Source organism: Malania oleifera, chromosome 6, assembly GCF_029873635.1.
Source record: "Malania oleifera isolate guangnan ecotype guangnan chromosome 6, ASM2987363v1, whole genome shotgun sequence".
Lineage (NCBI taxonomy): Eukaryota > Viridiplantae > Streptophyta > Magnoliopsida > Santalales > Ximeniaceae > Malania > Malania oleifera.
The window spans coordinates 16,842,689-16,914,777 of record NC_080422.1 but is presented as its reverse complement, the minus strand read 5'-3'; the positions used below and the strand labels follow the sequence as shown (position 1 = coordinate 16,914,777).

Sequence of the window (72,089 nt, the reverse complement as noted above, 5' to 3'; positions counted from 1 at the left end):
TCAGAGAGCAAGAGAGAATTGAGCACTTGTGAATATGAACTAAAATGTAAATTGCTTAGGGTTGATGTTTAGGACATGTTTTTCACTAAAAACTTGTAAGCCCTCAAAAACTTGTTTAATCAAGTCTATGGACTTGTATTTATAGCCAAAAATGGGCTACTAACTGTTTTATGGCCGTTGGGGTGATACATTATATGTTTAAATTGAATACTAGCCGTTTATAGCCATTGGGGACTGAATCCTGATGCCAATCATCGACTATTTGACCCCATTTGTTGACTATTAACACCCATTCGTCGACTAATTGCCCCTATTCGTCGACTATTAATATTTTGCCTAAATTCGTCAATGAATTACCCTGAATCGTCGATGAATACCCCAAATCAGAAAAAAGTCATCAACATGAAAGTTGTGGAGGTTTTTTTTCTTAACTTTCTATAGATACCAAGATCGTCTTTTTTGGAATTTTCTAGCAAACTTTATGCCCCAAATACCGAAAAGTATTCAGGAAATTTGATAGGTATATAACTAAGGTTTTAAATCCAACTAGGACCAAGATTGTAAAAGATTCTAACACTAATATGATTTAAAACTTGTCCTATGAAAATATATTTGATTTAATTGAATCTTTAGGTACATAAAAATAATTTTGACTCAACTGGGACCAAGTATTTAGTTCACAATACTAAAACCACTTAACACTTGTCCCATTTTAAGCAAAGTTGAGTATAAAATATTTTCATATAAGTCATGATTTTGCTTTGAAAAATCTTAATTATGAAACAATGAAAAACTTATTTTTCATTTAAGTGATATCCTATATACTCTTGTATCTTAGTATGCATATGCATTTTGCTCAACTCTTGCTCAGAAAGCGTGCGTGAAACAAAAGTGCAAGAGTTACAAAAAGTATTACCTCAAACACTCCCCATTACATATAATTCTACATTAGCTTCCTTGGATGCTTGAGTTCTTCCGAGTGAGTGTCATTTTAATCTTTCCTATTTGACGTCAACTCGGTCCAATCTTTGCCTTTGATCTGTTACCTTCATGTATTTGTCACTTGTACCTGAACTAAACATGATCTGCAAAGATGGAATACACTTGGAACAAAAAATAAGTTAATATCATCAAAATACATTAAACATGATTATGTAACCACCAAGTCTAACACCATCTATGCCAAATACTACTAGAAACGAAATTTTGTTTTAGTATGGCTAAATATTAAAAAAGAAAAAATTCAAATATAAGTGATGTGTAAAATCATATTTTTGTTCATTGATTTGATATATTTTTGTCTTTTTTCTTACTTTTCTTATGATAACCAAACATGAAAAAGTATATTCTTTCATATCTTTCTTTCTTTTTCTTAACATTTTCCCAATTTCAAATGGGGTCTAAGGGTTTATCCTCATTACCATGCTATTTATTATTATTATTATTATTATTATTATTATTATTATTATTATTATTTATTGTAAAAATATACAACCAAAAATGTTCAAAATTCAAGAAAAACCCAAAAAATGGGGACTAAGTTTTTGAATTCATCTTGCACTCATATATGATTTTATCACTGTTTGCATGCATGTGAAAACCTAATGATTGGAGAGTCAAGGATAGGATTTTTAGGCCCCACCCAATTTATTTTAAGGGAGAATTTTGTTAAGTTCAATCTTTGAGTTTTTCCAGTGATTGTATTAGAGAATCCGTGACACTTTTTTTTTTTTTTTTTGGCATAATTAATGTATTTTCTCTTATGTAGTCAATCAAGATTGATAAGTCTAAAATAAAATTTAGAGGGTCGGAAATAAGGATGTAGAAAATACAAGGACAAGCTAGGTTGAATCGATGCATTTCTTAGGAATCATCCAATAGTTAACACTTTGGGCTTATATATTGGAAGTCTCGAATTTGAATCTTGATGGGGTAGAAGTAGGTATAATATAGGAGAGGAATACCATAGGTTGAATTGATGCATTACTTAGGAATCATCTAGTAGTTAACACATTGGACTTATATATTGGAAGTCTCGAATTTGAACCTTGATGGGGTAGAAGTAGGTATAGGATAGGAGAGGAATACCATCATGGGAGAGGCCAACCCTAGTGTGGGTCTACAATGGACTAAATAAAAGGGGTTTGGCTGGCCATAGGACCCATGAAACTTTTAAAAAAAGTATGAGGTCATACACAATTATAAAAATGAAAATTCTCTACCCTAATTTCCACTTTCATCTATATAACTTTGGGCTCCTTTACTCTTTTCACACTTCAATTCCACTAAATTGATTAACTTTGGTTTTCTTCTACGTCATTAGGCAACATTCAAGAGTCCCACTCATGCTTTTCTCTTTTGTGTTAAGCTCTGTTGATCAAGAGTTTTGCTAGTGCAAATGCAATTGGAAACTATGATTTAGTGCATGTAGCAGTACCACTTAATTCATCAATTATTTTCTTTACTTTGGTTTGAACCTTGGAGTATGTTTAATTATGATTGGGAAGTTTATTAAAAGCTAAATTTCATGATTTTGGTACGCGGTGCTTGCTCCAAATGTATCTTATTTCAAGAGATAAATGTCTATTCAATTGGAAAGTTGATCAAAATTTTGTGTTACATGGAGTTTAGTTGGGCGTAGCAAGAGTGTCAATGTGAAGAGAAATTATTAGGTAGACTGAGTCTATCACGTCATTCATAGATTAGCCTAATTAAATAGTGACGACTCTAATAAACTGCACCCAAAATAAACCACTGTATTTCTAATTTAGGAGATAAATACATCTTTTTGCCTTTTTTGTATTTAAAGGTATAGATTTTAAAAAGAAAAATCACATTCAAAAGTGAAAAAAAAAAAGTTTGAGACATAATATGATCTTATTTATTTGTAGAAAGAAAAATAAATAAATTTAGTTACCTAGTGGAATATATCCAAATTTGAGAGTATATAATTACCCAAAAAAAAATTGGCATATAAGTAGGTTATAAAAGTTTTTTTTAACTCTATATGATGTGCTATGTCACAATAATATTACAATATAAATAATAAAAATACATTACACATATTTTTCCTAATGGGATATTATTAGGAAAGGATTTTTAAATATTTATAATATTACTGTGACATGATATATCGTAAAGACTTAAAAATGAACTTTTTTATCTATTATTTTAGGCCAACTTTATATATATTTTTTCAAGTAATTATATATACTCTCAATTTTATCTAATGCGTCAGGTAAAATAAAATTTTTTTCTTCCTTTTTCAAGCAAATAAGACTATGTTATACCTGAACTCAATTTTTTTTAATTTTTTTTTCACTTTTCAATGTTATTTTTATTTTTGAAAATGTATAAATTTAAACACAAAAGAAGATAAAAAGATGTATTTATTTCCTAAATAAGAAATTAAGTAGACATGATTTTATTTTTAAAAGAAATAATTAATTAAGATTTGTTTATGTAGTTGTCACCAATTAATTAGATTAGTTTAATAATTTCTCTTATGTGAAATAGGGGTTACCGATCTATTCTATTTAAAAATGGAGCATCCATTAACGTATATTCAACATAGCTTTGACTAGTTCACCTATTTAATTACCTTTGAAAGTTATAAAGAGGGACTTTGAGACTAGGTTAGGTCAAACAACATGGTTTTTTTTTTTTTTTTTTGTCAGTAAATGATAAATTATATTGATCAAATGGATATGTACAAAAACTCTAGGCATATTCAAGAGGAAGGAAGCCAAATAAGACTTCCATCAAAAGTTTATCACCATTACATTAAATCTGGGCATTCGCAGGGACAATAAGCCATCAAACCAAAACCAAAAATTAACTAAATACCATAAGTCAATCAAAAAGGAAATAAGATACCTTAGAACTCAAGTCATCACCAGAAAGAATGTCATGAGATGATGAATATCCACTCCAAAATGAATCAAGGCGTAGCACCCTCCAACAGCAAGCCGTAAGATGATGAAAGCAGAAGGATTCCCAAATAATCAACAACTTAGCTCGGGAATACCATCCACAATAAAGAAGACCGAAGCGAAGCTGAAGAACAGCACATAACCACCTCCATAAGGTTAACCATGCCGATACTTGAAGACCAAATTGCCACCTGGACACTCGAACCAACACCAGCACAAACCTTAATAGAGGTTCAAACCACCTTCCCTAGAGAACCAACTTGAAACCTTGCTGAAGAGTACCATCCCATCACAAAAGCTGCATCAGAACGTATCTCATTCCACCTCCAGAAGGCGCACCAAAAGAAATCAATCAAAAGCCTGGATAAGCCACCAGAGAGAACTCCAAGATGATATCTCAAGAATCCAAGAATCTCCGAACCACAGAATAGTCCGAAAACCATTGAGAGAAAAGAAGGAGACAAAAACTAAGAGACTCCTACCTTAGAAAAGGCCGGATACCCATTGAAAAGAAAGAAGGAAATAAAGAGAATAAATTTTTTTTTTAGAAAGGTACAACACCCTTATTGTCTTAATTCTTAAACTACACTATGGAACTAGGGTGGCAAAACGGGTCAAAATCCGACGGGTGACCCGTGACTCACCCGTTTACACTGGATTTGGGTTTAATACAACTTAACTTATTTATAAATAGATCAACTCGGACCCAACTCATTTATAAACGGGTCAACTTGGACCCAACCCGTTTATTAAACGGATTAGGCAAGTTTGGGTTGGGTCACCTACCGGGTGATCCGTTTATGACCCGTTTAAACATAAAATGGAGTTTTTTTTTTTTTTTTATTAAAAAAATATTATTTTATATGAAATTTTTTTAAAAAAAATTAAAATAAATAAATAATATTTTTTAAACGGGTTACCCGTTTATTAAACAGGTGGGTTTAGGTTTACATAGTAGCCTCCCGTTAATAAATAGTTCAACCCAAATCCGAAAATGAACCTATTTAATCCCGATCCGTTTATGACCCTCCTAAACCCGGCTCGTTAACCCGTTTTGCCACTCTTACATCAAGCATAAATGATTATATATGGAATTTAATGGTTGCTTGTTTTCGAAAATCTACTCTTTATTTTTTTTTTTAATTGATGAGTCCTCCTAGGACCTTCCTAATAATCAAAGCAATAAAGATAATCGATCTCACCGTAGGATATTCTAGGAGTGCACTAGTGTGCTCTTTAAAATATCCTTCTTTAGATTGATTCATATCACTTTTTTTTTTTTTCCCCCACAAAGGGATCATAATAAAGGCAAGCTAAGGCATCAAGTTCACATCCAATGCAACTAGAAAATAACCTTTTTCATCCCAAAATCAATTATGTAAAATAAAGGCACTCTTCCTATAAGATTACTTCACATTCTTGAGAATCTAAGCATTTTATAAAATATGGCATCCTATTCTTACTTCTACCCATTGATATATTTAATGAGAATAAGTTAGAACTTTGGACATAAATGTCCTTATAAAATAACAAGCTCTATTATTAGATTTAAATTAATAAATTTCTAATAAAGTAAAGTAAAAATTTTAAACTAGCACACATATGAACTATTTTAATTGAAAAAATATATGTAAAATGTTAATTTAAAGATATACAATATAATGCTTTAGGAAATAATTAAAATTTTAATTAGAAATATTAAAATTACAATTAAAAATATGAATTAACATAAAATTTAGTTAATTTTTAATTGAAAATATTAGAAATGTTAATTACAAATATTAATTAGGAATTTAATTCAAATTTTAATTAGACTATTTAAAATGTCTCTTAAGAGTGTTACTATTTATATTAATTAAAATTTTAATTTAATAAAAAATATTATTATTGTTTTATACAAAATTAATATCATAGTTAATATTTAAACACTCTTGCCCTTTATTATTTTAGTTAGTGGATTATTAAATCTTTAATATTTTAAATTTATTATTGTTAAAAATTTTAGGATATTCATACTAGGTTTTTGTGCTAAAAAAATACAATTGTTCTATATATTGGTCACACACATATTAAGAGTATAATGGTTATCTTCTTAAAATACCTACCAAAATTTCTATATTGAAATAGACATTAACATGGGAATCCTAAATCTTATAATGCAAATAAAACAAAAACTATTCCCATGAGGCAGACATCCGGTTTCTAGGAATGAGATTCCCAAGAGTGTCTTTCCATGGGATTATATTTGATATAACTAACTAAACGGCCCCAAAGAGGGGTGCCTAGACACTAGTATATTATTTATTTGCTCGTCTTATTTATATTTAATTTTATAAAGTTAGTGTCAATTATTTAGTAATGGATCTTAAAAGTGGGGCAATGACATCCTTTTGAAATTTTGGATGTGAGAGTAATCTCCATAATGATAGGACTACTCAATTAAAAGGTTAGGTAAATTAGACAAATAAGGAAGAGTCATGAGTTTTAATTGATTGAGTTTAAAATATAATCCTAAAATATAATGTTCCGTTTGTTAGGATGGGTGTATAGAGGGTGGTGATAGCTTTTATTTACATAATTATACTCTAGAACCCTACTCTAGTTATATAGACCGAAACTACTAGCTATTGGACCAAGGATTAGCTTAGATAACAAATCTAACCACACCTAGGATTATAGTAAGGTAATAGTGATTCTATTGGACTTTATAGATCCATAGTCTATTGGGGATGTGGCTCATATTTTGAGCGCAAGCACATGCATTGGGAAAGCTACATGAAGCAGGGAGCAAGAGCATGAAAGGAGGCTGCAGGCAGAGGGATAATCGTCGATGATTTGGGCTTTAACCATCGACGGTTTTTGTCGACACAAGTTGTGTAATTCAAATTAGGAGGCCAGTAGTTTGGGCTAATAAGAGGGATTTCCTTCAGGGATTGTTGCAGGGATTTTTTAGATAGGATCTAAGGTTCCTATACGTTTAGGGTTCACATATAATCAATGATTTGTAACCCTATTGTAAGCTCTAATATTGTTCATAGTGAAAACTAAGTTGCTTCTCTCGTGGACATAGGAAAATTGTTGAATAACGTAAATCTTGTATTTTTTGGTTGTGTTTTCATTCTTTAAATTGCTGAGTGTTTGCTTCTTGAGTATATTTCATCATTGAGTGATTGCATTAGCGTTTTTTGATTCGTTCGTGTGTGATTGTGTGCTTTCGTTGCACATCCATGGCGAAGATCAACAAGTGGTATCAAAGTTATCAGTTCAAAAATGGTTGGGGTCTCTTCGATGAAGTTTGATGTGAACAAGTTCAATGGAACTGATAATTTTGAACAACATAAACAATGCAAGTTGGAAAGAGCTTGAAGCAAAGGCGGTGTCCATTATCCAGTATTGTCTGGCCGATGACGTGATGTACAACGTCATGGATAGGGAATTTTCGGTTATGATTTGGTTGAAGCTTGGAAGCCAGTACATGTCCAAGTCACTTACGAAGAAGCTATATCTTAAGCAAAATATTTATTGGCTTAAGATGGCGGAGGGTTCAGACTTGACTCAACATATCAACACTTTCAATTAGATTAGTAGTGATCTGAAGCGTGTTGATGTGAAGTTCGAGGAAGAGGATAAAGCATTGATGCTACTAAATTCCCTACTGACGTCTCCTATATATGAAAACCTAGTTACGACGCTGACTTAGGGAAAAGAAACCCTAGAGTTGGAGGACATCATGAATGTGTTACTAGGGTTCCACCAAAGAAAGAAGACCAGGGATGAGGGTTAACATGCTGAAGGGCTTCTGGCGAAGCTAAATTAGGATCATGGGAGGAGCAATTTTCGGGGTGGATCGAGCAGCCATAGGGCTTGGTCCAAGTCTAGGAAGAAGAAAGATGAGTGGTGTTTTAAGTGTGAGAAAAGAGGGGACATAAAATCTGAGTGTCCGGAGAGGAGGAAAGGAGTTGCTTAAAGCAAAGAAGGTTCATCAACAATGACGAATGTAATTAAAGAAGGAGACTTTAGGAGTAGTGATGGTGATATGCTCTCGGTTTTATCAGGTCGGATGAGTTTGCGAAATCTTAGATTTTGGACTCGGTGTGTTCGTATCATATGACACCCAAAAAGGATTGGTTCACTACTGTTGGAATTGGTGTGATCCCAAGAGAGCGGGGGATGAATTGGATATTTAAAAATATTTTGGCTAAATTAAACATTTACGCCGATTCACCACATATCATTTCCCATTTTAATTATGGTCATGTATGTAAAACGGAATAAGCAATATGTGCAGACATACACGTGTATCTCATTTAAAGTAAATGTATGCATGCAATTCGATATAACCATAAGTGAACAAACATACACATACTGAATTTAAAGTACATAAATTAAATGAGATAAGGAGAGAACGATACACGATATTTTTTATTAAGGTTCAGCCAAACCAGCTTACGTCCCCGCCTTGGGCATACCCCCCCAAGGATTACACTATCCTTACTCACTTAAACGAGCAGCAGAAGTCGTTTACATCCTATCCTTACAGGGTAAGAAAAACTTCAGCTCAATTACAAGGCTGAGCCCAACTTGTCTCACTTACGGGTCTGAGACTCCCCAGTTCAATTTTCGGGTTGAACCGAACTAGTCTCACTTACGGGGCTAAGACTCTCCCAGTTCAATTTTCGAGATGAACCCAACCAATTCATTGAAATCATTTTTGTTAGATAAAAGTGCTTCTGAAAATACAAGTAAAGATGTACAACATGAAAGCTCTATAACATGCACTCTAATATGATATAAGTTATGCTTAATAGAGTAAGAGTACTTTTCTAAAAATAATTTTACACAAAACAAAAATACAAACATTTGATATTCAATGTGTAAATCAAAACAAGAATGTATTTCTCCAATATAATATTTACCATGGAAATATATGGAGAAATATCAAAGCAAACTCCCAAAATGATTTTCAAAGTGAAAAGGAAATGAGAGAGTTAATGCCTTGAATGAAAAAAAAAAATGCCTATAAAAATTACTCTATTGTAAAAATGATTTACAAATAAATGAAAGAGAGTTTTGGAGAGTAAAAAACTTGCCCTAGAAAAGAGTTTTGCAATAAAAATGTGTTTTGGGGGAACTTTAATTAGGATAAATTAGAGAGAAAAGTTGGCTAATCAATGTTGCTAATCAAAGCAAATGAAGGGGTATTTATAGTTTTTTTGGAAATTTTAACCATTAGGGACATGATTGGTATTTTCAAAAGTGTTTAATTATAATTAAGACGTGATTGGCGTTGAAAAACTAACCCAACCCAAGAGGTTCGGTCGCCCGGTCCTTAGGGTCAGTCGTCCGAACACTCACAAAGAGTAAAAGTGAATTCTTAGGTTCGGGTGACTGAATGCAAGTTCAGGTGGCTGAATCTAAGGGCGATTTTCCATTCGTTCGTGACTTCGGGCACTTGGTCCACGGTTCGGGTTTCCGAACATCACTATTCGGTTGCCCGGACCTATTTTGAACTACAAGTTCGGTCGCTCATGGAAGTTGCAAAAAGTCAAGACCAAGGTTTAGTCGACCGTGGAAGATACGTTCATTCTTGGTTCGGTCACCCGAGGCTCAGTCAACTATTTGACTTTTTGGCCAACAGTATGTTTGATCGACCGAGGACTATAACACATATATCAGTTGGTCGCTCGATGCTTTTAATTAAGCCTAAAAATCTAACGACGAAGTCACCTAAAACTATTCAAAAACCTTTGTTTGAGTTTAGTTTTTATGAAAAGGGTTTTTAGTTAAACTCTAGGTGCCTTAAAGTCAGTCTATGGTTCTGTCTGAGCATTCAATTCATATCATGCAAATGCATGCATTATTACAGACCAAAATATAAAACCCTAAATGCAATTTACAATTGAAATGAACAAATGTCTTCTTTATTCTTTGCTTTGCTGCGTGGAATACGCCTAAAATGCATAATCTTTAAGTCCATTAGGCTTCCATTTTCTCGTATCTTATGTTGATGCTGAAATGTAAACCTCTTGACACACTAAGTGCACATATAAGATACAAATGCTTTGTCAGCATCAAAATAGGGATCAAACTCAAAAATCCAATAACTACGTACAAATTAGTTAGTTCTGGTTTCGTTCTAATAGGGAACGATTCCATGTGCAAAGTGATCAAGATGGGGAATATCAGAATCAGTATGTACGATGGTGTGGTGAGGACATTGTGTGATGTGAGGCATATACCAAAGTTAAGGAAAAATCTGGTTTTGTTAGGCACCTTGGATTGTAATGGGTTCAGTTACAAGTTCGAAGGTGGGGTAATGAAGGTGAGCGAGGGAGTTCTGACCATGATGAAGGGGAAGAGAGTGCCAGGTAATATATACACACTACTGGGTACCACGATTGTAGGTGGAACTGCAACCATAGAGTTTAAGTCTGACAAGACTATTTTGTGGCATATGTGTCTAGGGTATATGGGTGAGCATGAGATGAAGGAACTTCACAAGATTAATCTTCTGAAGAGGGTAAAATCATATAAGCTGGAATTCTGCAAATACTGTGTGCTTGGGAAGCATAATCGAGTACAGTTCATGATAGTCATGCATAAAACAAAGGGAGTACTAGACTCCATTCATTCGTATGTTTGGGGACCGGTGAGAGTGGCATCACGAGAGGGACATGTGTATTTCATAAGTTTTATCAATGACTACTCATGAAAGGCCTGGGTTTACTTCATGCATCACAAGTCAGAGACGTTTGCCAAGTTTAAATTGTGGAAAGTTGAGGTGGAAAACCATACCAAAAGAAAGATCAAGTACCTCAAGACAGAAAAGGAAACTGAGTACACAAACTCAAAATTTAAAGAGTTCTGCGAGCAGCATGGTATAAGGAGACATTTTACCGTGCTCCAGACACTGTCATAAATTGGTGTGGTGGAGAGGATGAATCGAACCTTGGCTAAAAGGGCTCAATGCCTAAGGTTGTATGCTGGGCTCACCATGAATTTCTGGGCTGAGGCGATTAGTATAGTGTGTTCCTTGGTAAACATATCACTAAGGGCATCATAGAATGGGAAAGTTGCTGAGGAGGAGTGGAAACGAGTATTTGGGTGTCTAGCCTATGTGCACATTTCCGGTGAGGAGAGATCTAAGCTTGAGGCGAAGTCTAGACGGTGCATCTTTCAAGGATATCAGAAAGACGTGAAAGGGTTCAAGCTATGGGATCCAATGGCAAACAAGGTGGTGAACAATAGGGATGTGATTTTTGATAAGAAAGTCATATTGTGGCATACTTAAAAAGAAACAGAAAAATAGGAGCCAGAAAATCGTAGTAGCAACGAGCATGCGATTAAGGTGGAGTTAAAGACTCAGGGGAAACATGTAGGGAGTCCTAGCCCGAGAGATTAGCCAGCGGTGTAGGCAGAGTTAGAAACTCAAGGTGGAGATGATATAGGGAGTTTTAACTCGGATGACTAGCAGTCGCATCGTAGCATAGCTGTAGACAAACCCAGATACATTGTCAGGCTAGCCCCTAGGTATGGTTTTGACGATCTGGTGTCTTATACACTTATCACCAATAGTAAGGAACCTAAAACCTTTTAGGAGGTCGTGAAAAACCAAGAGAAGGGTAGTTGGATAGGCGCTATAGTAGAGGAGATGGAGTTGTTGCATAAGAACGAAATATGGGACTTAGTGGAGCTTCCAGCTGGGAAACGGGCGATTGGATACAAGTGGGTATATAGGAAGAAGGTTGCAGTTTTATAAAAGGAAGGCTCACTTGGTAGAGAAGAGGTACTCGCAGAGGAAGGGGGTAGATTATGATGAAATCTTCTCCTCTGTCGTTAGACACACTTCCATCGGGGTAGTGTTGGGATTGGTGGTGCAATGTGATTTGCATCTCAAGAAAATGGACGTAAATACAACATTCCTCCATGGTGACCTGAAGGAGCTGATTTACATGACACAGCTAGAAGGGTTTAGCCAACATGGACAGAAGCACTTAGTCTGCAAACTAAAGAAATCACTATACTGTCTAAAGCAGTCTTCAAGGAAGTGGTGCTAGAGGTTTGACGCCTATATGACCTATATCGACTATAGGAGGTGTGAGTACGATTGTTGCGTCTATGTGAGGAAACTTGTGAACAGGTCTCTTATATTTCTACTACTGTATGTCGACGATATGCTAGCTGCTACTAAAGACATGACCAAGGTGAATCGATTGAAGACTCTATTAGGAAAAGAGTTTGACATGAAAGACTTGGGTGCAGCCAAGAGGATACTTGGCATGGAGATTCATAAGAAGACTATGGTTATATCAGGGTAGCTATGTGGAGAAGGTGTTGGAGAGGTTTAGCATGGCTAATGCTAAGCCTGTGAGCACGCCTTTCGCGAGTCATTTTAGGTTGTCTACAGCCCAATGCCCAAGGACGGACAATGAGGTTCGAGATATGTCGAGGGTCCCCTATGCTAGTGCAATGGGGTGTCTGATGTATGCCATGGTGTGTACGAGGCCAGACCTAGCACATGTTGTCCGCGTGGTGAGCAAGTTCTAATCGAATCTGAGTTGACAGCACTAGGATGTTATGAAGTGGATTCTTAGATACTTAAGGGGTACGACTGGATATGGCACAGTGTTTAGTGCACAATAAAGTAATCCGTCGGTAGTAGGGTACATGGGTGTTGACTATGCAGGAGACCTGGATGACAAGAGGTCTACCACAGGGTACGTATTTATCCTTATGGGAGGACCTATTTTTTGGAGGTCTATGGTGTAGTCGCTCGTGGCTTTGTCTACTACTGAGTCATAGTACATGGCAATGGTTGAGGTTGCCAAGGAAGCGGTGTGGCTTATAGGATTGGTCAAAGAGTTGGGTGTCCCACAAAGTGGAGTTCGGCTGCAGTGTGATGGTCGGAGTTTCTTTTATTTGGTGAAGAATCAGGTGTACCATACAAGGATGAAGCACATTGATGTGTGGTATCACAGGGTCAGGGAAGTTGTTGCTTCAGGGGAACTTCTTCTTGAGAAGGTTCATACATCTAACAACCACGTAAATATTGTGTCTTTTGGTTGTGTTTTCATTATTCTCATTACTGAGTGTTTGCTTCTTGAGTATATTTCATCATCGAGTGATTGCATTGGTGTTTGTTGATTCATTTGTGTGTGATTGTATGCTTCCGCTGTGCATCTGTGACGAAGATCAACATAATCTCAACCATTCTTTCTTGGTCAACACTTGAGTTGAGGTGATTCAAATGATTAATGTATCTTATTTCAATATCTAACATCACATTATATTGCTCTATCAATACAACATTTTATCACTTTTCATTCAAAAAGCAGCAAATCTTCTTTGATAGGTCACTACAACAAAGTCCATTAACAAGATAAGTGGAACTATGCCCCTGAGCATAAGCTCGAGTGGTAAGGAGGATCACTAGACGACCTTGGACAAAGGTGACGTTTGGGGTTCAAACCCTGCCGCCTTCAGCGCACATCCACGATTTACCTCCTACGTGTTGGCCGAGGGCACGACTGGCGTAGGCGTGGAATTAGTCTAACGCATAAGCTCAGGAAATCCGGCGTATCCAAAAAATAAAAAAAATAAGTGGAGCTATGTTGAGCAATATTGTTAACAAGGTTAACATTAATTTTTATGGGTTATAAAATACCGTTAACATGTGGCACCCTTAGCAATACCAATAATGGTAATTTGATGAAAGTTATGTAGAAAAGCATTAATGATATATAACTTGAGTGAAACACTCCCAAAGTAATTAATTTTTGCTAGTTATGTAACTTATTTTAAAAAATAATTTTAAACCCATTATGTTAGGCAATACATATAATCCATCTTTGTGAAAAGTTAAAGCTGTTTAAATTGAAAAACATTTTGAAGGGTTAGGAAATGGAAAATGAATGGATCATTTATGAAAATGAATAATTGTTACACCACTATATTTGGTATTTATGTTTGTTTCAACTTATTGCGCATTATTAGAGAAAGATAGTGAAGTAATTAATTTCACTTTAGAAGTTAAATTATTATTAACATACATACACTTACTTCAATGATATGAAAAATATAAGGACAAGATATGTGACGTTTGGGTCTCCTAGTGACATCCTATTGGTTAAGGCTTGGAGCTCTTATGTTAGAGATCTTCGGTTCGAATCTTGGGTGAGGTGAGAATGGGTACGGTATAGTAGGTTACCTACATCTTGTTGTACAAACTAGACCTCATTTTGGTCTTCGGACTAAGAAGAAAGAGTTTAGGTAGGCCATGGGCCCATTGAAACTCTGAAAAACTAGGACATTATGCAATCAGTAAACACAATTACATGTGATTTTGGAAGTTTTTATATTCATAGACAAGAACAAAAGTACTCTACTCAGTTTTCTCTGTAAACTTTGGAATTTTGGGGAATTTTGGGGCTTTTACTCTTTTTCACACTTTACTTCTACCAAATTAACTAATGTTGGTTTTCTCTGATAGAATTAGGCTAACACCCCAACCTCACTTATGTTTTTCACTTTTGTCTTAAGTTTCATTTGGATCAATAATTCGATTTGGGAAAAGGCAAGGATGGAAAAGAAAATAAAAAAAAATTAAATTTCTATTAGATTTTCTCTCTCTGATAAAGACAATTAGGCATGAGAATTTGTACAAATATGATTCAATGCTAACAAAAATTAAAGTTATATTAGGGATATACTATTTGTCTTGCTCATATTTCTTAAGGTCGTTTGATAAAATTAAGCACTAATTGCTAAACATTGAATCAATTTTTGTATCTATGAACCGAATTAAGTGCCGCTAAAGAACACTAAATAATTCAAGCTATTTGATATGTATATCTTTAGACATATGAATATGCATGTTTTTACGAATTTAATCCTTTTAAGCATTGTGAGTCAGTTTGGATATTTTTTAGCATAAGAATATTTAAAAAAACATCAAACACAAAAATTATATAATTTAATAGCTAAATCAAAATTGCACAAAACTGAAAAAGATTACAGAAAATTTCAAAGTTCTAGCCGCAATACATATGTGTGTGTGTAGTTATAAAAAAACAAAATGTTATTTTGCCCAAAAGAAAATTACACATGGAAATTCACAGTTTTGGAAAACTAATTTAGAAAAAAATTACAAGAAACAAATTTTAGGAATGATCCAAAATAATGGGCTAATTTTACAAAAAAAAAAAACTTGAAAAAGAACCACATGAAAAATGGGGAAAAAAGGGATCACTGTGTGTTGATGGTCAATTTTGACCAAACAGTACTCAAACTCTCATTGAGAACAAGGGTGGAAAATCCTAGTGCTCCCTTTTTTTTATTTTTTATTTTTGATTGTTTTAGACATTTGTACTCCCTTTTTAGCGAATTTTAATCATTTTAGGTGATTGGAATGATCCAAAAAGGCTAGGAGCAATTCAAATTGTCCACATTGGGTTTTGAGGATCTATTTGACTTGCTCACAAATGGTGACCGTTTTGAAATTAAGTGTAGACTACCAAGTCATTGGTGCATTTAACTTATCCTTTTTATCTTTGAAAACGGAATCGCCACTTTATTTTATTTTTTGAAAAGGCAAAATAAAGAAATTTTAAACCTTTTTAAAGAGATTGGGTTTGGAAATCTGTTTGTGAATAAGGAAGGTAGCACTTTAAATTCTTTAAAATTTGAATTTAAAGTGTAGCACCATAAAACATCCATTCTTTTAAGTAGTTAAGTATGTGCACATCTTAGTTCTTTGGAATGATTTTTGAAAATAAGCATTTGAATTTAAGAAAAGGAAGATAATCAAAATTTGAAAACTAGATGGTCGATTGCCTGGATAGGGCCACTAATCATCCTCTATATTTTTGCTTCCCTTTTTAGTTATCCATTTTATAAAATATCCAATCATTACCTCTTTGAAAAGGCTTTTATAGGATTTGTGTAGAGAACTATTTCTCATGAAAGTCCTACTACTTTAATGTCTAATCAAAATACACATACAACATATGTAAATTAACAAACAATGAAGAAGAAATAGAGAAGAGAGGAAGGAGGGATCTTTGTTTTTCGTTTGATATGACTAGATCTATAAAGTGGACTGCCAACATATCCTCAAAAGTAGAATGAAAACATCCTTAATTTCAATTTTTTTTTAATTTAAGTTTAAATTTTTTTTTGAGTTATTTATGAAAACCTTTGGAATTTGCATAACCTTTGTTTTCTTTAGGAAAACCATAAAACTCAACTTGAAATTCTTGGAATTTACCTTTTAAAAAAGATACTTTTTAATCAATTCAACTGCTTTATTAATGGTTCATTAAAAAATTAAATTTTTAAAAAATATGATTTAGTTTATTTAAAAAGTCTTTTTGCACAACATACAAGCCACAAAAATCATTTTGAAAAAGTGTAGGTTTCGGTAAAAGAACTACATACCCAACTTAACGATCCTTGAAAAGATTGGAGAATACCTAAACACCGCTTTATGGATGTATGGCCCCAAATTGCTTGAGAACTTTGCAAAAACTATTGGTGTTTCTGAGAAAACTCATGTAAATCCATTTACTTTTTATGAAAAAAATGATTTTTTTTTTTTTATACAGAAACTATGCAAGCTCTAAAGATAGAATCAATTAAAATTGATCAGAGGTGCTTCACCATGTGTAAAAGCACCAATATACTTGAATCCCAAAGGAAATCAAGAGAGTGCAAAATGAACACTTTTGGGCATTGACAGTCAACCGCTTATAGGGGCTGATCGACCGTTTGCAATCAACAATTACATTTTCAAATGAAGGAGAGGTCAGCCAATCGACTGAACATGAACTTCAACATAAACATGTATTTTTGACATTTTAGCATTCCTTTTCCTATGCAATAATGATAGAAACATGTTTTACCACATATTGTTGACTTTGGTGTAATCCCAAGAGGGGAGGGTGAATAACAAATAAACACAAGTATCTTAATTCCAATAATTTTCCAACAATCACAATTCAATGTCTATGAGTTTATGCAGTATACTCAGCAAATTGATATAAACAAGCAAACACAAGACTATAATGCAGATAAGTAAGAGCGACACCAGATGAGATATCGGGGTTCGAAAAATGTGCCTACGTCCTAGTCTCTAGCTCACAAGCCTGAGGATTCCACTAATGCTCGCTTGCGGGTGAAGCGACACTGGTTACAATACCCTTTCCTTACTGGGTAAGGGAAAGCCCGGGTCAGATTCACAGGGCTGATTCTGTAACGACCTGCCTAATTATCTGATTTTTTTTTAAAAAAAAACATACTCTGATACCATAGTATTAACCTAAGCAGCAAGAAGCAGGAATCATATAAACATACCCATAAACCAATATACACAATACCATAACCAATACTAGAGTGCTGAAATGTTTTCCAAAATATACAAAGATAATTGTATCCCCAAAAATGCCCTCAACTAGCTAAGGCTACACAAAATCATTCCCAAAAATGATACTCACTCTCTGATGGGGCACTACAGACGCCCTCTATTTGCGAGCCTGATCTGCTCACCTACCTGGATCACCTGAAAAATATTTCAACATTGGGATGAGCCAACGCTCAGTAAGAGAAAATATGCTATTACTAATGTGTGGCAAATGAGCTACTATATATATATATATATATATATATATATATATATATATATATATCATGAAATCTGTTTCATATAAACATGAATAACCAAATACAAAAGTACAGTACAAATAATAAAGCACACCACCCCTTTTCCCTATTGCTTAACATATCAGTATTATGGTTATAATTCAAAATACTTCTAGTGTATATAGTAGGATCCCTGTTTCAGTAAATCAATACATAAGTAATAGTAACTGAAACTGTTCCTTATGGCTATCTGTGTCATGACATGTCCCTCATGATGAGGTTGTGCAGCCCGTAGGCTAGATTTACCCTGGCTGGCTAACCAGGAATAAATCACTGAACTTCGTCAGTCGACCTGCCCACCTTAACCCATATCTGGATGGGGAGCCTAACCTCTTCAAGGGCCTAGGTGGTCGACCGTACCACGTATTATCAGAATAGGTGGTTGCACTCATAAAGTAACATAATATATGTAACAACGGTACCGTGCTCTGTAGCTGCAAGTCCAACAGGGTCTGATATTGTATAATATATTTCTATATACATGTCTATCTGATTTACCATGATTCTGAAGTACTGAAATAACCATGATACTGCATAACGTACTGAGATCTGAATAATCATAACATGGAACTGCACATTCGTAATACTGGAATTCGTATAATCATGGTACTAAAATCCGTAAAATCATGGTACTGAAGTTCACATAATCATAATACATAAATCTGTAAAATCATGGTACTAAAATTCATAAAAATCATGAAGTTAGCAGTCATAGAACATATACTCATACCATATTTATTTTCACATGCCACACCATACTTAAATACTTAATTTTTGTAATTAAATACACTGTATAATATTTAGAAATTTCCTAGCATAGCATATTTCCTTTACCTTATCTCTGAAAACCCTTACTGTACTCTAGCCTGATACCCGTAGGGCCTCCTACAAAACACCCTGAAACCAACATTTATCAGAACTAAACATCAGTATTTCTCCGCCTACATTATTTTCTATAACTGACGTAAGGCCAAAAATAGGTTAAAAGACCTTACCCTAAATTTGGGATGATTTCCAACTCTGTTTCCACGACGATCCGCTCCAGTAGATGTGTGGAGAACTCTGCCAAGAGCGTCGTGGTAGCTTCGGATCGTCGATCGGGCGACTGGTGGGGCCGAAAACGAAGAGAGAAGGGAGAGAGAGTCGTAGGAGAGAGAGAGAGAGGAGAGAGAGTCGTAGGAGAGAGAGAGAGAGGAGAGAGAGTCGTAGGAGAGAGAGAGAGAGGAGAGAGAGAGAGAGCGGCGAGAGAAATGACGAAATCCCAATTTTCCCCATTTTTATACTTCCGGATTCGTCGATGAGACACATCACCTCGTCGACGAGTCCTTCACAAAATTTGTCAACGAAGTCATGTATTCGTCGACGAAATTTAGACCGCCCTAGACCCTCTCTTGGTATTTTCTCGTTAACGAAGCCCTGTGTTCATCGATGAAATTCTGAAGACCTTCGTCAACAAAACCTTGTGTTCGTCGACGAAGTCTAGCAATTTCTGAAATTTTTATTATTTAATATTATCTTCAAAATGTAATGTCGTTGATGAAGTCTACGGCCTCCTTCTGTTTCTGTATCCATTTTCTCTCCCCCTTATGATTAAAATTCTATTATTCTTCGGGTCACTACAGACCCTAACCTTTTCTACCAATCCTTACAGGTTAGATCAACACCCCCTCAAGCCACACCTAGAATATAATAGATAAATAGTATATATTTTTGTGTACAATATCAATGCTTCTCCAATAAGCAAATATGTACCAATACAATCAATGCACTTCAATATAATAGGAATTATAAGCTCAATGAAGTTTAATATACCTACTTTCAAGATAATGTCAATATATCTAGTAATATGTGAGAGTGTGTTACGAATGAATCTTTGAGTCAAGATATGTATATATGTACCAATCATAAGTTGTAAACTCAAAGATCTCAAGAGTACAAGCTCTCAAAAATAATTTTTCAAATAAGTATGAGAGATATTTGGATTTAGCTTGTTAAAAACATTTTTCACTATAGCACTACACAAACCCCTGAACTTGCAACAAGAATGCAAGACTCACAAGCCCTAAAGAGTTTTCCCAAAGAAGACTTATGAATTAAATCACAAGGGAAAACTCAAGCTTACTCTCAATAAAATCAATATCAAACAAAGACTATGAGAATGTAAACTTATATGGGTAATCTTTAAAACACTCTTACCAAAAGATATTAACAAGAAGGATGAATAAGAATGAGATTTTTAGCTTGTATAAGGAAAATTGAGTATTTGGAAATTCAAAAGATTTTTGCTAATTATGCTTGCTAATCTCTCCTAATCAGGACAAATGAAAGGGTATATATAGATATTTAAAAAATTATAACCGTTTGAGATTCAATGGGTATTTTTGGAAATGTTTAAAAAAGGTTTAACTAAAAATAACCCAGTTTAACCACGTTTTACTACAGTAAAAAATTTGGCAACCCGAGAGGTTTGGTTGACCGTATTCAAGGTTTGGTTGACCACTTTCCTAAGTTTGGTCGACCGTGGCACTTTTGAACTGCAAATATGGCCAATGGTCTCAAAGCGATTTTGAACCCCCTTCGTGGGTTCGGTCAACCAAGACAAAGGTGGTCGGTTACTCAACTAGGTTCGGTCGACCGTGGCTAAAATGAACTATACATTTGGTCAGATGAACGGTTGGGGGTCAAACACGTTTTAGTTCGGTTGACCTAAGGCAATACATTCATTTTAGAACGGTCAACCGCACGAAGTCAAAATGTTGACTTCCGAACAGTTCGGTCGATCGTGGCATTTATACTGTCACAGGTTCGGTCAACCGTGGCTAAGTTTTTTTTCAGCCGACAAAGGTTCAATCGACCCAGCTGAGTATAACTCGATGGGTTCAATCGACCAGGGCCCTTTCAAAGATTATTTTAGGTCCTGATTTTTATTAGAATTCACCCCTGTAACTAATGGTATAACTTTTAAGTTATAGGAGATTTTTCATGAAGTGTTTATGGGGACCTAATGTTAGTCTAAGTCTTAGGCTTTTAAATTAAGCCCAAAAAAACTGGCGTCAGTCGACCGAAGTCTTTGAAAAATCCATTTTGGCCCTTAAACTTTTTCAACCCTGTGTGAATAAGCTGTGACATTTTATCTTAGGAGTATTGGTTCCTATGGGTCAAACTATGGTCTCTTGAGCTTATTCAACCTATTATGTATGTGATGCATTAATTATTGCTGACCAAAATTATAATAGACCCAAATGAATTAAATAGCAAATACGATTTAAAATTATTTGGTCTTCATTTCCTTTGCTTCTTCAAACGCCACCATATAATGTGAACATTGCGTTCTTCATGGCCTCTACTGTGTCCTTACCCTTGCGTGCAAAGTATGGTCCTATTTACAAAATCAAGGCACAGGTAAGATACCAAGATATTTGTCATTATCAAAATGGGATATGACCTATAAGGTCAACACATATAACATGCATTTTTGAAATAGGAAAGTGAAGAGATTTATTATGATATATGACTCATATACTGAGTGGAATGCATGCATAAGGGAGAAAACTTGATGAAAAATCAAAGTGTTGAGGAGCAGCAGGGAAGCCGTTGACAGATTGGTCATAACTGTCGATGATTTGGCATTTGAATTAAGACAATTTGCATTCTATCTAAAACTATCGACGGTTTGGCCTAAGCTATCGATAGTTTGGCTCGAGATACCCAACGGAAATTTAAAATTTTGAAAGTGGGGACATTAATATGGTTGGGGTTTGGAGGAAAAACCTTTGGGAACTCTATTTATATGTCATATTAGATGTATTTGTAGACAATGATTGAAGAGAATTGAGAGGTTCATGTATTGTTCATGTAATTAGGACAAGAAGATAGTGAATCTTTGTAGCTTGCTCCCGTGAATGTAGGCATTGCCAAACCACGTAATTCTTGATGTTGTTATTGCTTTCATATACTTGTTGTGGTTGTAGATTGTTCTGTATATTCATCATTGATTACTGCATTGTGTGTTTGATCCTACATACAAATATAGTCCCATGTGCAATTCATTTTTCACAACAAATTGGTATCAGAGCATTGTTGTAATGGCCTGTGGATCTTCATTTGCGAAATTTGACATTGTCAAGTTTGATGGAACCAAGATTTTCAGTTTGTGGCAGAGAAGGGTGAAGGATCTCTTAGTGCAGCAAGGCATGGTGAAGGCCTTACACGGAATTCAATCGAAAAGCATGAATGAAGCAAGTTGGAATGAATTTGAGGCAAAGGCGGTATCAACCATCTGATTGTGTTTAGCTGATGATGTGTTGTATCACGTCATGGATGAGGATTCTCTGGCAGCATGTTGACCTTATAGGTCATATCCCATTTTGATTATGATAAATGGCTTGGTATTTAATGTTTGGTGAGTTTGTGTGTATGATCAGTCTTGCATGACTTGGCAATATCATATAGTGGTATATGGAGACTCGAAGAATTTGAAGACCAAATTTTTTATTGTTGTATTTTTTATCAATTCATTCAGGTCTGTAATATTAATCCAAGGTCTATAATAATTAATGCATGACATGCATGGTAGGAACTATAAAGCTCAAATGACCTTAGATGAGACAGGTCGACCGATGCCAGGTTTTTATACGTACTTGAAAAGCCTAAACCATTAACTGACCATAGGTCCCTACACGCCACATGACAAATCCCCTATAACTCAGAAGTTATACTTATGTGAACAAGGGGAGACTTCAAATGAAAATCAGGACTTAAATGCACACTTTAAGTGGTTTCAATCGACCAAACCCGAAGCTATATAGAAGCTTCGGTCGGCCAAACTTACCAGAGTCAACTTGTTGACTATTCGGTCGACCATTTTGAAATGAACTTACACTCCACAGTCGACCAAACTGACACGTGGCTGACTCCCAACGACCTGATCGACCGAACCACTAGTACAAAATTTACTCAGTCGACCGAACCTTAGAAAATGGTCAACCGAACCTGCCTTAGTTGACCGAACCTCGGATGATTCAAAATCGCTTGAATACGGTCGACCATATTTTTATGTTGAAAAACTCCACGGTTGACCGAAACTCATAAAGTGGTTGATCGGACCCTCAATACGGTTGACCGAAACTCTCGGGTTGCTTGATTTTTACCGAGGCTAAAACGAGGGTTATTTTTTATTAATCGTACTTAAAATTTCTCAAAAATACCGAATGAGTCCCGAACGGTTATATTTTTTAGAGTGTTTATATATACTCCCTCATTTGGTTTGATTAGCAACCTATTAGCAAACATCATTAGGAAAATATTCTCTAGAATTTGAAAAACTTATTTCTCTCATAGAAGCTTCAAAAACCTACTCTCACTCATTCCTATCGTAAGATATCCTTTGTGAGTGTTTCTAGAGATTATACATATAAGCTTATACTCTCATTGTGTTGATTGCTTGCTGATTTTATTGAGAGTTAAGCAGAAAAGTTTTTCCCTATAGATTTAATTCATAAATCCTTTTTGTGGGGAACTTTTATTAGCTTGTGAGTCTTTGCATGTTTATTGCAAGACTCTTGAACTTGTCTTGTGTTTTGTAAAAAATATATTTGACAAGCTTGTTTGCTAAATATCTCTTGTGCTTAAACTTTTGGAAATGTTTTTTAAGATATTTGATTATACTCTTGAATATATTTGAAACCTTATTTGTGGTTGATATATTTATATATATTGTTTCAAAGAAACTTTGCTAAACTCACTCTCACACTTTGATTGCATATTGACATTATATTGAGAGTAGTTTTATATATCTTCACCAAGCTTTTAAATCCTATCATATTGAAGTACATTGGTTATACTGGTACAAATCTGCTTGTGTTAGAAGCATTAAAATTGTACATGAAATTGTGTTGATTATCTGTTGTATTTCAAGCGTGGCCTGAAAGAGTGATAATCTAGTCCAGAAAGATTGTATGTAAAGGTTGAGGCCAACCCTGGTAATTTGACCTGATTATAATCGGTGCTGCTCCACCCGTTAAGTGAGCAATAGTGGTAATCCTCAAGCTTGCAAGCTGGGGCAGGGACTTAGGCAGTATTGGCTGAACCCCGATAACATATCTTGTGTCAACTTTAAATTTTTGCACTTAAATTTACGCACTTGCATATTGTTATTTTAATTACTGTGAATGTTTCAGAAATACCAAGATTGCTTTAATTGCTTTATATTTATGCTCAGTTTGATTTCTGCTGAATTGGTTAATACTTAGAAAGACTCTAGGTTGGGAAATACTGATTGTGATTTGAATTTGACCTAAGAAAGTCTTAAATTTCCAATTCACCCCCCTCTTGGGAATAAACCAATTCCAACACAGTAGTTTGGCGTAAACTAGAAAGTTGTTATATGTCTAAGTCTTTATCGAATAAACTATTTCTTAAGCAAATGATGTATTGACTTAAGATGATGGAGGGTTATGATTTGAACCAACATATCAATGTATTCAACCAGATTGTGAGTGATTTGATGCGTGTTGATGTAAAGTTTGAGGAGGAATACAAGGCATTTATGCTACTGAATTCCTTCCTAGCGTCTCATACATATGAGAACTTGGTTACAACTCTGACATGGGGCAAAGAAAGCCTGAATTTGGAAGAGGTGACAAGTGCATTGCCTATCACAGAAGGTCTAGGAGAATCTCATGCAACACAAGTTGGAGTTATTTTCCAGGTGTAACTTGTGGCTGAGGTGGACTACCAAACTAGGAGAGAGTTCCTCAGGTCAGATTTTGTTACTGAGTACGCTGGCATTCAAGGAGCTTTGTGAGCAGGGCATGGTGTATGTAGGAATTGCAAGGGAATTCTTGGTGAAGTCAGCGAGTATGAGGTGTTTCTCAGTTAATCGATCGCCAAAGGAATCACTAGACGGAAGAGTTGTAGGAGAGGCTTGGACGGGTTATGCGATAGACTTTAGAAGTCCAGTCATGCATATTTCTAGTGATGTGGGATCTAGGCTTGGTGTGATATCTAGAAAGTGCATCTTTATGGTATATAAGAAAAGTGGGTTCAAGTTGGGTGATCCAATGAAAAATAGGGTGGCGATTGGGGGAGACATGATTTTAGGTATTAAAGCCATGAGACAACGTACTCAGGTATATGAAGAGAAACGAGTTCTAGAAAGCTGCAGTAGCAGCAATAAGCATGTTGTGCAGGTGGAGTTGGAGACTCGGGGTAAGAGTGTAGGGAGTTCTAACTCAAGAGACTTACAATATCACAGGATAAAGTGGAGCAGAAATGAGAAGCTACCAAAAATCCAAAAGATTTCTCTAGGTTAGGAAATTACTTTTTGTACCTAGGAAAAATCATAAAAATTCACAAAAATTCTAAAAATTAGAAAAATTAGGAGAAAAATCTAAAAATGTTTTTGGGACTTGATTTCCATTATTTTATTTTAATTTTCTTTTTGTTATTTCAAAGTTCAGGAAAAATATGAAAAAATGTGAAAAAAAATTTCAGAAAAATAGAGAAAAAATCAAGAAAAATATTTTGACTTGGAAATCATTCTTGACACTCTTTTCTATCCCAAATAAATTCCAAAACATCCCAAAATATTATTTTTCATACTTAGAAAAACCTTACAAAATTTTCAAATCTCAGGAGTGTATTTTTTTCAAATTATTTTCTTGATTTTCCAATCCCGGCGATTTAAAAGGGGGGCATAAGCTCTTCGGAGTACGATATGCCCTGGTCATGAGAGAATACTTATACTATATCTATTTTGTACATTTTATTTGATTTGATAGGTAGTAGTTTTCTAAATCTTATTAAATTTATTTTGAGATAGTTTTTGATTAATTAGGTACTGTTCGTAAGAACGGGCACGTAGGGGGTGCTAATACCTTCCCCTAGCTCGGGTAACCGAACTCCTGAGCCCGAATTTGGTAACGCAGACCGATTCTACCCTTAATTGGATAGTAATCAAGTATTCTAACAACACTAAAAGGTTAGTGGCGACTCTATACACATTGGTTTTCCACGAAAATATCATTTTTTTTTTTAAATCACACCATTTTCTTATCCCAAGTTCGCATCTGGGAATGTCGCGACACCGTCGATGGTTTAATACCACAAGCAAGCAATCAAAGCAATAACACCAGAACCGTTGATTGTTTCACTTTACTGGGCCAAACCGTCAACAGTTAGAGGGAAAATATCGATGGTTTCCTCCTGCATACTAACATTCTGATTTCCACCATATTCTCTTTGTACATACGTTCCACTCAGTATATGAGCCACATATCACAACAAGTCTTGATTACTTTGATTTCTTGAACAGCTTGCGATCTAGGGACTCTTATTTGCTACAAGTGATCAAACCTTCATTTATTGGGTTCTTGGTAGAGTTAACATCACCTTTTGTAGATCTAGATGCAATGAAGGTAGTGGTGGCATTCTTTGCTGCCTAATTCTTCACAAGAGCCATTGACCTAATGGTTTAGAGTAAAGAACTTGAAATAAAAGGGAAAGAGTTGAGAGATAAAGATGTACCAACAGGCGTGATAGAAATCTATAACCACAATTTTTATGCATTAAAAATTAAGACAAAAAATATGGGAAGAACTTTCAATATTTGTATTATAATAAAAGAATATGGTCTAATCTCGATGTATTCTTTATAATAAGTGTAACGACCTGATTTTTCATGCCGTATTATTTTTTTCTTTCTTTATATATATAAACTGTAAAATTTCACTGCTCTGATACCTTCTAATATAAACCAAACCATCATCACGGACCAGATAGGGACCATGGAACGTGGAACTCAATAAACTATCTATGCAGCGAAAAGCAGAATACATATAATCACATCAATATATGCAATACCAAAGTGTCAGAATTTTTCAAAATATGCATACATGGCCATTCCCAAAATGCCCTCACCTAGACCTAGTGACTACACAAAAAGTGACTTCCCAAAAATACTCACCCTACAGACAGGGCAGTGCTGTAGTCTCTTCTATCTACGAGCCTGATCTACTCGCTTAGTTGGATCACCTGAAAAATGTTAAATCACTAGGATGAGACAACGCTCAGTAAGACAAAATATGCTATTGCTAGTGTGTGGCAACTGAGTTACACAATAATAACTGATATATTACTAAATTTTGTAAAATTGATAGAATAATATACTGCACAACATACACCTAACATAATTTAAGATGCAATTGTAATATTTATGTTTTACTTATTCATACTTCTAGAAATATAGTATCTTTACTACTATTCTGTAAAATTGTAATAACATATAGATAACTGTCACAATACCCTAGAAGAATGTCATGATTTAACCCCTCATGATAGGGTTGTGCGGCCTGCAGGCGGGACCTATCACTGGCTCGCTGACTAGGATAAGTCAACTGAACTCCGAAAGTCAACGACCTCCTAAACCCTAACTGACAGGGAGCCTGTCCATAACATAGGCACGATCGACTGCTGAAAATTCACATACTATCTGAGCTATGTGGTTGCACTCTGAACTGAAAATAGCTACAGTACCATGCTCTACTGGCTGATACTGACTAAGTAGTTCATGAGGGTCTGATATTATATAATACTAATATTTATAATTATCTTACTGATTTGCCATGATTTTGAAATACCCATAACACAGTAAAACTGGTCCGAATAATCTGAATATCTGAATAACTGACTGAATATCTAAATATCTGTATATCTGAATATCTAACTGATTATTTGAATATCTGAGTGTTATGATTCTGAAATCATGGTATTCTAAAAATATTATAAATCATGTTTCTGAATATTCTGAAAAATGTCTATTTGTATGTAAACTGGAAATTCATAATTCTGCAAAACATGTATGTTTTATGATATTTCGAAAACTGTATAAATTATGTAATGAATAATCACAAAAACATGCCACATGTTGATTAAAACACATTTAATAAAATCTGTATAAATCTATTTTCTGACATATTCAAAATCACACCCTGTATTCATATTCACATATTATAACTAATATTGATAAAAATTCCTGATTTTGCTAGCATAGCATATTTCCCTTACCTACTAATTAAGCTCTCCCACTAATGTTCTAAATTACACCTCTGGCATTTATAATTTCATAATCTTGAAAATATTATATATATATCCTGTTTGTTAAAGAACTCATCCTTAAAACCTAGGTGTTAAGGCGAAAGAGCTAAGAGGATTTTATACTGGCTTTGGAACTGCTCACAGAGACGATATGGGATTGGACGGACATTAATACCCCCCCTCGAGCCCATGGTTGAAATGAGGCGATGAGAGCTCATGGGGAGAAATGAGGTCAGGAGAAGTCCAACCCATGGAGGAGCTAAGAAGCCCAAGGCCCAGCTCTGATACCATGTTAGAGAACTCATCCTCAAAACCTAGGTGTTAAGGAGAGAGAGCTAAGAGGATCTTATATTGGTTTTGGAATTGCTCACAGAGACGACGTGGGATTGGACAGACATTAATACTGTCAATCAACTAAATACCCATAATATTCTTCATTCTTCTATCTTCTGAATTATAAACTACTTATTATTTATTTGGGCTTTTGAGAAGATATCCATTAAGGTCCTCAACCCATTCTTGCAGGGTCCCAAAACACTCTAACCCTAAGAATATAACACCCTGATTTTATTCCAAAAAATACCAGTATATTCTTATATAATACAAAATCTAGGCTCAAATAAGCTTGGTATTACTGGAAATATCCAAATAATCTATTTACCCTGATTTTGGGATGGTTCCCAAACTTTTCAAATCAACATTTTCCTCCGGCTATGTTGTAGAGAATCTCCCCAGAATCACTGTGGTAGCTCCTGATCATTGAATTGGGGAGAGACGAAGCTGGAAACCTAGAAAGAAGTGAGAGAAACTATGTACAGAGAGAGAAAAATTGATAAAAATGAAATTTCCTCGCTCAAAATCCGTTTTGGGGCTATATATAGAGTGCTGTCCACATGGTCTCGTTGACGAGACATGTCACCTCGTTGACGAGTTAATGAAGGGAGCTCGTCGATGAGTTTCAGGCTTTGGAAACAGTCCACTCGATAATTTCTCGTTGATGAGACACGCATCCCCGTCGACGAGCCCAAAAGCCTTACTCGTTGATGAGCACTTTTATACTCGTCGATGAGACCCTGCTGAAACCCCTTTTTAAAATTCCTTTTCTCTCATTTGTTTTATTATTTAATTACTGTAATTCTTCGAGTCTCTACACTAAGAATATCTTTTGGTTCAACCTCCTTGACAAGATCTACCTAGACCTAGAAAAATGGATAAAAATTTGTTTATTTAAATCATGTCTAATCCTCTTATATTAACTCATAATCGATTCACACATTAAATGAGTGAGATATGATTTTAAAATTTTGTATCCGTTCCTAAACGATTCGGTTAGTAGATTTTAGGTTTTATTTGACGGATATCCAACGATCCATTAATAATCAATGCCCCAATCCATAGATAGTTCCATATGCCTATTCTTATTAGCATCAATCTAGTTAGTATATGTAGTGACCCGAAGAATGATAGCATTTTAATAATAAGAGGGAGAGAAAATAGATACAGAAACAGAAGGAGGCCGTCGACGACATTGCATTTTGGAGAATAAAATAAATTCAAGAAATTACAAGGACTCGTCGAAGAATATAGGGCTTCGTCGACGAGTGGTTAAGAAATTTTGTCGATAAATACAGGGCTTCGTCGATGAGAAAATACCGAGAGAGGTTTCCGACTGCTCTGAATTTCGTCGACGAATACAGGGCTTTGTTGACGAATTGACTCGTCGACGAGGTGACGTTTCTCGTCGACGAATCTGGCAGTATAAATATTTGAAAATCAGGATTTTATCTCATTTCTAGCGCCTCTCTCTCTCCTACAACTCTCTCTCTCCCTTCTCTCTTCGATTTCGGCCCCCCCACCAGTTGCCGGATCGACGATCCGAAGCTACCACGACGCTCTTGGCGGAGTTCTCTTCAAGTTTGTTGGAGCGAATCGTCTAGGAAACGAAGTTGGATTTCATCCCAAATTCAGGGTAAGGTCTTTTATTGAGTTTTTGACCTCCTGACAGTTATAGAAAATGATGTAAACTAAGAAATACTGATATTTTGTTCTGGAAGATTGCGTTTTCAGGATGTTGGGTTAGGAATCCTGCGGGTATACAGCCAGATTTTTATAGGGGCTTCTCAAAGTTGAGGTAAGGGAAATATGCTATGCTAGGAATTTTTATAAAGTTTTCAGAGATTTTATAGACATATATTCATATCAATTTATTACCTAATTTATACAGAATATGAGTTAAATGTTCATGTGGCCTGAGTACATTTTCATGAGATAAGAGAATTTATATAGTTTTGTGATGTATCATACTATACTAAGTACACAATTAATAACAATATATACAGTTTATATAACTTTTCCAGTATAAGGGTTACACAGAATATACAAATATAGATTTATATTCACAGAGAAATGTACATGCATATACAACTTTTATATGAATAGTTCCATGAAATAGATATATACATATATATACATATACATGTATACAGATACTCAGATCAGTATTTTATATTACAACTTTATACAGAACAGTATATGCAGAATTATAGCATGTCATGTATCCTATTACCATAATAGACAGAGTATATAGCTAGATCATACAGACAGAGATACAGAGGTAGCATTAAGATGCTACGGATATAGTATACAGAGTTATAGTATATTTATACAGTACATAAAGATAGCATTATGGTAATTTTAGAACATGGCGAAAACAGTAAAAGAATATATATATGTATATATGTATATAGTATCAGATCCCTATGGAAAGATTATAGTCAGACATAGTACAGATACAGATTACAGAGCACGATACCGTTGCTATATTCAGATAGAGTGCAACCACACATCTCAGATAGTGTGTGGGTACCGTCTAATCGTGCTCGGAGAGGATGTAGCTCTCCAGTACGCTGGGTAGAGGGGGCCGGTTAGACGAGGTAGAAGCCAGTCCCGCGCCTAGGAGAGGATGCAGTTTGGCCGGGCTGAGGTAGTGTAGAATATATTGACTTATCTAGAGGGCCGACTAGATAGAGTCCCGCCTACAGGCCGCACAACCCTGTCATGAGGGGTCAAATCATGACGTACAGAGTCCCAGGGAATAAGTACAGTTATATGTATGTATACAGTTTTACAGTATATGATGAGTATGGTATGATATAATATCAGTATGAAAAGTAGAAAACAGATGATACAGTATGATTTAAATAGAGAAAGAAAGATATGTTTGAAAGATATGATTTATAGATGATTTATTGCATTACAGTTCAGTCATTATTTTAAAATGTATTCTTAACTTGGTTGCCACACACTAGTAATAGCATATTTCCACTTACTGAGCGTCGACTCACCCCATTATCTTAACATTTTTCAAGTGAGCCAGTGAGGCGAGCAGATCAGGCTCGCGGATAGAGTGTAGCTCAGATCACCTAGGTTATAGGGTGAGTTTTTGTCAGAGCGGTGTATGTTTTTGGATAGATGTCACTGGAGGGACATTTTTGTATGGTTTATATATTTTGGATTCTGGTATTGTACAATTTATGTATAATGGTTATATGATTTATGTTTCCGCTACGTAGGAATGTTTATTGTATATATATTTTTTAAAAAAATGATGAGAATTTTGAGGTCGTTACAGTATAAGCCTATTTTGCCAAGACTTAGCCTTACACTCCCAACTCTCACACAACTGTATGCATATTTCGGTCTGCCCCGCATCCCCACTCAAGCTCAAACCCAAATACCCAATTCTTTTGATCAAAACAAAAGCCTTAAATTCACAATCTAAAAAAAATAAAAATATATATAATTTTATGATTGGTTATTAAATATTTAATATTTTACCCAATTATATTTTTAAAAATAAATTTAGTTATTATATTACAAAATAAATTGTTCATTGGATAGTAAAAAAAATTAGGGCAAAAGACACTAATCTCCACTAATGTTTGCCAAAAAGACAATGACCTCCACTGAGGTTTCAAAAATTCTAAAGATCTTCCCTAAGACTTTAAAAATCACAAGGATTTTCTCTTAGGTTTGTCAAAAAGATACAAACCACCTCTTATATTTTATAAAAAGATACATTTTTTTAGGGTAAAGTCTGCGTCTTTTTGGCAAACCTAACTTATGGGAAGTCTGTGATATTTTTGAAATTTTAAGGGAGGTCAGTGTTTTTTTTTCCCCGAATCTAAGGGGAGTATCTTTTACCTAAAAATTATGCTCAGGATGAGAATGATAAATTATCTACCATCTACCGTGAAATTATTTGATCCGAACTATCATAAATTAACCACTTAATTGAGTTAGATATAAATTGAAATTTCCTTACCCAATAACCTGTTTATTCCGCCACATATTATTTGATTGATCTACTTTGTCAGGTTTAGATAGTGTATTCTCGAGTGAAGTAGTGGTAGATATTTCAAATGACAGATTTGATGGTAACTTGGAAGGTAGATTTTTGTACAATACTTGTGAAAAGTGAGCTTGATCATGAAAGCCAAATATTTAAATGAAGGCAAAAGAGCAATTAGACACTTGATATTCTTTGATATTTGATCACGAGTTAATGTTAATGGAATATAGACAATCTTTTCGAGAGCTAAGATTTCCCCTATAGATTGAATGAGTGCCTCGTTTCTTTTTTAGTATGGAGCCCTCTTTGAAAAGCCAATAAGACTATTTATAGGGGAAAATTAGGATTAAGTGAAACTCAAAAAGTCCTCAAATATTTTATTAAAATGATGGTGTCTGAGATTCATTCGGACACTTCACTAATCCATCAAGTTCAATAGGTCAGTCCCTCTACCATTTTACACGAAAATATCAAAGTATTATCTCAAACCTAAAAGGTTCTCATACTTTTGACATGCATCATCGTTTAGGACATGAATTGTACAACCATATTTAATTAATTAAATTATTGGAGAATAGAATATATATTTCATTGATTATGTCTATTGAAGTAAATAATTCAATAACTTAATTATATTTTTATCAATTAAATTAATTTTAAGTCAACATTTTTTATTGCCCCCACCCTCTCCCATTGACACTAAAATCTTAATTATTTCAATTAAAAAATTATAAATTTCAAAATTCGAATCCTAATTACCTAACAAAGTAAAAAAAATTATCCTAAAAGAAAATCCTTAGAAGGAAAGTGCATTTAAAAAAAGAAACATAAAAAATTCAAAATGAATCTTCATTTATTGGCTAAAATGGGATTTCAAATTTCAAATTGGCCAAATGACCAATCTACCCTTCACGTGGTCCGTGCTCCTTTCATAAAAGCTGCCCCGTCACGTGCGTCACAGTCTTCAATTTCTCGTTACTTTTAATTTCAAATTTTCGAACTGTTTCCAAAATTGCTACTTCCACGCCATCTTTTACTGCTTCCCCTCCGCATTTGGCCATTTTCCAATACGGCAATACCGCATCCACCTGGAACTAGAAACAACGAAAAATTAGAAATTCCCAATCAAATCTCCGAATTTCAGGTGTTCAACGGCCCAGATATGCGACACCTGGCGCATCGAACGCCTCAGTGATTTGAATTTCCAGGACGTAGGCTTATTGGTAATTTCGTTCCAAATGAGTCAACGATTAGTGCAGGCCGCGTCGTAGATGATTCAGGCTCGCCCAGTCCCGAAAATTAAATGCCCAAAATACCCTTGTAAATCTGAAGGGAAAGTCATACTTCAGCGCCGCTGTTAGTAATAAATGAAATGTTCAGGGGTAATAAGAGGACAGCGCCCATACCTCAGGTGCGGTCGCTCTCTGAGCCTACACAAGGGAGACGGTATTTCTCACCGTCCAAAATCTGATCATGGGAATCAAAAATTGATTACAAAATCTGAACCATTAAAAATGTATACTTGATGAGCTGTCCTGCGTCTAATAGTCAACGCGGTCTTGGTGGCAGTAATAATTGTATGTCCTTCAAATTTAAAAATTTTACGAATTTTTCTTAATATTTAATTTATAAAATATTTTTAATTCTCTTAGAACTTAATTGATAAATTAATTTAAAAAATTGTAAAGGTTATGAAAATTAGTATTTTTAACTAAAATTTTAGGAGGTTTTGTAAAATTTTTAAATATTTTAACCGAATTTTTATATTTTTTTATCACCTAAAATAAATTATATAAAAAATTTCTAAAATTTAGTCAAATTACACTTTTAAAATTTTTAATTGCAACAATTATTAAATTTTATACTTATAAGAATATTTTTAACCTTCAAAAAATAGGATTTAATTTAAGTAATTCTCTTTCTAGTATTTGAAATTAACTTTGAAAGTTAGTCACTAGATACATAAGTCGAATTATAAAATATATAACAATATCTATATTAATTCCACCGTGCTCGTATATGAACTTATATATTGTCTAAGTGATTTTTGTGTTATTACAGGTCAATTAATTTTATAAAAATATTAATAATATTAATATATGTGTGAGATATATTATATATCACTTATATAATATTAAAAATATAATAAAATTTTAAAAAATTATAACTAATATAATAAAATTTGATCTCTACTCTTACATAATTTGAGTTCCAACGATTACCAATAAAATTAGCTAATTTGAATAAATTATCAATTAAAAGTTTGTTAAATTGAATCGACAAAAGATTAAAAAAAGAGAGGATAGGAGTAAGAACAAGCTCAACCTAATATAATTTTTGTAACTGTCAAATCAAGTTTAAAATTAAATTATATTTAACAATCATAAATTTCAAATTTCAAAATAAAGTTTATGTAATCTTAAAAGAAATATAAAATAATTCGAGATCATATTTTATGTAAAATGAGAAGTTTATGTAAGTTTGAAAGAAATATAAATTGTGTGAAATAATTTGTCACTTTTTTTTTTATTTTTAAATATTTTGGCATTAATATTTAAAAAATAAATGTGAAGTGTCAATAATTTCTCTATTTATCATAAATGCATAAAAAAATTGTAATTTTAAAATTTTAATAAAATTACAACTTTTTTTTTTTTTTAGGCTCTCATTATCCCTTAAAAGGAAATAAATTTGAAAATATGGAAATATGCCACCGTATTCAAAATTTGAGATGATAAAATATATATTTTTTTGAAATTTTTATAGGCTGTGGAGTGTAATTTAACTCACTCTGTTTTGAAGTATGTAGTATGAGTATCCCGCTTGCTTCTGACGCTCACTCCTACCATTCCTACTCTCTCTCTCTCTCTCTCTGACTTCTTGAAAGACATCGGGAGTGGGGGTCTGGGAGCTGGGAAGGTACAGTAAATTTTATGTTAATGAATATCAAATTGTGTTTCGTGGTTGGGTTATCAAATTTTGATGCATTGTTGATGCTTTGTGTTTACATGAATTGGGGTGCGTTGGTTTTGATTTAATTTGAAGAAACTGGTAGTTTAGGAACGCAGATTTGTAAGGAGGAGCTTAGTGCTTTGTTGGGTCACCGAGAAACTGCGAGAAAAGTAAAGAAAGAAGAGAAAAGAAAATTTGAATCTTATGCTTCGAATTATATGCCAGTTTCAATTTTTCGTTTCTTGGGTCACCACTGATGAAAAATTTGAAGCTCAAAGCTTTGGCAGCGTGTGAATTTCTCTATGTTTACTTTCTTCAGTTTAAAATTTTCTTGCGTTTTCTAACCTTTAGGTGTTAAATTTATGATATTTAAAATGGTCTGTAGCTATGCTAAAATCACCAGAGACAGGTTTTTGTAGATCAGACATGCACCCAAACACATTTGTAAGATTTGTGTGTTCTGCCGGCTTGATTTGTATTCTCTCTTTTCTGTATTAGAGACCTATAACACTTGCAGGTTCATTCTTTTACTAATTTTTTTTTTCGTTTTGATGTACGGCCATGGGTAATCAACAGCTGCTCTTTAAATATATTTGATTTGTGTATGTAGTGACTGTAGTCTGCTACCTTTATGTTCTGACGTTTGATTTTTATGGGCAGTTTTTTACCTTCTGTGGTTATAGATGCATTATCGCACCCTCTTATGGGCATTATTTTCCACACACACTCATTAGAATTCTTTTGTTATTAGTGCATTTTTTTTTTTTTTTTTTCTGTTCTACACTGACATGCGTACATTCATGTTTTGCATTTTTTTTTTTCTTTTTTAGTAGAGATATATCATGATCCAAAACAGAGCTAGAGGAATGGCACTCTAGTATATTCCCACAAAGACATGGACCAAGAACCATAACATTCAAATTCATTTATGCTGCATTTGGGAGCATGGACTTTGGACCTTGGATATGGATTTGCGCAGATTTGGATAAATTTCAATATAATTTTATATTACTTCTCATTCAAATTCAATAAAAAACCAAATCCAAATCCAAGGTCTCTTCAAACATAGGGTTAGTGTAAGAGAGAATGTGATTTACAGCTTCACAATCTTCCTTCCAAGAGGAGCAGCTACTACTAAACACCTCTTTTCATAAGATTATCAATCTTTAAGTATTTTCCGAGTAGCCTCCAGTCTAAGTAAAGTCATCTTGGTTCCCTTGGAAGTTTACTCCTATTTCCCGTTCCCTTCTTTTAATCCAAGAAAAACTAGACTTCACTAAGAAACTTCAATCCTTCGGGTAGACCCAGGCAATTTTATCCTCTTCCGTCACACCTGCTACACTGTATTTAAAACAAATTTGAGAATTACTCCTGTTCAGTTTCTCTCAAATTCCTTTTGAACCTCTAGCCCCGCCATTTTGATCTCCTTCAATTACCAAACAACCTCCAACTGTCACATTTTTCTGCAGTTAACCTACACAACCTTGGAAGTTTGTTTTTTTTTTTTTTTAAAGAGGTATGAATCATGCTGAACATCATGCCAAAAGAACAGCCAAAGACCTTCATCAAACAAGATGATCTTCTTGAATGTCTGAGCACCATCTACAATCTGAAACCAAGGGTAGGAGGGTTGTGAGCAGTGGAGAATCTAATTGAGTCAACCAGAGCTCTTGCAGGTCTGAGCACCTGCAAGCCAACTGAGGAAACAGAATATCCTGAAAAGTTATAACTATGTTGCAGATCATGGATGATGCATTGCTATGCATCATTCAACAATTTAGCTAATAGAACATGCTTGAAATGCTAACATTCTTATGAGCATTAGTTTGTGATTGTGTACTAACATGCATACATTCATGTTATAAGTGCAATTTTTTTAGTTATCCACTAACATGCTTTCATTCATGTTATGCATTTTTGTTGTGATATGTGGCTCATATTGTGAGTGGAAGGCATGCACAAAGTGAAAACATAGTGAAAAACAGTATGTTGGTGTTTGTTGAGGTAACCGTCGACGGTTGCCCTGTATTCATCGAAGGTTTGGTCCATAATTCAGAGAGGTTTTGCTTTGGCTCGGGAACCCAACGTAGATTTTCAAATTTGAATTGGGAAATTAGGTTGGTTGGGGTTTGGAGGGAAAGCCTTTGGGAAACCTGTATATATATACGTTGTATATATTGTATTTGTAATGTTGTTCGTGCCTTTGACACAAGATAGTAAGAAATCATTGCCGATTGCTTCCGTGGATATAGGCATTGCCGAACCACATAATTCTTTGTGTCTTTGTTAATGGTTTCATATAATCTACGTGATTGTGTTGTTTCTGTATTATTCACCGTTGAGTGCTGCGTTGTAAGATCGTGTTATTCCGCCGTGCATTTGATTTCCACAACAAATTGGTATCAAAGCATTATTGTAATGATCTTTGAAACTTCTTTTGCAAAGTTTGATGTTGTCAAGTTTGATGGAACCAGAAACTTCGGTTTATGGCATAGAAGGGTGAAGGATCTGTTAGTACAACAAGGTATGGTGAAGGCCTTATACGAAGTTCAACCGGAAGGCATGAATGACATAAATTGGAAGGAATTGGAAGCAAAGGCTATGACAACTATTAGATTGTGTTTGGCAGATGACGTGCTGTATCACGTCATGGACAAGGATTCTTCGGCAGCTGTTTGGTAGAAACTTGAAAGCCGGTATATGTCTAAGTCTCTTACGAATAAACTATTCCTTAAGCAAAAGTTATATTGGCTTAAGATGGTAGAAGGTTCGGATTTGAACCAACACATCAATGCATTCAATTAAATCATAAGTGATTCAATGCGGGTTGATGTGAAATTCAAGGAAGATGACAAGGCGCTGATGCTATTGAATTCCCTACCCGCATCTCACACGTATGAAAACTTGGTTATGACTACATGGGGGGAAAAAACCCTAAATTTAGAAGAGGTAGCAAGCGCATTGCTAGGCCTTCATCAAAGAAAGAAGGTTAGCAATGAAATTTCACATGGTGAAGGACTTGTGGTGAAGGATAACCATGAATGTGGGAGAGGAAAATTCAGGAATGGATCGACTCACAATAAATCTCGATCGCAGTCCAAAAAGAAGAAGGATATCCGGTGTTTTAAGTGTGGTAAAAAGGAGCACGTAAAACCGGAGTATCCAAAATGGAAGAAGGGGAATGCTTAAAATAAAGAGGGTTCTTCAAAATCAGCGAATGTAGTTGAATAAGAAAATTCAGAAAGTAGTGATGGTGATATCCTTTCAATTTCATCGGGTTCGAATCGCCTCACGGACTCATGGATCCTAGACTCGGCGTGTTCTTATCACATGACACCAAATAAAAAATGGTTTAGCACCTATAGGTCGGTTAAATCTGGTTTCGTTTTGATGGGTAATGATGTTTCATGTATAATAATTGGAATAGGAAATGTAAGAATTAATTTGTTTGATGGTGCTGTGAGAACCTTATGTGATGTAAGACACATATTGGATCTACGAAAGAGTTTAATTTCATTGGACACTTTGGATTGTAACGGATTTAGTTGCAAGTTAGAAAGTGGGATTATGAAGGTTTGGAAAGGGGTTCTAACGGTGATGAAAAAGGGCAGAAGTTAGCAAGAAACATATATGCCCTGCTGGGCACTACAGTTGTAGGTGGAGCTGCAGCTGTAGATTCAGAGTTTGATAATACTGTTTTGTGGCATATGTGGTTAGGGCATATGGGTGAGCATAGGGTGAAGGAACTTCATAAGAGGAAATTCTTAAAGGGTATGAAAATATGCAAGTTAAAATTCTGCAAGTTATGTTTTATTTGGAAGTAGAACAGGGTGCAGTTCAAAACAACCACTCATAAGACGGAAGGTATTCTTGACTACATTCATTCGGATGTTTGGGGGTGGGTGAGAGTAGCATCATGGGGTGGACATACGTAATTTGTGAGTTTCATCGATAATTACTCACAGAAGGCATATGTAATTTGTGAGTTTCATCGATAATTACTCACAGAAGGTTTGGGTGTACTTCATGCGGCACAAGTCAAAGACGTTTTCCAGGTTTAAATTGTGGAAAGTTAAGGTGGAAAACCAGATCGGGAGGAGAATTAAATGCCATAGGTTAGACAATGGGATCGAGTACGCTGCTTTGAGGTTCATGAAGTTTTGTGAGTAGTAGGGCATAAAGAGACATTTCACAGTTCGCCGGACACCACAACAAAATGGTGTGGTAGAAAGGATGAACCGAACTCTAGCTAAGAGAGTTCAGTGTCTCAGGTTGAATGCAGGGCTAGTGAAGAACTTCTGGGTTGAGGTAGTTAGTATGACATGTTTCTTGGTAAATTGATCACCAAGGGCATCACTAGAGGGGAAAGTTGCACAGGAGGTATGGATAGGTAATGCGGTAGACTACTCCAGTTTGAGAGTATTCAATTGTCTAGCTTATGTGCACTTTTTTAGTGAGGAGAGATCGAAACTTGACGCAAAGTCTAGACGTTGTATTTTTTTGGGGTATCAGAAAGGTGTGAAAGGGTTCAAGCTGTGGGATCCAATGACAAACAAGGTGGTGATCAGTAGAGATATAGTTTTCGATGAGAAAGCTATGGTGAAGCGTACTCAAGAAGATGATGAAGATAGATAGAAGTCAGAAAACTGGAGTAGAGATGAGCATGTTATGTAGGTGGAGTTAGAAATTCAGGGTAATGATAACAGTCCCCAAATTGTAGGGAGTTATAGCTTGGGAACTAGCAGGTTGACGGTATTCCTATACGGAGATCCTGACGCACTATCAGACTACCGTCTAGGTATAGATTTGATGATTTGGTATTTTATGTTTTTATTACCTGTTGCAAGGATCCAACTACTTTTCAAGAGGTAGTGCACGGCCGGGAGAAAAGTAGATGGATGGGTGCTATGATGGAGAAAATGGAGTTGTAGCATAAGAACCAGACTTGGGATTTGGTGGAGCTTCTAGATGAGAAGAGGGCTATAGGTTGCAAGTGTATATATTGGAAGAAAGAAGCAATTTCAGAAAAGGAAGGAGAAAAATTCAATGCACGGTTAGTGGCAAAGGGATACTTATAAAAGAAAGGAGTAGATTATGATGAAATCTTCTCACCTGTGGTCAGACACACTTCCATTAGCATAGTGTTGGGATTAGTTGCACATTATGATATACATTTGGAACAAATGGATGTGAAGACAACATTTCTCCATGGTGATTTGGAAGAGCAGATCTATATGGCACAACCAGAAGGGTTCAATCAACCCGGATAGGAGCATTTGGTTTGTAAATTGAAGAAGTCACTTTACGGACGGAAACAATCTTCGAGTCAATGGTACAAACGTTTTGATTCCTATATGATTCAGATAGGCTATAGGAGGTGTGAGTATGATTGCTGTGTGTATGTAAAGAATCTTGATGATGGTTCTCTCATTTTCTTGTTGCTCTATGTTGATGACATGCTAATTGCTGCGAAGGACATAATTGAGGTAAATCAGTTGAAGACTTTGTTGAATAAAGAGTTTGACTTGAAAATCTTGGTGTAACCAAGAAGATCTTTGGGATGGAGATTTGTCGGGACAGAACTTTAGGGAGATTGTGATGATCTCAGGGCGATTATATGAAGAAGGTGTTGGAAAGGTTTAGTACGGCTGATGCAAAACTGGTAAGTACACCATTAGAAAATCACTTTAACTTGTTTGCCACTCAATGCCCAAGGACGGATGATGATATCCGGGACATGTCAAAGGTCCCTCATGCTAGTCCTATGCGGTGTTTAATTTATGCTATGGTATGTATAAGATTGGACCTGACATATGCAGTCATTGTGGTGAGTAAGTTTCTTTCAAATCCGAGTAGACACAATTGGGATGTCGTAAAATAGATTTTCAAATACTTACGGGGTACTTTTCACTATGACTTCATATTCGGCAACAGAGTAATCCGTCAATTGTGGGATTTGTTGATGCATATTATGCAGGGGATCTTGATGATAGGAGGTTTACAACAGGGTATGTGTTTATCCTTGTGGGAGGACCTATTTTTTGGAGGTCCATGGTACAATCTCTGGTGGCATTATCAACAACTGAGTCGGAGTATATGGAAGTTGCCGAAGCTGCTAAGGAAGCATTGTGGCTTACTGGTTTAGTCAAGGAGCTGGGCATACGGTAAGGTGTAGTTGAGCAGCGTTGTGATAGTCAGAGTGCCATCTATTTGGCGAAGAATCAAGTGTATCATGCAAGGGCCAAACATATAGATGTAAGGTTCCACAGGATTCGGGAGTTGATTTCTTCAGGTGAACTTGTGCTTGATAAAGTTCACACTTTTGAGAACGTGGCAGATATCTTGATGAAGCTGGTTACCACAGATAAGTTCAAGCATTGTTTGGACTTGCTGAATGTCTCCAGCTGCTAGAAGGGAAACGGTGCCAACCTATTGTCCTAAGGTGGAACAGTGGGTTTTATGTTTTCAGTTTTTTTCTAAGGGGCGTATATTCGCCAAGGTGGAGATTGTTGTGATACGTGGTTCATATTGTGAGTGGAAGGCATGCACAAAGTGAAAATATAGTGAAAAACGGTATGCTGGTGTTTGCTGAGTAAATTGTCGATAGTTGTCCTATATTCGTTGACGGTTTGGTCCAGAATTCAAAGAGGTTTTGTTCTCAATATTAAACCGTCGACAGCATGTCTGCAAACCGTCGATGGTTTGGCTTGGGAACCCAATGCAGATTTTCAAATTTGAATTGGGACATTAGGTTGGTTGGGGTTTGGAGGGAAAGCCTTCGGGAAACCTTTATATATACGTTGTATAAGTTGTATTTGTAATGTTGTTCGTGTCTTTGACGCAAGATAGTATGAAATCATTGCCGATTGCTTTCGTGGATGTAGGCATTGCCGAACTACGTAATTCTTTGTGTCTTTGTTATTGCTTTCATATAATCTGCATGATTTTTTTTCTGTATTATTCACTGTTGAGTGCTGCTTTGTAAGATCGTGTTATTCCACTGTGCATTCGATTTCCACAACAATTTTTATAGGGATATGTCATGGACCAAGATGCATGAAAGTTTGGATTTGATTGCGGCCATGAACATTATTCTTATTATCATTATTTTGTGTGTTCTGAACTGTTTGAATACATTTTTTTTTTTTAGCAAGATTTTGTTCATCCTATGAACTCATACCTCAGCTTCATTACAGTGCCATTGTTTGTTGATATATTCATGACTGCATATTGGATATTTTCGCTCATGCTAGTGGAAATTTTGAAGAAATTTATTTTAGTTCATTTCCCTTTTGACACAGTTGGAATTATTATGTCTCCCTTAACAAGTGACTGCTGAAAAAGGAAGAAATATAATGTTACCTATATATGCTGAAAAGATGAGAGCAAAGCTAACGAAATTACAGTTAGGAGAACAAATGTCTAATGGCTTTCAAAATTCATGATTACTATGACTATTAACAACTAGAAAGGCACAAATGGTATACGGTGTTCAAAATTTGAACTTGTTAGGAACGTTGGATATCAATTAAGGATAATCAACAAAGGGACTACCGTTCTATTATTCTGAAGTGAAATGGCTCTATGCATCAAAGTAATGATATATGGTGCTAGTTAAATAATGGGAGTGACGCATAATTAGTACAGCTAGTCAGAACATACTTCATCAACTAGCTCGTAGTCTCATACTTCCAGTTGTAGAGTTGCGTGGACAATTACCCTACCTAATAGACATGGCAGTGTATGATAAAAGAAAATAGAGAGTTGTAAAATGTGTTCAGGCGACAAGTAAACTAGATACGGGGATTTATGCATTTTATAATCATGTACCCCTTAGAGTGAGTGATGATAATGAAGGGTAAATACAAGGAAAAATGATTGCCAGGCTTAGCTGTGTTGTAAATGCGAAGTTGCAAGAGTGTCAATGCTTTATGGTACAGAACGTTCGGAAATAAAGTAAAAAATGTGCTCATAAAATGGAAAATCCTTTATTTTTTTTTCATTTTATGCAGTGAATTTCCATTTTATTATCTGACCTTCCATTTGGTTTTTGATCCTTGCAAAAAATGTTGACAACGGGTGCTCTCCAGCCTCTATTGAACTCAATTGGAGAAAATCATTACTGTTTACTCTCATTGAATTTGTGAACTGCTATAATGTTTTTAGCTGAGGCATATGGAATCTTCTAGTAAATTTTAATATTGTTTGCGAGCAGCTAATAAAAAAATTGTCTATAAAATATAATTATTTAAAAGATAATTGTAGGTGGAAATCTACTTTGTAAATTGCAAAGTGAGCTAGGAAAACCTCTTTAATTTCACTAGAATTTCCAAGTATTTTACTGAACTTAGTAAAGCATTGAAAATCAGTTTTTCTTTTATGGTAAGCAATTCTTCAGTGCAGAAAACAATAGTTTCCTGCTCTCACTCATTGTTGTTTTGATTCAATGTTGATTTTTAATGTCTGAATTTATTGCTTTATAAGAAATGGTTTGCACACTTCTGCTGTTGAAGTCAATGGGGCTTGAATTGTGTTCTCTCAATGTTGGTAGGTTTTCATAAATTCTATTGATACATAAAATCCTGTTCCAACATATCCTCGTTTAACTCTTCTCCAACGCTTGGGAATATGAAGAAAGAAACTCTGGTTATTGCCAATGTTGAGGAACCTACTGCTCGAATAACTCGAGCTCGAGCTGCTGCATTTCATGCATGGGGGGGGAAGCCCACTTCAAAGGCATCCACACAACAAGATCAGAAGCCTGCGTTGCAACCAAATAGAAAAAGAGCAGCCTTGAATGAAAACAACTCTAATGCTGCTGATACTGCATGTCTTCAGCTAAAAAGGCGGGCAGTGCTCAAGAATGTCACAAATGTTTGCTGTGAAAATTCACTTAGGAACTGCATCGATGCAGCCAAAATTCAGGTTCAGTATACAATGTATCAATATGATTGTCAGTTTTTCACTTGGAAAAGTCTTCCGTTTGATTCAATGGGAACTTGGTAGCCTTGTCATTTATACAAGATTTTCATTTTTTTATTTGTTGAAGAGTCTGAATGTTGCATCAATTTTGCTGATTGACAGAGTAGGAAGGGTAAGCAGTGTAAAAGACGTAAAGTAAAGGTGTCCAAGGTGGTCCCGTCTGTTGTCTTAGAAATCCCACAGCTTCAAACTGATGTAGAAACAAAAATGCATCAAATAAGAAAAAAAGAACTTAAAAAAGAAGATGTTACTAGTGCAGAGAGTTTGGAAGAACCATCTTTAGATAATAGTTGCAACATGAGGGAGCTTGCTGCAGCTGATTGTCAGCTTGAAAGACAGAATCTTGCTATGCCTCCTCTTCTCCAAAGCCCTTTAAGGAAAGGTTTGCCTTCTCTTTTTTCAATTGTCTTACACTCTTACCTACTTGCTTACAGTCTAGCTTGCAAACTCAAGAATATAAGTGCTTTTTGTTGGAGTTCCTTTGCTTTTGCTGTTTTCCTGTTTAAGTAGCAATATATTATGTGCCATACTACTCATAGATTTCTTTTATATATATATATATATATATATATATATTAATTTTTTTGTTGTTATTTTTACTGTTTTTTTGTTTTTTTTTCCAATTTTTTATTTTTTATTTTTTTGCTTTTCTAGTTAATACTGATATAGAAATAGCAGTATCTTGATAATGAGTTGTCTTGATGTGAAGACAGTAAGAACAATCCCTTCAAAAATTTTCTTTCATTTTCAAATTTGTTTTAAAAATTTTCTTTCATTTTCAAATTTGTTTTAACTGCTCTTGTTCAAGCTTAGAAAGTTTTAAAAAATACAAATCTTGTGCTTGAGTAGATTTATCATGATTATAGAATTATAACTGGTTGAAGTTTGTTCCAAGGTCTTCAATTCATAAAAGGTGTGTTAGAGTGCATTAAAATTTACAATTAAATAAAATCATGAGTCCAGATTTGTCCACAAGCCCAAGTTCCCAATAAAAGAATTGTTTAAACTGTTTGCCTTCTGGTAAACATGCTAGTTTAGAATTGAGGATATGTGATTGTTCAACTGTTCAAATTTGAAATGAATTTTATAACTTCACAGTGAACGACCATAAGGAGGAATGTTTGAATTGTTTAGCAACTATTTCCATGTTTCGATTGTGTTGCATTGTTGTTCAAAATCACATGCAACAAAGAATGACACATTTTTTGACTGGACGCAGCTGAGAAAGTTGGCCCTTGTGGGAAATTGAAGATATCAAGCAATCCGGATGTTAAAGACATAGATTCTGATCACCATGATCCTCAGTTGTGTAGCCCTTATGCTGCTGAAATCTATAGCAATTTATGTGTTGCAGAGGTTTGTCCCATCAAAACTGTCAATCTATTCCTGATACTCAAGTTTCCCTTTCTATTACACCAACAAAATATGGAACAAAAAGAAGACGTGCATGCAAGTATACAACAGAATTTAGCATACGAAGACCAATTACCTCAACCAAAAATGGACAATTGAACTTTAAATGCATGTAAATATTATTTTCCGACTTTGTGTTGATTTCCTTCTCTTCATTTTCGTTCTAGGACCTTAAATAAGGCTAACATTTTCTGTCATAAAAATTTTCTAGAGTCCCATAATGTTCAGACTTCTCAACATAATAGCAAGGAGAAACATAAGTAAAAACCATTTTTCTAGGTTGTAGGACCAAAATGGAAAGAACATTGATGACTGTACAATGGAGAGACTGATGATGGTGGAGGAAGTTATATATGCATCCAAACTTACAGAGAATAAAGGGGAAACTTTAATTTGTTGAGCATGACTAAAGAAGTACTCTGCTGTCTTTGGCAGCTTTTGCATGGGGATGCCTGGACATCTGTTGTCCAAGGGCCATTCTCTTCTATTTAACCTCAAATTTTATATTATGCATAAGTAGGCATATGGTCCATCCAAAGACTCCAAACCACAAATTGAGTTCTAGTATGACCTGTGAAGCATAAGGTCTTCATGAACTGGGAGTGAAAGTCACTTCCTGAAAGGACCCAACTGAGGATTTCTTTAATTTATCTGATATATACCATATAGCATCCCACTTCTGATCCAATATCCTGTTCTGAGTTGACAGCCAGCACTATTGCTTAGAACTGGACGTGTGTATATCTATGCACTAACATGCTTTCTGTATGAGAACCTAAAAGATCTTCTGTGTGCGGTTTCAGTGCCATGAGTAACTTGTGCAATTTGTTATGCAATTAAATGATTAGAAGATCTATACGTGCATGTTTGTGTGGCTCAAGCACTACCATTCAAAGACCATGGCATCCACCCCATTGCATGTTTCCAGTATCCATTAGGACTGTGTAGGTGGAAATTTCAATACCTTATTAATGATCAGATCTCTCTTTTCCTCAGCTCAAACAAAGGCCTTCTTCTAATTTTATGGAAACAGTCCAGCGAGATATCACCCAGTGCATGCGTGGGATTCTAGTTGATTGGCTTGTGGAGGTTTGTGCCGTATGGTCCTTGGAAGTTATTAATGAGAATGTTACAATGCACATGCTTCTTTTTATTTTCATTTTGTTCTTGCCTTCTCTTTTTTTATTACACTTTTTGTAGTACACACCATGGTTGTAGGATTCTAATTGACTGAGCCATTGATGTTGACTATGCTTCAAACTGGAATACACCTATTTTAAATCCTTTTCAAGCAAGAAGTGGAGCTTTTGTTGTTGGTTTTCTTGTTGCTGCTGCTGCTGCTGCTGTTATTTCTATCATCATCATTATTTCTACTGCTTTTGTTTTTATTATTATTAGCAGGATTCTGATTTTATTTGATGAATGGTCTTGAACTTAAACATTAGTTTTTAAACTTTGGTCACTGAGCTTCAATCACGACATATATGCACTAAACTTTATACATTCGCTTCAATGCCATCTGATGTGTAATGGTCAACTCTTGTGACTCATGGAATGATCTCCTAATGTCCCGGTTGGCTATCCCAATCAGCCCTTCTATCCCTAAAAGGGGGAATTCATCAAAAGAATTGCCATCCGCTAGTCCCTAACGTTGCTTAAAAAAACCTAATCCCTAGCAAATACTTTTGGTAGGAGTAGATGAACTGGTGATGGGTGTGGGCAGGACACCAGGGCTGACTCAAGAACTAGAGTAATGTATCAGTGTAGAAGAAAGCTGTATCTTGTGACTGATGGAATGATCTCCTAATGTCCCAGTTGGCTATCCCAATCAGCCCTTGTATCCCTAAAAGGGGGAATTCATCAAAAGAATTTCTGTCCGCTGATCCCTAATATTGATTAAAAAAACCCTAATCCCTACCAAATACCTTTGGTAGGAGTAAATGAACTGGTGAATGGGTGTGGGCAGGACAGCAGGGCTGACTCAAGAACTAGAGTAATGTATCAGTGTAGAAGAAAGCTGTTGTATATTGGATGACATTATTTCAGTGGACAATATATTGCAAATTGAAGTTCAGCCAGTTTGAAACAAATGCTAAATTTCAGTGATCATTTATGAAATTTACCCATAGGAATCTGCATGTGCTGCATGTTAATATAGAGAGGAGATAAGTGATACTGTGATGGAATGAGGAAGGAAAAGAAGGAAAGATAGAAAAGGAAGGAAATCATGTATTAATGGACTATTGACCAAGCCAGTGAGCTCACTGAATTCAATGGGTTATGACCTGGTGATCGAACCAGTGACATCATCATAAAAGATATGAATTTTTTTTTTTTAAATATTGTAAACATGCGTTTAGATAAAAAAATTTTAAATATAATGATCTTGTAAAAAATAAAAATAAGATACTTAAAGCTATATCAAGAAGGATTCAGATATAGTACATGAAAAATAAGACATGTAAAGCAATATCAAGAAGTATACCCAGTATGTTGCATTTTAACTTATATGGATGGTTGTCCCCTGGTAAGATAACCCTTCTTGGAACTGAAGGACTGGGGTTCAATTCCTACTTTATTTCTTAGCAATTTTGAATCAACTCAGCTGACCAGTTCACTTGGTTTGGGCTGGGTTGCACTGACCTGGCTGAACTGGTCTGGTTTGGGTTTTAAAACCATGGATAATAGAGTTTAAAATATAACTATAATTTTTTTAGCAATTTAATAACATGATTGCATGACCAGTGAACCATTAAGATAAATTTTAATAAACGGAAGTTTAACTTAGTACGAAGCCATTGTTTCCCTTTACATACTAAATATTCATGTGTTATAAGTAACTTAATGGAATTTGATAAACAATTTTTTGAGGGTGTAAAAAGTTATATTATGACTTCCTAGATAACTGAATTCTAATCCAATATTTTTTCTAATCATTCCAAGTTTCAGGTGTCTGAGGAATATAAGTTGGTGCCAGATACACTTTACCTCACAGTGCATCTCATCGATTTGTTTCTTTCTCAAAATTACATTGAAAGACAGAGACTTCAACTTCTTGGCATCACTTGCATGCTAATTGCCTCGTAAGATTCAGTGTCTATAGTGACATTCATTACATGATCTTTTTTCCTTTTTAACTTTAGTGATTTGACTGTTTTAAGTATATAAAGCATACAAGTTATGGTCAACGGTGCAAACAGGGGCTTATGTGGTGAATAGTGATGATGATATAGTGATCCACAACTCTAAATTATATTTGATTGGTCTGGCGCAAGATACTGTTATAGGCTCATAGGTGCACTAGTTAGGATGAGGTTTTGGATGATTTTGTAGGTTACACATGCAAATAAATTTTCTTTCATTATACATGGTTCTATTCAATGATTAAAAAAAAACTGTGATTTATACATTTTATCTGCATTTGATGTTCCAATAAAATGGGTTTATTTGCCTTCCACTGTTATATTTTGTCAACTAAATACCTACACATTTTTCTTTTTTTCATTTTTATTTGATGAAAATCACTGTGATTCATACATTTCATCCCCATGATTTTATTTATTGTTTTCCTATATTTAAACAAATTAACTTTCATAAGCATATATACACATTTGCAACATTCATGAACATGCATGATGGCTGGGGTGAAAAGCCCTGGATATTTGTGATGTTTCTGCATAATCTGATGCGATCCTTAATTTTGGTTTCTCTTTATGGCATTAAGGAAGTATGAAGAAATTTGTGCGCCACATGTGGAAGATTTTTGCTTCATCACAGACAGTACTTATACAAGAGAAGAGGTATATTCTGTTTACCCTTTTGTCGCAGTCAATTAAGGTGCTTAGATTGTTATGGTCAAATTAGGATGCCTGGGTACACACGAATCCAAATATTGATTTGAAAAAATATTTAGTTAAAACAAAAAATGTATTGAAATGCCTCTTATAGTTTGTAGAACTTCTAAAGCAACTAAGCAACTCTAGTTTAAGCGCCCTACATGGCTTTGAAGTAGATAACCTTGAAATTTTGAGGCACATGGACTTTTGAAGTTCTGGTGAGGTCTATAAATAGGTATATATATATGTTTGGACCAAAGGAGTCCATAGGTGTGCTTGATACACATGGGTGAGCATCAACTTGACCCAAAAGCTTAAGCCTATTAGGTCTTGGGTCCAACCATGTATATAAGCACCCATCATCTATTCAAATTTTCCAATGTGGCACAAACTCACAAGTGGAATTCTCAACAATCTCCCCCTCACTTGTGAGTTCCAACTGCTTCCCCTTGAACATAAGCCATCTTCTCCCTCATGAGACAAATTCTCTAACAGTTTGCTCAAGTGGGCCGTCTTACGTGTCTCGAATTGTATTCCAAATGCCGCATCCAAACCAATCCTACCTCCCATGTCTTGAACCAATTTGGATCCATCTTGGCACCTTAGATGATCCTTCTTAGCCTCAATCACACAGTCCCATACCCAAAGTTATGAACCGTCGGCTCTGATACCACTTGTTAGCACCGGAGGAGTCTATAGGTGTGCTTGACATGGGTGAGCACCAATTTGATTCAAAAGTTTAAGCCTATTAGGTCTTGGATCCAACCATGTAAATAAGCACCCATCATCCACTCAAATTTTTCAATGTGACACAAACTCATAAGTTGAATTCTCAACAATATTTGTATGTATGTATGTGTGTGTTTATATTATTATATATACACATACACGTAAGAGGGAGTGAGAGAGAAATAGGCCATATTTTGATGAAATTATTTAAATTATATTCGACGTGATACGATTATGATATAATTCAAAATTTCATGGAATATAAGATTTGTTGAAATTAATATATGGGATTTACATCTGAATTGAGTATTAGGTATCAGATATAGTAATACCGTATGATCTTATTAGTGTTCTTCACATATAATTTGCTCCTACTTTTGGATGAATTGGTCATTGAACATGAAAAAGAAGAAAAAATTTATTTTCTTCAACCTTACCTAGTGCTTGGGATGCGTGTGCCTTTTTTGGGGTGCAGGGAGGATGCATATACCTGCACACACAATTTGTACGGGTCAGATATACATGCAATTACAAAGTTTGAATATAAAATATTTTACTATAAATAAATTGTTAGCAGCGGAGGAGCCCATGGGTGGGCTTGATACACATGGGTGAACACCAACTTGACCCAAAATAGGCTTAAGCTTTTGGGTCAAGTTGGTGTTCACCCAAATGATTTGTTTGTTTCTAATCTATGAAATTGGATTGGAATTGGGTCCTAAATAAATTTATAGACCATCTTCAGCAACTGCACCTCAATCTGTACTGGTCAGATATACATGCAATTACAAAGTAATATAAAATATTTTGCTATATGAGTAAATGATTTGTTTGTTTCTAGTCTATGAAATTGGATCAGAATTGGGTCCTAGCTAGATAAATTCATAGACCATCTTCAGCAACTGCAATGTCATGGTAATGGTAGTCCAGAGTGCACTATAAGTTGGCTCCAGCTTAGCACCTTAATTTCAGTCACTACCACCACTTAGAAGCAGATCATTTTCAGAATCAGGATCTTTTGACACACTAAATTTTTTTCTTAGGGTCCTTTGATTATCTGTTTGTGCCATAGTCACTGTTTGGAGATGAGATATTTCCTAACTAAAGTATACTACCAGGTATTGAAAATGGAAAGCCGAGTATTGAACAACTTTGGCTTTCAAATTTCTGCACCTACTACGAAAACATTTCTAAGGTATATCAGTTAAAATATATGGAACCTTTTTCCAAATAATATATACTTTCTGAAATCCCCTCAATGTGTTTCTGTTGCAAAATTCTTGGTTTTCAGGAGATTTGTCCGTGCAGCACAAGCTACTTACAAGGTATGTTGCTTCTAGTCCTGGTCTTAGCTCTCCAAGGCTCAGGGGATGCCAAACTCTGATTGACTGATTTTGCATTTATTACTTTACATATACAGAACCCCAGTTTTGAATTGGAATACTTGGCAAATTATCTAGCAGAATTGACATTGTTGGAATATGATTTCTTGAATTACATTCCCTCTCTCATAGCTGCATCAGCTGTCTTCCTAGCCAGATGGACATTGGACCAGTCAGGCCATCCATGGGTTAGTGTTTTCCCTCTGTTTATATTGTTCCACTTGCTTTTTTTATATGTACTAGGACCATGACTTCACTCCATAATTCTGGCAGAATCCAACTCTAGCATTCTATACCACCTACAAGGCATCAGATCTGAAGACTATGACTTTTGCATTACAAGATTTGCAGATGAACACCAATGGCTGCCCTCTGAATTCTATACGTGCAAAGTACAGGCAAGAAAAGGTGGAAAATTGAATCCTCTTTGCCTTTTGTGTTCAATTCCTTTCAACTTAGCACCCGAGTAATTGATTGTTGCTGATTGTTGATAATATTTTTTGTGCTTCTTTCATTTTTTTGGCTAGACAAAGGAAGTATACAAACTAAGAAACCAGAGAAAAAATGTTATTCTAAAGCATTACAAAATCATGTTACTTAGTGCCTGTATTATATATATTTCATGCCAATTTATCCTACCAGTTTGCTAATGAGGTTGCTGTTGTGGTTACAGTTCAAGTCTGTAGCGGCTTTGTCTTCCCCGAAACTGCTCCAAACACTGTTTTAAAGATATAGACCTAACACAAGGGACAACTAACAAGTGCCATGACTAATTGGACCAGAGTTTCCTCTGGATTTTTGCTAACTCTCTGGATGTCAAATCTCAATCTACTCGCTTTCCCATTAATACTCACTTTTTCACTTCAAATTTTTGTTCATAAATTTTTTGTGAGTTTATCAGGTATTGGTTCTTCAAAACCTTTTCTTTTGTAATGTTGAATCATGGAACTAGGGATGTAAATTAGTGCAGCTAGTTTGAAGCAAAATGACTCATGGTTAAATATCTTTGCATTTTGTCTTAGTTAAAACTTCCAACTTGACACATCAAGGAAATTTGCTGGTCTGCAAAGAGATAATGTAATTAGGTGATTGTGACTTTTCTAGTTCTTATTTTGGAGGCCTTGCCTGCAAAACTGCAAGATGGATTAGTCATTTCCATGACTTGCTGGAGTTGCAAGGTTACATTTAGTATAGAAGTTATCATGCCTCTGCATCAAGTAATTAGTGACCAAAAAGGACAATATTTTTCCTTATAATTACAAGTGCTTTGATATGGACATGGGAATTTCATGCTCTTGGGAATGGTTTCACAAGGGATTTGGGGAGAAGAATGGGCTATTTCCTAATACACAGCTCAAGTTCAATGAACTAGATTTGGTGTTTCTAGTCTTTTGTTCTGTAGTTCAGCCATACTAATGAAATGACAATATTGTAATGGGTTTTAAAAAATAGAATAAAATTGCTACTCTTTGCACCTCATGCTAGAAGTTATATACACTGATTTTACCCAAATCCACTTATCGATGTGAAAAACAGAGCTGCCTATATCTGCCTCAAGACATTTGATTGACCATACACACTTGTCTTGCAACCAAGAAACTCATAGCATGTATAGTATAGGCTGTGCTCATATGGGACCTACCTATCTTTGCTCGCCATGTCAATTGAGGATCATCATTGGCTCATGATGAGTAGCAAGCATTTCCCTTTGATCATACGAGGCAAAACCTTACAACCTGATGACCTCGTGGATGATTGGTAGGGCTGCGTTGTCGTTGCTGTCTAAATTGTAGGGAAGTTGGCTTCATCACTTGGTGAATATCGCATCTTGAGTTAAACAAACATTGACCCTTACAGGTGAAATGCCCTATTCTCAAATTCAGAAGGAACAATTTGCATTAATTGGGCTATGGAAGATCAATTAGATATTTCAAAGCAGCTCACACAGAAGCCTCAATCACCAATTCATCATCCTCATCCACAGCCACTGGCAGATGCAGGATTACCACCATCACAAACTCCAAATTGCACAAACTCATCAGTTGCTTTAAAATCCAAACTAGCCTAGGCTGCACATACACAAATGGACTGCACAAAACCATCAATCCTTTTCTTTATCTAATTTAGATTAGCCCCCACCACCTTGTCAACCAGCAAGCTAGCTTTTCATCATTCTTTAGTACAAAAAATGGGTATAGCCTTCACCTCCACACCAGTTGCCACCTCCAAGGCAAACTAGCAAATGCAAACAAATTGTTCACATCATCACCGCAAAAATCTGCCCAAAAAATGTAGTGTTTTTTGCAGGATAAATCAATTGCATATATCAATCAAGAAAAATCTTGAAACATTGGTCTTGATTCTCTTACTTGAAACAAGCACAAGAAGAGATTCTTTCCTGCTTGAAATCTTATTGGTTCTAACTAATTCTAGCTAGTGTGGTTGTCCTGGGAAGAACATATTTTAATTTTTAAGTTGTGTTTGGGGGTTAGGTGGTGTTTGGGAAACGTAAATTTTAGATTTTGGATTTGAATTAAAATCAGTATAAGTTTGTATTATATGTTGTTCAAATTTTCAATAACTAAAGTCTAAAGATGATACTCCCAAATATTTGGGTGAATGTCCTTTACAAAGTGTGTTTTTTATTAAAATATTAATTTACCTTAGAAAAGTTTTGTGAAATATTATTAGAAAAATTAGTGGAATAGACCACTAAAAATCTATAAATATATATATGATTTACTAGAAGTAATTTCTAAAACTAGGAACCACCTAGCCATCGTCAACTATAAAAAAAAGGCTCCTCAACTATAAAAAAAAGGCTCCTCGGGGATGGCCATTCATAAATGTCTTTATTTGGGGGTTTATAATTTCTCTTTTGTGCATTAGCTGGGTTGCAATGGATTTGCTCTCATTTAAATGTAATCTGACATTGTTTTTCTTCCTCACCACTTTTATTATTAGGCTGGGCAAATAGCCTAAAATGGTTTTTGAATTTTTGAATAGAACTTAATAATCATTCTAGGTTTCTTACATTTATATTTCTAAGCCTTAAATTTTAACAGTTAAAAGTTCAGATTCTCATTTTAATTCTAATAAAAATAGAAGATTTTTTTCTTTGTAATCAGGCAAAATTTGAGGGGAAAAGAAAATCTAGCGGTGTCTATTCTTTTTAATTTTCGCGCCAAACAAACCTGATCATTCTTTTTCTTATCCAAACATGGTCGATCCAATCTGGATCACCCGTGGCCGTGTTTGGCCCGAATTTTGTGGGTTCAAGACTGGTGAGAGAGAGAGAGAGAGAGAGAGAGAGAGAGAGGAGAGGAGAGAGAGAGAGAGATGGGGATGAATAGCCTGTTCCAGGTGACGACGCCATGGTCGACGACCTCTTGGATGTCTTCTTCATGCATGTATAATTATAAATTCAGCGCGACCCTTCAAATGCATCACCTATCTCTCCTCTCTTCTCTCTCTTCATCCCTGCCCACTGCCGAATCGGCCTTCTCTTCTAAGCCTTCTGTGATGATTCCCCAATCCTCGATTTCAGGTAAACACCCTTTGTTTCCGCAATCGCTAAGCAAAGTTCGTAAGTTGTTTTAGTTCATTTTCTAATTAGTTTATGGGAATATTTTAAATTCTTACTTGAATTCTCACTCTTAATTTTTTTTTTTTTAATTTCAAGGAATTCTCAACTCATGATAAAATTTCAGAGTGAAAAAATACTTTAGGAATTTCCTGTTTTCATAGCACTGATTTTTAAGTTGTATTGTTACATTTCTCTCTACCTAGTTCACACATTGGCGGCTCAGAAAATTGAGGAAATGAGGAGCAAGTAAAATTATCAATCTTCTGTTTTTATATACGTGGCTGTATTGAGCTCCGTTGAGTAGAAGTGTAAAACTTATGGTTTTCTCGGCCAAAGCGAAATATTCGCTATTCAATATTTCTCCTTTTAATTTTTCATTTCTCACATTTCCTCAGAAATGGAAGTATGAATAATTTAAATGTGAATTTTTTTGTTCTTAATCGAAAACTGGGTCATACTTTTTCATTGTCAAATTCTTGTAAGATGTATGGAAATTCAGCTGTTGTTGCCAATGGCCAGGTTTTTGTTTTCCACTGGCGTTTGAATCATGTGTAATATTGATTTAGTTAGATTGTGTGTAGTTCGCATACAGAATGCTTAAGGGCTATCCTTTTTCATTTAATTACTTTTTTAATTTTCGGTCTCTCTATGTGTGACTGTAAGACTATACACAACATGCCCTCGTTGGTGCGGGAGCCTTGTGCACTGGGTGTTATAAAAAATTTTCAGTTTTTGTTTTGGTATGGGACAGAAATACATGCCTGCCATGTATTTGTTTGTGTTATTTTGTTTTGGGTTTTTGTCGAAGATTTTCAACTATTGTGGTAATAACATGATATGATTTTGGTTTTCAGTTTTTGTGGCACCATGTTATGACAATATCGTTAGAAAAAAAATTATGTGGCATACAAAAATATATATCACGTGGAAGTAAGATACCTATGAACCCTATATATCTAGTGTAGTGCCATTAATCTATCGTGTTGCAACTTGTTGCATTTGCTCTCTGTAGGGTGCGTAGTTACCTTATGTGGGAGCAGGAGCAGGTGTGTGGGAGCATTTAGGATGTGAATATGTAACTCAATTACAAAATTGGCAAAATATATTTGTGAAATATAGCATACTAACTTATAAATGAAAATTTCAAAAATAAATACATATAACTCCAAAAAAGCTAATATAATATATGGAGAGAGAGAGAGAGAGATAGAGAGGGAGAGAGTGAGAGAGTGAGAGAGTGAGAGAGAAGGAGAGTGTGTCTATTATAACAAATGCATATGATATCAAAAGTAAATAAATAAATAACAAATGCATAAGAATTTAGAAAATTACACCGCTTCATTTCTATTGAATTTAAATAATTCTCTTAGGCACATGGCTACTAAAAATAAGTTTAGGTTTATAATGATGAGAGTGAGGTTCTGTAGAGATGGATGGGGGATTTTGTCATGGTTGGAGGGAGGCTCTACCAAGGTTCTGAGATGGAATCATCAACTAGAAAGAAGAGTCCTGTAACTAATTTAGGGATGACATGTAGGTTTAGTGATGCTGCATAGGCATTTATGGAGGAATAGAGGCATAAAGCTTTATCCAATCGGCAAACTCAAACCAATTATATTTTAATATTTTCTTACATGTAAAAATCTTTCCCAAAAATGTCTGAAAATAGAAATCTTCATAAAGTTTACATGATTCAGCTTGGTAGCCTATGTCACAGGAGAGGGAGGAAACAAATTTCATTATGGATGAAGAGGATCTGCAAGTTGGGATTAAACTCTCACGGCCACTCAAACTCTATATGAACCCAGTCTCATGCAAATGATGGGAGAGCTCTTACAAGCCCACAAACATAATTTATACGCGTATGACCTGTAAATTGAAATCATGCCTCAGATTAGGAATTCAAGACATAGACAATAATTTTCAAAACTTGATGTAGAATTATTTGTGGAGTACTAAAGAGTGAATTTACAATTATTCTTCTATTATAACATCTCTTGAATTTGATTCTTTTGCATTTTTCATTATTCTCATGGTATTTTATGCGCTTTAAATCTCTTCCCAAATGCTGGATGTATAAAGGTTTAAAAATGGAACCATTAAATTGCTTAGGACTTGAGAATGAAGAACTTTATGACGATTTAAGGGTTGTGTGATTATAAAATATCATTTGTCCAGAAGAGGAAAAAAAAAATTAACATGTATCCGATGATTCGAATCGAGCCATTGCCTTTTGTTTTAGTTTTATGACTATGCCCAAACTGGTTGCTAGTTTTCAAACTTTCAGTTCCTATCTACCAGATGGACTCTTAGGTGTTATATCTTTAATATATATCTGTTTGGGGATTTTCAAGAACTCTAGTTACATGTGATATGTTTCACTCGCTATTGCTGACAGCTCATCATAACTAAGCACCATCCCAAGTACTTGGGATTGGTTTCAGTAACCCATTCCAACATTCTGTTTTGTTTGAGCCTCTATTTATGTTCTGAATTTCACTGAAGTTATTCAATTTAGGGTTACTTATCTTAAATTCATAATCACTCTCCTTCCTTTTAGCTGCAGACAAAACATTTAGTACTTCAAATGCGTGGTTAGGAGAGATTGAAGTACACAATTGCATACAAGTGTGTGAGCGTGCATACGTCCATGTGCACGCATGCTCTTTACACCCAAACTTGAAGGTCATAGCTTCCAACTAATAGTCTCCCCAAATCTAGAGTTTAGGCTGTGTATATGTACCCTCACCAGACTCCTGAAAGTTGAAATTGCATGAATTATGTGTTACACGCACAAGCAAAAACAAGTGCACACGTGCAAGCATAGATGGACATAAACATGCAGCAAATTATTTAGAATGGAGGACGATCATGATATAAAGGTTAGGAGGAACTCTTCTCCTCCCCCCCATATGCTCCTGTGTTTTTTTTTTTTTCATTTTTCAGGTGTCTGATAAGGACAAAATTTCACTAGACTTCTGGTTGTAAATATAATCTTTTATTAAGATGGGGGTGATGGTGCTTTTACGTTTTAACAATGTGTCCCTGCTGTGGCCATTGTTGGCTATGGGGGTCTGGCTTGTTGGCTTGAGTTTTGTGATTTTACTTTCTTTTGTCAGGTTTCAAATCAATTCTCTTGGTAGAAAACCCAAAATTGAGGAAACGAGAAGCACGGGAGTAAAACCCTTCCCTGCTGGTGATCAGGTTAAATATAGGGATGTACAGTAATTTAGCAGAATTGTACTGCCCAAATGTAATGTATAAATTGAGTCTTGAGTCTTGACACAGTCGCTGGTTTTAAAATGAAGAATTATCTAATGAGCTAGTCACTGCAATTACACTTCCTGATACTGATGGCTTCAGTTGACAAATTTCATTTTTTCATCCATTTTAGGAACCCTTCCTGCAGGCTGTGGATGTTCATGGGTGCAAGACAACTCCATGTCGCATAACAGTGTCGCCATCAATGCAAGGAAGCAATGCCCATTACATTCAGTGTTTCCTACAACATCTGCAGAAGTTTCTTCTGTGCAGGATCTTTTTGAATTTATATGCTCAGGTCCTCTTGTAAATAAACTGGGTTTGACCAGGGAAATGATGGCTGATTCCATTGACAAGTGGTTGGAGTATGGGCTGCACCTGTGTAGATTTTTTCAGCTTAATGAATTGACCCTAACAGTTCCTCAGAAAGCTAGGTTTTATCACTACTACATACCAGTCTTCTTGTGGTGTGAAGATCAGATTTCTCAACACAGGTCCATGTTCAAAGATGAAGAAGATATACCTCCTTTGGTGGTATATATGTATAATTTTTATATCATGTTCTCCATGTTATTATTCTTTTCTGATTTCAGTGACGGTTTTAGTTTTTCTTTATATTTTCATATTTCCTGAAAAATGGATAGTGTTGTTTGAACCAGTGGTGCTCTCATCTTTTATGATGTAGATTGGTTTCAGTGCGCCACAAGGTTGTGGAAAGACCACTCTTGTCGTTGCTCTTGATTATCTTTTCCGAGTCACTGGCAGGTAGGTTGCCGAGCAAGAAAATAGGGGGCGAAATACTCCCTTCACTGATGTTAGAAAAACATGGACCTCCCCTGATGGTAAAGCAAAAAATGACGTTGACCTCCCTTGACATTTAAAAGCTGAAGTTAGTCAATAAGTTGTCCTTCGTGGCAGACATCTAAATTGTGAAAGCCTTTAGAAAAATTGATGTATTTTCTCTAAATAGATAGCAGATAATTGGTACTTCTTCCTGCATGTTTTTATCCCCTCAATGGATGTTTCTGACAAGGCTTACTTTCCTTGTTCTCATTGATACCTATCCAAGTATGGCATGTGAGTTTTTTTGGCCATAGAACTTCTCTAGTTATCATTTAGTGGTTTAAATTCGTTTTTACAACTATCTCACATCCTCATGGGATGTCAACTGACAAAGGGGTATGAGTGTCATTGTATTTATATGACGGGTGGCCAATGTCATTTTTTGAATGTTGGGGAGTGTCAGTGTCTTTTTGACAAAATTTAGAGGAGGTTATTGTATTTTACCCAAAAATTAGTTCAATACAAGCAGTTGATTTATAACTTCCTGGACAGAAATAAAAGGGAAAAAAGACATCTGAATTACATTATTGCAGGAAGTCTGCAGCAATTTCCATAGATGATTTCTATTTGACAGCAGAAGGTCAGGTAATATGTTGGGGAATTTTTGTACAGTTCTTGCACTCTTCCTTTATTATTCGGTTCCTGACACACTTATATTAATCATAGGCTAAATTAAGAGAAGACTATCCTGGAAATGCACTTTTAGAGGTATTTATCTACTGACTCTTGATATTTAAAAATTCAACCAAGTAAAAGAGCATTTCATAGATTACCAGATAATTATGAATTTTTTTTTTCTTCTTTTCAGTTACGTGGAAATGCTGGGAGCCATGATATTTCATTATCTGCTGAAACTTTGACGGCTCTAACTAAATTGACCAAAGAAGGTAGAGTTATGCTTTCACACAAACACCGATGAATTTTCATCCAGAATACAGGAGAACTTACATGTTCAAAACCTTTTAGGTATGAAGATGAAGCTGCCTCGATATGATAAAGTAAGCATGCAACTGTGTTAATTTTAGTTGATTCCTGATCACCTATTGTATTGAAGGTTTCTTATGGTTGACTGTTTTCAAATACAGTCTGCATTTAATGGGAGAGGTGACAGGGCTGATGCTTCAACTTGGCCGGTGGTTGAAGGGCCTCTAATGGTAGGTGGATCTCCAATTAAGAGCAAGCAAAACTGTGGTTCCTGGTCCAGTTCGCTCGTGCCCCAAATTATGTTTCCCTCCCTGCTGGCTTTTCTGGTTATATACAACAATACAAATGGACATGGAAATTAGGAGACATCCATCTTGTTTCAGAAAATAATATCGTTAAAGCTTGATATACATTGTTGTCCCACAAACGATCAGCTTAAGCTTTTAGGTTAAGTAGTTGTCTAACAAATATAAAATGAAAAGTTAGAAATAAGATACATTAAGAATGAGTGAAGAATAGTTATGTGGGATGGGAGCCAATTGGCCATGTTGGCTGAATCTATCCAGCTGACCTTGCAAGAGAAGGTTAAACTTCCAGGTTTACTTTAATTTCCTACATAAAATTTCAAATTTTCGTTTCCCCTTGTTTACGTGCTCTTTGCATGGTTGTTCAGGCTATTCTCTTTGAAGGTTGGATGCTTGGTTTCAAACCTCTCCCAGTGGACATTGTCAAAGCTGTTGATCCACAGGTTAGATCTCAAAGAGATCTAAGGGTTCATGGTTTTCGCTGCTGCATTTTGTGATGTTACTATATTTTCAATTGAGACTTGAGAGCCATTTCAGTACAAGTAAATGCTTAATTCTTCAGCTGGAGATTGTAAACAAAAATCTTGAAGGCTATTATGATGCATGGGACAAGTTTATCAAGGCATGGATTGTTATCAAGATTAAGGACCCAAGTTGTGTGTACCAGTGGCGATTACAGGTACCTGCAAGCATCATGTCAATGTACTAACATGGCCAATTTGTTGCTTTGATATTTAAAAACTTGTGCTCAAAATCTTCGTGTAACTAGTGTGTAATTCGCAGGCAGAGATTGCCATGAGGGCTGATGGCAAACCAGGGATGTCTGACGAGGAGGTGTGGCAATCTGTGTACATATTTCATTACTTGTTTGATGAGTATTGCCAATTAGTGCTAGCTTTTCAGTGAAATTATCTGGGGCTTAATGTTGCAGGTAAAAGACTTTGTTTCACGTTATCTGCCAGCATACAAGGCCTATCTTCCCACTCTCTACTCTGAAGGACCAAATGGGTCAAAGCCGGAGCATCTCCTTGTGATTGAAATTGATGAAGAGAGAAACCCCATCCTAGGGAACTAGGTGAGCATGCAAGGAAGATTAGCATAAAATCTAGTTTGGTTTTTTGTAAAAGTTGATTTTTGTGACCAGGTTTTGTTGAAGTTTTTCTGTTTTTAGTAGGGGGATTGGTATAATGCTGTGAAGGACGACAGAAAAATTGATCTGGTCATCTTAAGATGTTGAGGGTAGTGTAAGGTTCAAGCGCCGAGTAGAAATAGCATTCTGGTGCAAAGTGAAACTAATCTGAAGTAGTTGATTTTTGCACTGTTGATGTGCCAGATAGAAGCTTCAACCCGTGTAAATCCGCTCTCCTTCTGGGATTTGGTACGGGAGGCCGCTGAAAGCATTTATTCTATATTCAATACCTGTATCTTGTGCCTTTTCCCCTAGAGATCTCCATAGGTCCCTTCCTACTTTCACCCAGAGGCCATGGTTGCTCCCTGATTTTCTCCCTAGTGACCCCTTTTTAATGTGTGTATGTGCCATGACTTCTGTTTTGCTTATGTAGCTATATCTCTTGTTTATTGTGTTGTCTGTTATTACTTGGCATTATGGGCTCATGAATTATAAATTGTAAGGATCTGTCGATGCCATTTTAAAAATTGTTGTGTGGAAATGATGCTTGGATCAATCCACTCTTCTCTGCGAACTAATTAAGTCCTAGCCTGAAGAAAATTTAGTAGCAAGGCCTTGGTTGGCTGGGTGTGTTGCGCCCGCACTCCAATTTCTAAAAATGAACTCTCTCTCTAAGAAGAAATTACAGGATATCGTTGTGGAGAGTTTTTGGAAGATTGGGAGTAACAGTAATGCTTTATGTTTCATGTGACAATAGGAGTGGTGAATACACAATCGACCTGTCTCTCTTTCACTTACCTGTTGCCATATAGGCCTATCACGTCACTGGTTCATGACAGAAAATATATTTATTAAAAGTATTGGTATGATATTGTCAAATTATTGGAAATTATAAATAATTGTGGGTCATTTGATTTGTGTAATGAAATGAAGTAAAAAAAAAAAAAAAAAAATCGAAAGAAAATTACGCAAAAATGGTGAGAAATTTGATTATATTCTATCTCATAACATTTCAGTATAAAAATTATGGGTGGTTTTGAAAATATGCATGGATTAACCCTCCACCTCTCCGACAATTAGGGTTACGAATTTTTAATTGAAATAAGATTTTCGTGTTTAAGTGAAGAGATGCTGAGAGTCAAGGGTCTCAAAATTACTATCTACACATACACTGCCCATGTGTTTTTATTCCACCTAGTCCTTATTCCTTATTCCACCTAGTCCTTATTCCTTATTCCTCTAATAATTTTTTTTTAACTCTTTGTTTAGCTTTTATTTATTAAAGAATAAGGAATAACTAGGTCAACTAGATGGGATCAAGAACCCACATGTATGCACTATTATATTATACATATATATATATATATATATATATATATATATTAATTTATTTATTCCTTTTTCCTTAAGAGTAGAGCTAAATAAATAAAAATAAATAGACAATGACTCGATGCCCATTTTGAGTGTTAAATCATCCTAAGTTTCTAAAAAGGTAATAAGTATAAGAGAAGAAAAATTATCATGGAATCCCAAACTTCTATAAATCTTAAAAAGTCATACAATGACGATCATCAAAATGGAGACCCATTTCTTTTATTCAAGAGAACCATTTTTTAAAAATTACTGAAACCAAGAATGAATTAGTCAGCAGCAGCAGCAGACGAAGTCCAAGCAGCATTCACAGGTCTCATAGCAGCAGCAGCAACAACATAGCCCAAACAGCCTGCATGTGCATTGAAAAAAAAACACCCCACAAAATGTGTGTCAAAGAGTTTGATACTACGTTCGGAGAGATTTTAAATTTAAATTTACATTAAATTTAGATAAAATTTAATATAAAATCATGTTACAACTTGTCCAAATTCAAATTTAAGGTTCGAAATTCATGATTTCAAACGCAACCCGCTATATGGTTTGGTTAAGAAAGAGAATGGTCATCCATCCAATGGTTATGTGTAGTGTACGTGTTTAGAACTCACCTTCGCCTTTCATAGCCACATACATGTACAATCAAACTTACCCTACTCCTATTTCTTCTCCTTTTTTCTCTTTCTTTTTTCTCGTGCTTCTAACTTATACTCACATCATTTTTTTGTTTACAAAATGGAATAAGGTAAACATTGTAATACTTATGAGAATGTTGGAAAAATAAAGCAAGTCAACGATTTTGTAATACTTTGTGAAGCTAAAAATAAAACATAAAAATATTTTCAATGCACAACTAAACGGGCCCAAAAATACTCCCGTCCCCTTCCCCTCCTCTGAAACTGAAGGAAACCTTTAAAGAAAAGACCATGCACCCTTTGTTTGGTCTGGTTTCCTCCCGTTGAATCATTTTTTTTCCCTCTCCCAACTCTCAAACATAACTGATCAAGAGGGACAAATTGCATTGACGGTTAATTAACATTGCTCAACGTTTTAACAGCGACTAGTTTCTCTTTTCACCATTGTAGAAGCCCAAAATTGCGTGGTGAAGAGAAACTCAAAGAAAGCAGTATATATGGATAAAATGAAACCTATACAGCAAAGATTGGAAAAACCAAAAGAGAAGAAATGAAGGAAGTAGGAAAACATACAAAGCATACAAGCAGCCTTTCTCCTCTTGGCGCTTTTGGACATGATCATAGTATGACATATCTTGATATTGTGGTCCATCCATTTCTCTCCCCCTGCTGTGCTGATACTTATATATCACTCACTAATTACACTGAATAAAAATTATACAAATAGAGAGGAGGAAGTATTCGTGCTTCATTTTATGGCATATCTGCCTTTGAGATTTATAGGCAAGAAAGCTGAGGGTGCTGAGTAATGGGTATCCACTCCCACGTGTGTGGGACCTTCCATGGTTGAAATAAACAATGGGTTAGCATCATCCTTGTCCCTAATTAATTTATTATTTAATTTATTGCAAAATATTATATATTTAATATTCTTTTTACATGCATGATGAATATTTTTGGATAAATATATATTATGTGTTTTTCATGTTGGAAGAAGAAGAAGAAGAAGTCTTGCTTTAAAAGAAGTCAAAGGGGACAAGCTTAACTAATCACATGCAAAATGGTAAGGTTAAATGGGTTCAATTGTTCAAATTTCATCCCTTCCTCCTCTAATGTAAAGAAGAAAGAAAAAGTTCTCCTCGAAATCATAATTTTCGGTCACATGCATGTGCTGTAACGTGCTACTATAAATTGCTAACATGACACTTTCTTTATTGAAATACATAAAGGTTATAGACAAAGTGAGGGACACATAACATGTTATTTTAATTTGCTCAATAGGATCATGTTACGTCATTTCAATATATACCCATCATGTGGCGCCATTAATATGAAAAGCAATTATATATCGGAAAAATATCAAAATTTTGTAGCAATGCCACTCGCCACCCACCACGGCATGTAATATCACATGCCATAAAAACATTATTGTAAAACTAAAAGAAAATATGAAATTGTGTTATGAGGGTTTTGTCAAAAGTTGCCTTTAAATTTTGAGTGTTTGTAATTGAGCCCTTGAATTTATGATTATTTTCGTGAAAAGGGTAAATTTTAATTTCATAATCATTCTAAACATTTCAATAAAAAAAGAAGTAGCTATGCTCGTATAGAAGGTGCATCGAACCATATATATACACCCTAAACAACTCATAGATCCCATTTTAACTATTTTATGGACAACTTTACACTTCTCCTCAGCTCAATATATAAATTTTATGACTTCCCCTAACTCTAGAAGAAGATTGATGTCATGGAGCAAATAGAAATTAAAAGATTCAAATAAAAAACACTTATCATGCTTTTGCTATCACCTTACACGAAGTCCCCATAAGTTGATAATTGAATCCTCGCATCTTGAAATTTTATTTATTTATTTATTCATATAGAACTTGCATGGGATGTCATCGTTGAAAAAATTTCCAATTTCAAGTCTTTTAAATCCTAGAAAATATGAATGGATATACCCAACTACAATCATCATTCCTATTCACTCTTTCCTTCTAAGACGTGATGTAAGCTTCCAAAAAAAATAGTTGGTTCATAGTACATACCCAAAGACGTGGGTGCAAATTGGGTGAATCAAATATTTCATGTTTGATATGAAATAAAACTAATATAAAATAATTATATAAATGATAATAGTCGAAAGATAATGGAGGTACAAACTCAATTTCATAGTAGTTAGCTATTCATCATGTAACGACCTACCTAAATTACCACATAATTTAATATCATATACTTTAACCATAATAAAGTCAACCATAATCCGTGGGTAACAGAGACACACCTGTCATACACAGCGGAAACCTAAGCAACAGTATACATAAATTTCAACCATTCAACCATATAACACAATATACCAGAGTACCTATATTTCACCATATACTGTATGTGTGTATATACAATCCTCCAAAATATCAAAAGATGACACTAGGATCTTACATAAAAAACCTATAGACCCTAGTTCAAAAGACTCACCCTCTTGGCAGGGTAGTATAGCCGCCTCAATGGCGCGGGGCTCGATCCACCTGTCTTTCTAGATTTCCTGAAATGGTTTAAGTTGGGGCGAGACACCTCTCAGTAAGTAAAATAAATTAAATACAGTTGTGTGGCAACATGAATATTTGCATGTTATAATAGATATACAGTACATATCACATGGTTGTAAATACTAATAATATCATAACTGGAAAGCCATACATGTCGTAGTCACACTGAATCATACTGTATTTCACTGTTCATAAAATCATTTGATATAACTAGTAATTCTGAAATTTACCTAGGATGAATAGCTAGCTGATGTCATGTATTACTCCCCATGACGGGTTGTGCAGCCTGAAGGCGGAACCCGATAATGGCTGGCCGACCACTGTAGAATAAAAAATGTTTGTAAGTACGAAGGGCCCATCACACTCTGATCCGAACTGTTAGGTGAACGTCTACAACTCTACACTGAAAGCCACATCGACTACCCATCTCCCACCCCCTCTACTAGAAGGGGCGGTTAGCACAAGTCTGAACTGATTTGATCTGTATAGTTACGGTACCATACTCCTGGAACTGAACTAAACTACTATTCGGGTTCTGATAATATATAGTACATGAACATATACTCTTTATCATAAGTAAACTGATAGCATTTTCTGAATTCTGTAATAACATAATAATTACGGCCTTGTGTCGAATACAATCATTACTGTGGCCTTGCGTCGAAAACATGCATAATCCAAGACCTTGCGCGCTATCAATTAAGGCCTTGCGCCAAATATATTATAAATACTGAACTGAATAAATGTACTATTTATCATGTTCTCTGAAATCATAATTTCCCGCTTTATCATGTTATTCCTGAAAATAACTATAAACATGCTTTTCCTGTAAAATTGATTTAACATAATATAATTCACGTAAAATAATATTCATGCCACACAATGCTAAATAAAATCATGCATTCAGTTCTGAAATCATATATTCTGTATAACAGCAATATTTTTCCAAAATATGCATATTTGCACAAATATACTTATATATAATGCATGCTTCCTGGACATAAACCTGCTATTAAATAATAATAATTTTCATGAAAAAATTACTGCTTTAGTTTATCCCCTTACTTGACTGTTGAAAAGCCCCTATAATAACTAGGCTTACACTCGCAGAGTTTCTCGCTCAAGTCCCTGAAAATTACATTACTCATAACAAAATTTCAATATTTCTTCGAGTACTACATTTCCTACAACTATAGGAAAACCAAATTCTTAACATAAAACCTTACCCTGAATTTGGGATGGATTCCAACTTAATCCTACCAACTATCCACTCCAGCAGATTTGAAGATAACTTCCCTAGGAGTGTCATGGCGGCCTCGAATTGTCAAACCGACAAGAATCCGGCCTGAAATCTTAGAGAGAAAGAGGGGAAACCGAAAGGAGAGAGAGAAAGAGAGGAGGGTATTTGCGTGAAAATTTGTAGTAGGTGTGAATATATTGAAGTATTTTTCTTCAATTTTTAGGTTTTGGGGGTCCCATGTCGTTGTTTTGGACCGATTAAGTTCATGTTTTGGTTTTCAGGAAAGATAAGTGGTTTCTATTTATATCAATTGTTTTTGTAATCTAAAATCGGTAAAATTGTAGTTTATGATTCTATGGGTGTTTTGGTTACTTATTTGGAAAAATTTATCAGGTGAAATTACGAGATTTTCAATTTACAGTTTTTGGGAAAAATTAAGGGTTTCAGGTATCATCTCCGTTTCTTTTGGAAAACTTTATATTGGTATAAACTGTGATATAGAGATGACCTTTGATTATTTTAAATTATATTTCTGGAATACCTAATATGTGATTGTTTGTTTACCCAAATAAGTGTGGAATGAGATAGTGAATTTGAATGATGTATTTTGTAGTAAAGCGTGCCGATTAACTACCGTAGGCTGTGAATTATTCAACTGAGATATAGGGACGTGAGTTCCAAAATGTTCCAAGTTTTGTGAAAATGCCAAGTCGGGATAATATTGATGGGGATATATCAAAGCAAGTCGGATTAAAATGTCGTAGGTTGAGATATTGAACTGAGTCGGAATAAGACCGTAGGCTTTGATGTCTAGATTTTTCCGAAGAGTGCGCAATACCACTAGATCGGCCAATTTTTACCGAAGGGTGTGAGAACACCAGACTTGCACCAGTTCAACACTGTGGGGGCTTATGCTATGCCAGGTTACTAGGGGCACCGATTTTTTCCAAAGGGTGTGAAATAGCACCAGACAATCCGACTTTTGTCGAAGGGTGTGAAATACCACCGGACAGTCTGGTTTAGGCTTAAGAGTGTGACGACACTAGATCGTATTACTTTTGTATCGTATGTATATTGGAACTGTATTTGTGAAAATACTGGTATTGTGAAATGTATGTTTGTTGTTGAAATAACACTCTATCCACACACTGATATAACCTGTTTCTCCCTTACTGAGAGGTGTCTCACCCCTATCATACAAAGGTTTTTCAGGTCCTTTGAGTAGCAAACACTAGCGTCCTAGTGGTTCAGGAGCGTGGTGGTTGGTTAGCTGTGTAGAAGTACTCGTGTAAGTACTGGTCCTTTATTGGGTTATCATTTTGGGTTATGTAGACACCCGGGGTATGTTATGTATTTTGGGGAATTAGCTTTTGTTTTGTATAGACTCTGGTATGGTTTTATGAAGGCATTAGTTTGACTTATTCCATTGCGTATATGGTATATGTGATTGTGGATAGGGTATACATGAATCCTTGGGGTTAGGCCCTTACATTGTATGGTATCATAAACGATTGTATGATATAGGGATATGTTAGGTTACTAAATCACACCTTGGGGCCCAATTCCGGGTTCAGAATGTGACAGTAATTATGCTTAGTGCCAATAAAGTGTGCTAACACTCAATCTGGTGTAAATATGCAATCAAGTCCTAGAGTGTATTTTCAAAACAATATTTTAAACAAAATATTAATATTAATTAATCACCACAAGTTTCAAAGAGTTCCAACTAGAGTATTCAAAATATCTCAAAGATAATTTTCTCAAAATATTCTCTCAAAAGATATTTGAAAAATTAGTAAGCTTGTGAAAAATATTTTACACAATAAAAAACACACAAGCTTGATGAGTCTTGCAATAATGATGCAAAGACTCATTAGCTACAAAGGTTTTCCCACACAAAAAATTATTAGATAAAATAAGGGGAAAAACCTTATGCTCAACTCTCAATCCTAAAATCAAATATACAACACAATGACAGTTTCCTAGCAAAGAGAATAGTGTATAACCACTCGAAGAACTCTCACAAGGATTGATTTATCAAAGGAATAGTAGTATGTGAGGGTATCGACTTTGTATTTGGAAAAAAGCTCTCTAAAAAATACAGAGAGTATTTTTTCTAATCAAGATGTTAATTGATTACTAATCTGAGCAAATGAACTCATATATATAGGCAGTGCCAAAATTATAATCGTTGGGGATACATAGGGAATAATTAAATTTGTTTTTAAATAGTTTAAGAAAATTAACCTTGTTTAACCCCAATTAAGAACAGTAAAATTTTGGCCAACTCGAGAGTTTTGGTTGACCAAGCTATATGTTCGGTCGCCCGAACAAACACATGGGAAAAAGTCATATTTGAAGTTCAGGTGCCTGATCAAGGGTTCGGTCTGCTGACCAAGGCGATTTTCCAATATGTCTAAGGTTCAGTCGCTTGGTATCAAGTTCGATCTGTCGAACTTGCACATTTGGTCACTCGGGGGTATTTTGAACGCGAAGTTCAGGCGCCCGAGTTGTTGGAAAAGTTAGGGTTTGAGTTCGGTCGACCGTGGACACTTAGTTCATTTGAGTCGGTCGCCCGAAGTCAGGTCAACTTTTTGACCAGTCAATAGTTCGGTTAACCAAGGCAATTTGATTTGCTTGGTTCGGTCGCTTGAAAGCCCTTATGATTTTAGGCTTGAGTTCTATTCTTTAATTTAAATTTACCTCTGATGACATGTGAGTGTAGTGGGGTCCTATACACTAAGTGTGTAGGAACCTAAGGTCAATCTAGGGCAACCTGAGCATACAGTCCTATTGTAGTAACCCGACCCCGAAAAAAAAAAAAAGAAAAAAGAAAAAAAGAAAAAAAGAAGAAGATATTTTGGAGAAGATATTTTGAAAAGAGATATTTTTAGATATTTATATATAAATATTTTGGAGGAGATATTTATTTAGATTACTTAAGGGCTAAGTAAGGATTTATTCTATAAATTCTCTTATCCTCTCTCATTCTCTAATTCTCTCTCTCTCTCTCTCCTCTCTCTCTCTCTCTCTCTCTCTCTCTCTCTCTCTCTCTCTCTCTCTCATTTTCTCTCTCTCAAGGATTTATTCTATAAATTCTCTTATCCTCTCTCATTCTCTCATTCTCTCTCTCTCTCTCTCTCTCTCTCTCTCTCTCTCTCTCTCTAAGATCCTTCGCCGTTCATCATCCATTTCCAAAAACGGAGGGTACTGCGTGGATCAGAAGAGGAAACTCTACACTTTTAGTAGATCGGATCATCGTTTCGGAGAGTTTCGGGTTTTCTCAAGAATCGAGGTAGGAATCTGATCCTAATTTTGATTGGATATTTGGATAGCAGTAGAAAACATAGTAAGGTTATGTTCTGTGGTTTTAGGTTTTCAGGATCTCGAGTTGTCGTTTTGGACCGTTTTCGTACGAAGTTTCATTTCGAATATAAGGTAAGGGGAATTTGATTACAACAACATTTTTGGAAAACTAAACCGCTAAAAAACTAGTTTATGTTATTATCTATGATTTAACTACTTATTTGTGAAATTCTACCGAGTAGAAATGTCAGTTTGACGATTTTATGGTTTTTGGTAAAAACGAGGATTTCGACGTATGATCTCCAAATTTTACAAACATCTTTATTTGTGTTTATACTATAGTAGGAGAGACTCGATTCCTTTATTTATTTAGTTAAACTATGTATATTGAATTTCTATCATTTAGCGGGTTTTTGTATTAAACTTGTGTTATATATGTTGAAATGGAAATGAATGTATTTTCTATACTACTGGTATAGAATATTTGAATGAAATTTCAATTTGTTATACTGACAATGTGATAAACAGAGGCTGGTGATACACCGAGTCGCATCAGTAAACAAAGAGGGGTAAACCAGGTGGAAAGACGCCGGTTTGAACCCGCTGGAATTATTTCTATACTATTGATATAGATTATGGGAGATAAAATCATATTTGTATAAATTGAATTTATGATACACAGAACCACAGCTTGAGAGTCCCGGGAGGGTTGAAAAATACTTTCTTTGTAGGGTGAAATGAAACCACTGTTATATGATACGGCACGATATCGTAGCTAGATGTACACGTGCAACCACACGTACTAAACGATGTGGGTACCAAGATGGTCGGCAGGGTGAAACCATTGGCTGATATTGGGCCAATGGAGGCAGTCGGATCGTATGTAGGTACTTGGCAGTGTCTGCACGAACAGGGCATTGGACGAGTACCAGTGCACAACTCGAGCCACGGGGTAAAACTGGTTATAGGGATATTTTGCTGTTGGTCATCTGATAAATCATTAAATGGTCGAAAGACAGATGTGGGAATTTTGTAATATGAATAATGATATACCTGATGCATTACTGTATTGAAAATATTTGATTTATATTCCAGATGTTGAATAAAAATATGCATGTATGCAGTCACACACTGTTGTAACTCCTTCTTCCTTACTGAGAGGTGTCTCACCCTATCTTACAACCTTTGTTTTCAGGTCCATCCGTACGTCAGTCCTAGTAGATAAAAGGACTAGGGAGGTTATTTTGGTTAGCTTACGTAAGCATCTAAATTTTTGTACTAAACTTGATGAAAGTCCTTTTTGGAGGGTTGTAATATGACGATTACTCTAAGTCCGAATGTATGTAAATTATGGATGTATTAGTGAACTCTGGTATAAGGCTAGTAGTAATCCCAATGGATGTTTATGTTTTTCTGCGACATTTAGATCATGATTATGTATGTTTTACACCTGTATGTCCCTGTTTAGGGCGGGTTGTTTCCATATCTTGAACAGGTATAGGTATTTGATGTATGTGAGTGACACCTGAGTTCATGTAAAGGGCCGGGTCGTTACAGTTGGTATCAGAGCCCGTAG

The 72,089-nt window shown here is 35.3% G+C and overlaps 2 protein-coding genes and 1 long non-coding RNA gene across 5 annotated transcripts; 2 read left to right on the top strand and 1 right to left on the bottom strand.

The window, feature by feature from the left end:
* Positions 1-34,837: 34,837 nt before the first annotated feature.
* Positions 34,838-52,370, top strand: LOC131158902 (cyclin-A2-4). The gene is made up of 12 exons (XM_058113838.1): positions 34,838-34,992; positions 43,577-43,950; positions 44,110-44,389; positions 45,227-45,363; positions 46,417-46,509; positions 48,370-48,503; positions 49,145-49,220; positions 51,104-51,180; positions 51,277-51,310; positions 51,406-51,555; positions 51,641-51,775; positions 52,041-52,370. The coding sequence occupies exons 2-12, from the start codon at positions 43,654-43,656 to the stop codon at positions 52,092-52,094; spliced, it is 1,467 nt and encodes a 488-aa protein (XP_057969821.1). The 5' UTR covers positions 34,838-34,992; positions 43,577-43,653; the 3' UTR covers positions 52,095-52,370.
* A 1,987-nt stretch (positions 52,371-54,357) lies between these two features.
* On the top strand, positions 54,358-61,942 carry LOC131158901 (D-glycerate 3-kinase, chloroplastic). Of its 3 annotated transcripts, none has more exons than XM_058113836.1 (13): positions 54,358-54,914; positions 58,348-58,748; positions 58,900-58,979; positions 59,591-59,642; positions 59,724-59,765; positions 59,866-59,944; positions 60,024-60,055; positions 60,143-60,211; positions 60,655-60,729; positions 60,849-60,965; positions 61,070-61,120; positions 61,218-61,361; positions 61,461-61,942. In XM_058113836.1, the coding sequence occupies exons 1-12, from the start codon at positions 54,707-54,709 to the stop codon at positions 61,359-61,361; spliced, it is 1,350 nt and encodes a 449-aa protein (XP_057969819.1). In that variant the 5' UTR covers positions 54,358-54,706; the 3' UTR covers positions 61,461-61,942. The 3 variants fall into 3 exon arrangements, with proteins under 3 accessions (XP_057969819.1, XP_057969818.1, XP_057969820.1); XM_058113835.1 differs by having other exon boundaries at positions 61,458-61,942; XM_058113837.1 differs by lacking the exon at positions 54,358-54,914 and adding an exon at positions 57,840-58,157 and having other exon boundaries at positions 61,458-61,942.
* Positions 61,943-62,931: 989 nt separating this feature from the next.
* On the bottom strand, positions 62,932-64,168 carry LOC131158900 (uncharacterized). The gene is made up of 2 exons (XR_009137535.1): positions 63,992-64,168; positions 62,932-63,138 (listed from the first exon to the last, which is right to left on the bottom strand). It is a non-coding gene; the product is annotated as an uncharacterized LOC131158900 (long non-coding RNA).
* Between the last annotated feature and the right edge of the window lie 7,921 nt (positions 64,169-72,089).

What these genes read in the sequence shown, in the direction of transcription:
- LOC131158902 (XM_058113838.1), top strand. Translation starts at nt 43,654, where the DNA reads ATGAAGAAAGAAACTCTGGTTATTGCCAATGTTGAGGAACCTACTGCT. An exon ending in ACTACGAAAACATTTCTAAG is followed by an intron (nt 51,181 to 51,276) that starts GTATATCAGTTA and finishes CTTGGTTTTCAG; the next exon opens with GAGATTTGTCCGTGCAGCAC. An exon ending in ACCAGTCAGGCCATCCATGG is followed by an intron (nt 51,556 to 51,640) that starts GTTAGTGTTTTC and finishes TAATTCTGGCAG; the next exon opens with AATCCAACTCTAGCATTCTA.
- LOC131158901 (XM_058113836.1), top strand. Translation starts at nt 54,707, where the DNA reads ATGGGGATGAATAGCCTGTTCCAGGTGACGACGCCATGGTCGACGACC. An exon ending in AAGATATACCTCCTTTGGTG is followed by an intron (nt 58,749 to 58,899) that starts GTATATATGTAT and finishes TTTATGATGTAG; the next exon opens with ATTGGTTTCAGTGCGCCACA. An exon ending in TGGTTGAAGGGCCTCTAATG is followed by an intron (nt 60,212 to 60,654) that starts GTAGGTGGATCT and finishes ATGGTTGTTCAG; the next exon opens with GCTATTCTCTTTGAAGGTTG.